This window comes from Lates calcarifer, linkage group LG16_LG22, assembly GCF_001640805.2.
Source record: "Lates calcarifer isolate ASB-BC8 linkage group LG16_LG22, TLL_Latcal_v3, whole genome shotgun sequence".
NCBI classification, from domain to species: domain Eukaryota; kingdom Metazoa; phylum Chordata; class Actinopteri; family Centropomidae; genus Lates; species Lates calcarifer.
In genome coordinates this window covers 19,938,436-20,010,524 of record NC_066848.1, presented here as the reverse complement: position 1 = coordinate 20,010,524, position 72,089 = coordinate 19,938,436, and the positions used below count along the sequence as shown (strand labels likewise).

General features: G+C 39.7%; 4 protein-coding genes across 4 annotated transcripts in view; all 4 read left to right on the top strand.

Moving 5' to 3' along the window:
• Positions 1-21,813: 21,813 nt before the first annotated feature.
• Positions 21,814-30,316, top strand: LOC108872855 (cytochrome P450 26B1). The gene is made up of 7 exons (XM_018660738.2): positions 21,814-22,082; positions 22,897-23,263; positions 24,424-24,648; positions 25,020-25,295; positions 25,549-25,707; positions 26,217-26,624; positions 28,046-30,316. Exons 2-7 carry the CDS (start codon positions 23,057-23,059, stop codon positions 28,388-28,390), a joined length of 1,620 nt encoding a protein of 539 aa, XP_018516254.1. The 5' UTR covers positions 21,814-22,082; positions 22,897-23,056; the 3' UTR covers positions 28,391-30,316.
• Positions 30,317-40,524: 10,208 nt separating this feature from the next.
• On the top strand, positions 40,525-43,443 carry LOC108872860 (asialoglycoprotein receptor 2). Its single transcript, XM_018660744.2, has 7 exons — positions 40,525-40,644; positions 41,153-41,227; positions 41,475-41,579; positions 41,967-42,389; positions 42,486-42,649; positions 42,899-43,011; positions 43,087-43,443. The coding sequence occupies exons 1-7, from the start codon at positions 40,584-40,586 to the stop codon at positions 43,214-43,216; spliced, it is 1,071 nt and encodes a 356-aa protein (XP_018516260.1). The 5' UTR covers positions 40,525-40,583; the 3' UTR covers positions 43,217-43,443.
• Positions 43,444-53,943: 10,500 nt separating this feature from the next.
• Positions 53,944-55,509, top strand: LOC108872862 (D(1)-like dopamine receptor). The gene is given in 2 exon segments (XM_018660748.2): positions 53,944-54,063; positions 54,065-55,509. Coding segments are annotated over 2 exon segments (1,503 nt in total). The 3' UTR covers positions 55,448-55,509.
• A 12,764-nt stretch (positions 55,510-68,273) lies between these two features.
• fgfbp3 (fibroblast growth factor binding protein 3) overlaps positions 68,274-72,089 on the top strand; it is a 6,964-nt gene continuing 3,148 nt past the window's right edge. The window contains exon 1 of the mRNA XM_018660816.2: positions 68,274-68,382. The gene's annotated coding sequence lies outside the window, so the exon portion shown is untranslated. The remainder of the gene's footprint in view (positions 68,383-72,089) is intronic.

Genomic DNA, 72,089 nt, shown 5'->3' with positions numbered 1-72,089 from the left:
TTAAAAACCCCCCATAAGACCCTCAGTGAGAAAGCTGAGCACTTTGTAGTTTGCACTTTGGAGATGTGAGGTTTTCATCACAGACAGCTGAAGCTGAATCTTCTTCCCTCTCCCTTTTTTGGTCATTATAAACCAACGTTCGTCTCTGATATCCAGCCAGGATTTGTAAATATCAAGAATCCTAAACAGAGTTTGATGTGTTAGTTAAAGGGACTGCACTTCTGATTCAGAAAGCTGAAGAATATTCACTGTTCCGTGTGTTTCAGTTCAGCAATTCAAGTTTTTTCTGCACATGAAAACTGCTTCACTGCTCAAGATTGGAGACCAACAGAATTCATCACCACTCATGGCTGCAGAGCTGCTGTTGATCAGCAAAGTTACATTTTGTTGCTTTAATGGCAAGCTTGGATTTTTATGGTTTGCCCACCTGCTAATGTTGTTGCCTATCTTCCTGGAGTCTCTGAATATACATAACTAATGGAACAATAACCTTAAATTTGCAGTACAACTGTATGAAAGAACAAAAGAAAAAAACAACCTGGTAGATAGTGACATACAGCAAATATAAAGCAACCAGCAGACACACATTTGCCCCAGAATTTTTAATAACTTAAAAAGTATTAAAACTATGGATATTTACATTTACAATGTAAACTGAAAATTAGATAAACATGTTCACAAAAATTATGATTTGATTTGATAGTCTCTATGTAAGTCTTCACTCATTTTCCCTGCAGTAACCAAAACACAACTTCACAGGACTTGCACTCTACCTACAACTTCTCATTACTGTATTGCATACTTTTGACTTTTATCATTTTACTTTATACTTTATACTGAATATGATCCTGAGCTTTTGAATTTTTGCAGTTTTAGAAATTAACCTCAATGTTTAAAACAACCACAGGTTCTGCGGATCATATTTAATTTTTTAGTGTTTTACCAAGCAGCAATAATATTCAGATTCCATGTTTTGGGAGAAAGTATGGAGAAAGTTATTCTTTAGCCCATTTCTTCTGCAGGTCTGTTTTCCTGTCTCAAAAATTAAAGTTTTTCTCAGTCAAGTTGTTTGTCAGTGCTGTCCAAAACAACCAACATACTGGGAAGGATTGTCCTCAAGGTTGAAAGAAAGTGATGTTAACTGTTAGTCAGAGACTCATTGGGAGCTTTGTCAGGCACACATCTTATACAGAAGTTTTGCAGAAACTTAGAAGACATTTGCAGAAAAAATAAATGGTTACTTATCAGGCAAAACATAGTGTAGATGCTTGGTGTAAAAAGACAAGTTTTCAAGTCTTCACATTGATTACTTATTGATTGCGATTAATATGTATATATATTTTTAAGATATGGATAATTTCCCCAGGCAGGTTCCAGTCTTGGAGACAGATGTTTGAAGGTGTACAAGTAAGCTTAGCCGTGATGCAGTGATCAGGTTTTAAGTAATTGCCTACTGTAGTCAGATGGACACAGGGACAGATCTTGAGGTGGCTGCAGGTTTGGACATACTTCAAGCCAGGACCAGTGTTTGGCATCAAACACACCTGGACATGAGGACAGAGTCAGCAGAGGACAGTTGTTAGGTGGTACCCAGTGTAACAGGGTTCATTTCAGTGAGAGGGACAGATTTAAAGGGGTTATTAGGGGTCGAGTTGAAGGGGCCGAGGTCGATGCTGATCTGGCTGGGAGGACGACACAAGTGGTGTCTGACAGCAACAGAATCCATTGAGCAGAAGGTCAGAGGTTCTTCAGGGGGACGGAGGAGTTTTCTTTTGGTTTGACCTCTGACCTCTGTCTCCTCAGACAGCTAACCCCATGCTGAAGGTCTGAACAAACAAAAATGGCTAATCAGCACTGTTGTTGTTGTTGGTTGGATGTATGAAGATATAAAGAACCTGATGATCACTTGCTATCCTCTTTCTCTTCTTTTGGTTTGTTTTTCTGTGTGCTGACCTTTGCTTTCTTTATTTAAGTTTAGGATATTTAAAAGTCCTTCCTTCTTATGCAGTTTTTCCCCTTCATCTCCTCCTATCTCCTATCTCCTCTTAATTTCTGTCTCAGTCATGTACTTTCTTTCCTTGTACTTTGCCACAGCTTAATTCTGCTACACACTTTCTGGCCACACTTAATCAGTTTAAACAATAAAACATCCTTTCTGTGTGTGACAGAGTGTGTGTGAGTGATCTCTTACCACTGTATCTAATGTCTTTTTTAACTTTGGCTGACAGATGATTCATCAACCTGCCTCTTAATCATGTTACAGCAGAGTGGAGCCAGAGGTGAGGCAGAGCAGCGACTCCTCCCAAATATTTGATTTAATGGAGGCTTTTATCCAGACACCTCGCAGTCCCATGAGTGCATGTGTAGCAACTACGGTGGCCCCAGTGGGACTTTAACCCTCTAATCCTGATGTTACCGCTCTGTACCGTCCCCTGTTTAACCCCATTACTTCAGAGGGTTTGGGTCAGCTTTGACTCGACTTGTGAACATCATATTACATTCTGGAAAGCAAACACTTCAGTCACACATGGCTGACTTTAATCAGCTGTGATATTACAAATCACTGTTTTTAAGAAACATATTAAAAGATAAGGCTTAGCATCTTCTCCAAACTATGTCTTGGATGTGATGCATTTTTTGTGCAGCTCCTCAGCACCAAGTTTATCATGCAATGATCTTGAGTAAGAATGTGAGAGTCTCATGCATCAGCCAACGCCATGCTTTATTAATCTGGTGTCTCACTTTAAGGGACAGTTATGAAAGGATGTAGAGTAATGTAGTTTGGATGATTATACGCAATTCAGGATTTTCAATAAGCAAATTACGTGTTTTCATCAGAGAAAGATTACACTTAACTATGTGCTCCAGATCTCATCAGCCCAGATCCATGTTGCAATTTAAGTCACACTTTCAAAACAAGTCGAGTGCTTTCTAACTCAACACTCTCAACGTGTCACATAGAGACACTTGGTCAGGACCCCTTGGCAATGCTGAAACCAGGTTGTCCAACTGGATGTCTTCTGCATTTTTATATTTTCAGCAACAATATCCACTTTTTGCCCAAATGGAGCATTGAAAATGGATGCAAATACCAAAATCAAGTAGTGAAACTGATGATTATTAAGCAACCCCTGAACTTTTGCACAGTGCTACCATTTAGGCCAAAGTTTAACCTGAGGAATACCAACAACAGAGTCCTTTTCATAGATGTATAGTATTTCTTTGGTAGAAAGTAGTTCTGGTAAAAATGGTGGATTATTCAGAGTAATGTGGGCACAGTATCTGAGATGAGGTATCTGTTGATTGTTTAAAATGCTATTTTTCAGGTTGGAACCACCACAAACATGTCCATTCACCTCCATTATACCGTACCACAGGCAGAAAACATGGACAAACAAAACTCAGCTCTTTCTTTGACAGTCCATTTATGTAGGCGTGCCAAACTGAGGATTGGACCATTGAATTTCAAACTGACCAACGAGGGCTGGATTTGGAGCTGACAGGTGGCAACAATTAGCTGATGGCACTTGGAGAGAGAGAGAACTGTGAGCAGACAAGAGGGAGACAAAATCTATCCATGCATTTTTTGCACCTGCTCCGTCTGGTCAGGGCTAAACTATGAAGAGGATTTTGTGGGAAATCATATTTACATTTAGGTACCAGAAATGCACTTTAATGCCAAAGACTCACGCACCCTTGGACACACACATTCTTTCTGCCATCCATCACTCGTGACATGTGTTCCAGTAAATTAAGAGTCTCTAAGGATTTTTACTTTCTCATTAAATCAGCTTTTATTCTGCTGGCCAAACTTCCTTCCTCCTCTCTTTCATAGTGATGCTGACCTTCCCTCACCTAGCAGGGGAGAGCACACACACACACACACACACACACACACACACACACACATACATTGAGCCTCTCTTCAATACAATTATCATGGAGGGGATTAGGCGGGGCGGCTCCCCATGTGTTTTGCTCTCTCATTGTTCTTACCGTTTCCCTGCAGCTCGTCTCATCTGTTTGTGTCAGTCTGAGCCAAGCTGGTGCTCTGTCCTACCTGACACCAGTTCATACAGTTCGAACAATCCAATTAATGTATTGATAACACATCAGTCTGCTCCTGATGGAGGCTGTTTCAACGATTAAATCTTCTTTAGAAGGAAAAATCTACAAAACAGAGCTGATCTGAGACAGAAAGTGCCCTGCAGCCAACAGGAGACCTGTAAAAATAAGGCAACCACAGTCTTGAATGTAATTTTATTCTTATTATATTGTTTAACTGTATGCATTTTTCATTTACATTTTCTGTTTGAAATGCTAATGACGGTTTTGACATACATGAACCTTCACTCCATTCATATGTTTCTTCTCTCCTCTTTCCAAAATTCCAGTGACACAGCACCTCTAAAACTAATGATCACAGTTTCTTAATATGACAATCAAAAATCTTGTTGCGTGGGGGGGTACATAAAGGATAGCTGAGCATGCACTCTATGGATTGTCACATGGAACGGGATGATAGACAATCAGGAAGCAAGCTGACTGAAGGCAGAAGGACAACAAACAAAAGACACTGTCGTCCACTATGTTTATTTACTCCAAAGTCCCGTTTGACCGTGCAAGATTTCGAGTTTTGAGAGTCAAGGCAGAATCTGTTAGTGTGCAACGAGAAGACCAACACGGCACACCACACACTATAAGAACAAAACTGTGAAATCTGACATTTTTTGTTGTCATGTGTGGGCTTGAGGTGTCAAATGAATTGCAATGGGTATATCAGCGTCATGGTGCTGCTAGAGGCTGCTAGCGTGCCAACAGCAAGGCTTTAAAAAAATTAGTGTTAAGCAAAGGTTTTTAAAGGAGCAGAGCGACTGAGCATTCCTGCTTGGAGGATGATGAGGTGTTTCCAAAATATGTTAGAAGTATGCAGTATGACGTGTCGACCACTACCAAGGTGTTTGACTACCTGAGGGTTTTTAGTTACGGGTGCGTTGTGTGTGTGAGTGACAGGGAGAGTTGAACTGTAGACAGAGTGTGATCTAAAGCGACACTGTGTTTAAACCAGAAGGCCGCCGGGGTTTCAAAAGCAGCAGATAAGGTGGAGCTGACTAATGTGTCGCTATGCAGAGGTGTACTGTTCTACACACACACACACACACACACACACGACAGGTGGTTCTGGGCCAGACAGTATAATTACAGCTCTCAGCTTTAACCTCCAAAACGGAGGGACAGGATGGGATAGAGTGGTTATCTGAACATACACACACACACACACACACACACACACACACAAGTGAGTGAGACAACAGACACATAAGTGAGGACAGCATTCAAAAGTAAGGCTGTACTCAGACCCAAACTAATGCAGGGGTTCGTGTGGACATGTTGTTACTAGTAAAGGTGAGACTATGAAACACGATCCAGGAAGTCCAGTTCAAGTAAAATACATCCATGAGTCTGTCAGATGAAAAAAAAAACTGGCACAGGTAAACAGCTCAACTATGTTGTTATGAGAACAAAGTAATCTACCTGGAATGTGGGCTTAATGAATTTAATTGGCCAATACAGTGTACTGAGTCAGGAAGAGTTGTCTGCACACCAGAATTCAGGTGCTGGCCATGGTAACAACATGCAAAGAAATGATGATGACCACACACTTAGCTCAAATGATTTTAGTTTATGGCAGATGTTGAGACTGCAAATGCCCTGGAGAAAGACCAGGTGTGGCATTTTATTCAATACACCATGTTGCCAGATGACAGTGCATTTGCTCATTGTAGCAAAATTGCAGGTTCAATTTCAACTTTTTCTTTTCTAAGCCTCTGCATCAGGACCCCACTCTGTGCTGTTTCTAGAAGTAAATCAGAAGTAGATCTAGAAGTAGATCAGTGCTGTTGATTCTGGTTCTGAGGACTGTGAGACAGAGGTTGGGGTGGGTGTGGACTGATTCTTCATAGTGCTGATGTTAGTCTGAGGAGCGGAGAGAGTGAAGCAGAGAGGTGAAAACAGCAGTCAGACAGGTAAACAGATAATCAGGTAGGCAGATAAAAAGAGAAACAACCAAGTGAGCACACAGATAAACAAGCAGACAGACATGCAGGTAAACAGAAAAACTGTCTATGCCACTTTGGATAAATGTGAACCCCTTGGTAACATGTTGTTTTTGACCAGTTTTATATACTTTTAATATAAGGTGTTGACCACACTTATATTTGCTTAAATCTAATTCTACCGCTAACCCTAAAACCAAATCTTAACCCTCAAACAGTCACTTAAACTTGTGGGGGGTCCAGCATTTTGGTCCCCACAAAGCTGTCAGACACAGACACAGACACACACACATGCAGAGCTGCAGGCCAGGTAGCACCTGAGTTGATGGATAAAGGTCAGAGGTCACTGGGGCAGGAATTGGAGAGCAGCCAGGAATGAAGAGGGAGTGTGTGTGCATGTGTGTGTGTGTGTCAGGTCTCGCTTGGTGTGTCCATGTGTTGTGAGCTAGGTATGTGTGTGTAGGCGGAGTTCAGGTGTTCATTCACAAACTCCATCTGACATGACAGACACATTCCACAGGAGTACACACACCGTACACACACAAACACACACAACACACACACACACACTTGAATACACACAGGTTTCTGATCAGGACAGGTTGCTGACAAGAATGTACTGTGTAATATATCTAATATTATTCTGGAAACTAAAATGGTGGATAATGACTGTCTTTGAACCAGGAGTGGGGGATGGGGGTGATGGGTGGTGGTGGTGGTTATAACAGATCAGAACAGATGAACAAAGCAAGCCAAGCTGAAACCAAAAATGTCTCTGCAGCTCAGAGTCTTTGAATGACGACATTGAGAATCTTCTGAAATACATTTGTAACAACTTGTACATGATACTGTATTTCATTTTGCTTGCACGCAACACTCTCTGAATTTCCCCTGATTCATTCTTGCATGTATCACATTGTGCAACAGTCAACATTGTTCCCAAAGTATGAGCTTGTTCAGTTCTACTTTGAACTCAAGTTACGCATGGTATCAATACTCAAACTGAAGCAACTTCTCAGATGACTTCTTGCGTACATTTGTGAGGTGAGGATATTATTTAACACAGGAAAGCATGTGTTAAATACACATACACAACTAATTTTAAGCTAGCATTGTCATTTTTAAACATCATAAAGCAAAAATACATAAAATTAGAAAGATACATTTCTGTCATTTGTGTCATTAGGCAACATCTAAGCTAAACGGGTCAGCAAGGATCCACCAGGTTTTTTTTTTTTTTTTTTTTTTTTTAAAATAACCATTAATCTTAAGTTTTAAAACTGGTAAAAAGCAATTTTACTGGTTGTCAATCTCAAGAACAGACAATAGTGATGTGCTTGGATACAGAGTATAATTATTATAATTATTATGTGCAGCAGAGATAACATTACATAGCACTCTCTCTCTCCCTCACACAGCCTGCTTCTGTCTCCCCTCTCTGTCACAGACAAGTTTCACCTTTGCTGTCTATCTTTCACCCCCTCACTCTCACCAGTATTTTCACATCTTTCTATTTTCTGCGCAGTCTTCTGGTCGGATTTCCTCTCCAGTCTTCTTCTCTTCCCTGTGCACCTGCTAACGATATTTAGCTCCTCTATTTATCATTACCTCATTTAGATTTTAGACAAATATGATACACATTTAAAATTAAATTTGCTTTTCTTGCATCATTGGCATCCAGTTACTAAAGGTTAATCCACACCTTCCAACCAATCAGAATCCACTGTTGGCTTTCCTGATATTGTACTTCAGAGATGTTGTTTTCATTTTCCATTTACACTGTATAAATTAGTTTACAGCGTTCAGTAAATGGAGTATGCACAAACGAACTAAAAGTAAATCTAAAAAGTTCAAATCTATGAAATAAGTTAGAAAGATGGTGTTTTGAGTTGCAGTTGGGATGGAGGAATTGAGTGTGTGTGTGTGTGGTGGTCGGGGGTGGAGCACAGATAACTCATCAGTGGCAGGTTGCTTCCTACTGTAAGTGATAAATGGATTAGGGAGGAGAGGGAGGAGGACACACTGCTGAGAAAGAGAGAGAGACAGATAGAGGGTGAGACTACATCCACACTTCAGTAGCTAAATTTGCAGATCCTACTCTCTGTTTTGTCCCCCTGTCCTCATAAGGTTGGTGATTTTCCTCCCTCCTCCACAGAACTGCTTAAACACAGTCTCTATAGTTGATAAGCCTGTACAGTGTTAGTGAGGGGTGAGAGGCAGTTAGGACGACACAACAGATAACACTGTGGTGCTTGTATTACAGGTTACAGATACTTTACATAAATACAGGTGCACAGCTGACTTCATTTCCTTACTATCCTGATTTTCAGGCAGCTCGGTGAACATTGCATTCACACACATGAACACAAATTCAGTTTCAGTCCTTTCTCTACTTTTTATCACTTTTACACTCACTCCAATCCTGTCTCCTAGAAATTATGTTTCTATACAACTAAACTGCAACAACAAACACATTTTTATTGGAGGGTGAGGCAGATAGTGGACTGAGATCTGACTGCCAACAACTTCACACATTTGGACGACAGTGTCACACTTTGCACACCCTGATGCTGGTTATAGAGATAAATTAATGAGAATTAACTACTTAATGTTCATTTGTCAGTGTATAGAAAATTTTAGATTCAAGATGCAGTCAAAAAGAGACTTTGCCTATAATAAGCAAAAAAACATATCTGATTTAATTGCAGCACCGCTCCCATCCCTCCTGCCACACACCTCCTGGAAGTCCCATCCTGTAAGCACGTCAAGCACCATCTACAACATGTGCTGGATGTCCTCCACTGTGGCAAGTAAGGTGGGTGGGGAGCAACAATTGTGTGAGTGCAGCCAAAAAATTCTCGCCAATTCAATTCGTTTGCATCGAACGTCCTCCATCAGACGCCTCAGAATGGTGCAGTAGACCATTGACAGTCCAGTTCACATGAGTGGGACTGTGGGAGGATGTCCACCCACACAGACATGGGGAGAACTTGAGAATTCAACACAGAAAAATCCCAGGAAGCCAGCTTGTTCAAACCCAATACCTTGTTGCTGTGGTCTGATACTGGTAACCACTGACCATACAGAGGCTTTTCATTCAGTCATTACAACCTGGTCTCCTTCCTGAACCACAGCTACCCCAAAGAAAAAAATCTGGAAGCACATACAAGATATTGAACTTTTGCAATAAAAGATTGTTGTAGACAGACTGTAGCAACTGAACTCTGGATTGATTCAACAGAGTTTGTCCTTGTAAAAAAGAATGTGTGACTTTTAACACAGCTGTGTTTCTCTCTTGGGAAACGCATACACTTCAATCATATTCCCGCCCAAACTCAAACCGCAGGGGAAAATACTTACCTTGTGGTTCACTGTGAACGTCATCTCAGCTCGTAAACTATACACACACACACACACACACACACACACACACACACACACACACACACACACACACCTTGGCTGATTCAGCTCAGTGCTGATTAGAGTGGTTGCAATAGCCAGCGTGTGTGTGTGAGATCTGTAATTGTAGCCTGAGGACACTTCTCTGCTACCAAAGCCATGTGTGTGTGTTTGTGTAACAGGTGGTCTCGCTGTGCGTGCATGTGTGTGACTGCAGGGCTGGATGGACACTCTTCCCTCACATAAAGGACACTTCCTCTCTCCTTTGTTTACTCCCTCATCAGAGTAAACAAAGACGACTACCTCCTACACACACACCACACACACACACACACACACACAATCAGGTAGGCAGTGGAGTGGTCATTTCCCTCTGTCAGGTATGTCAGCCCTGAGGCCACAGTAAAAGGCTCAGTGACACTACAAGTGCTTGGTGGCAGAGATGTCCCATCTCCCATTGTCCACAGAAGAGATTTGTCTTCATTCCCTGTACACGTTAGATATACACAATGGTCACATCTACATCTGTACAATCATGCCCCTTCCTGTATTCCAGCCCATACTCATACACATACTGTGTGTGTGTATGCTAATAGAAATAGCTACAGCATGTCTGGATCTGTACAACAGTGTCAGTGGGGCAGTTTGTTCAGAACTGCTGCAGCAAAAGGGGACAAAACTCTTGCCAAAGTGAGTCCTGTATTTACAACCAGAGTGCAGTAATGTGATGGCTGGATTGAGGGAGTGATCCGTGTCATTTGCCACTAATAAAGCATGCGATGGCTCTGAGAGTAGGGTGTGTAGGGAGACAGGAGATTTTTGGAGGCAGTGTGTGTGATGATGTTTGTGTTTGGTGGCTAATAAACAGGGGGGATGTGGTAAAGGAGCAAGGGGAACAGTGCAGCAGGGTCACCTGGAAATGAGCTGAACAGCATACGATCTGAAATGTTGCTGTATCTGACTCATTGAAATAACAGCTGAAGCCTATTGACCATTACACTTTATTTTTCACCATCTTCTCAGTCCAAATACTGGATGTTCTGGGTCAGAACTATTTAGTTAATAAGTTTAAATTACTGATATAATATGAATGAAATTTTAACTGGGAGCTTCTGTCAGCTGAAACTGACATGTCGTGATCCACTCTGTTGGTCTTGTTGGAAAGCAAAAACACACAGTTCATTTGCAGTCATAGAGCTGTGGTATAGACGCTGGCTTATTTTGGCTTTTGGTTGAGTTACATACAGAAATGTGAATAAAAGCTGCTCAATAAGGAAGGAAATATATCTAAAAACTGAAGGAATGATTTGGATAATTGTGAGAAATCAAGCAAATATCTGTTATTTGCAGTAAATGGGAGAATCTGCAGGAAACCTCCAGTGCTCCTCAGGTTTGTGAGATACATTTTTAGGATGTTTACCTCTTGATCTTACCGTTATTCCATAAAGCCCTCCTCTGTGTTCGAAACGTTCGACTGGCTGCCTCCTCTCTTCCCTGAAAACAGGCGTCTCTTTTAAAAGCTCGAGTGGAGCAGAACAGTAGCCCTTGTTCCCAGCAGAGGTCGCGACCTCCTCACCCCGGCCCGAACCCGATACCCCGGCCTGCCGGCTCGGCGGGGCGCTCCACCTGAAAGATAAGGAAGTAGACCACCGGTAGTCCTGGTGTTACCCCCTCACCCCAGGGCTGCCTGGAGGTCAAACTCAGCGCGCCTCACCTTATTCACTTCCTTCCGTTTTAAAATATCTGGGTTTCTACATTTCTCTCTTACATTTATTGATCAGTCAGTCTGACACTGACATTGCCTGTGTTCTGATGTTAGTGTAGCACTAGATCTAGATCTTATATTAGCTTTTTTAAATCTAGTTACAGAAATCCAGAACAAACACAGAATTCTGCATGACAGATGTCTCATCTTAAAATTGCATCTCAGTCATTGCTCCTTTATGCAAAGACCAGCGGTCAGATCTCACTAGAATATCCAGATATAGTTTCAGTATATTAGTTTAAATGGGGTCTTAGAGCAGCTGATGCTTTTATTTTTAATGATGCCTTTGTGTGTGCTGTCTACACTGCATGTTCTGCATCCTTTGGACCTGTGGCACATGAGTAGCCAGTGCAGTACATCAGCAGCAGAGTCTGAACAAACCATAACAATCACTGCACCCACCGGTCCACTCATACCTGTTATAATGTTATAACGTTAAGGTTTTGTCTCATTTTCTGTGATGATGATGATGATAACTGATGGTGGGCAGTGGCACTTTTTACTACATTATTTCTCAGCTGTTGTTGCTAGTTACTTATCAGTAAGAGTTAACAATAATAATAAAAAAATGATGAGTTTATGGAATACAAAACATTAATAATAAACAAATAACATTTAAATAACAGTTTGAGACTGAAAGAGGTAAAATTATGCAATAAGTCCAACATATATTTGTGAATCACATCTTTGTTTTTTCTTCTTTCCTCCCCCATTAATCATCTCATCACCCCTCATATATACCTTATGACCCTTAAGTTGGGAACCCCTGGACTAAACAAATAGTAATAAATAATAATAATAATATATAATAATAATACACATATAAAGCAGTCAGAACTAGCTCCAACTCTCTCCAACAGCTACTTGTACTTTGATATTTGTATGTGATGGGTGAAAATGTTCAGGTTGGAATTATAATGTCAGAACATCCAAACCCAAGGTCTCACATTGAACTGAGGAGATGCAATACTAACTAAATCGTCCCCACTCTGAAACAGCAGGTCAACATACACACACACACGCGCACATACACACACACACACCCACCCCTTCCCTGGAGGGACCTACTGATGACAGGTAGCGACTCAGACAAGGAGAAAGGAGGAGAGAATCAAAGGGAGGTGGAGAGGGAGGGGGAGGAGGAGAAGGAGGAAGGGGGGAGGAGGGGAGGGGAAGTGAAGTGGATTGGGGGGACAGACCTCAGTGTATTTGCATATATCAAGCTACATGTGTGTATAGAGGAGTGAGGTGAGTCCACACAGTTCAATGTTTTTCATTGTTATGGACATTAATTGAAATACTCTAACACTCCTGAGACCTAAATAAGTCATTATTTTAACAGTGGGATTATAGTTATATATAATTATAGACACAATAGTGATCGATTTGTTTTTAACATTTGCAAATACATGATCAGGAATGTGTCAGTTATTTTAAATCTATTATTGCCTGATTCTTTCTCATCTGTGAAACCTCATTTATCACCTCTGAAGTGTTGACATTTTGGATAAAAAACAATTTTTTTTCTCCAGCAATCTTTGTAGTCTGTCTTGCTTCGCAATCCTCATCTCTATCAGCAATGATCCTTGTTCAGTTTTCTGAAAGCTTTGTGAAACTTTTGGTCAAGTTTTGATCATAAACCTCATGTAAAATGATTCTTTTAAGGGACACAGTCAATTTAAATCAGTCAGTTATGTAAGTTCTGAATTTGATGACAAGACCTGGTTGTTCTATAGAATATTGTCTTTTGTTTTATCATTTCTTCTCTGAAATTATGACCACGTGCACTTTTCCCCAACTGTTAAAAAATAAATATGTGATGACAGATGGATAAAAGTAAACATTATACATCTACACGATGACCCACATTACCTCGTTATCACTCCTGTCTCACGTTTTTTTCCCCCCCTACCTCATTCATCTTCTCTTGTCTCCAGGGAACGTGTGAAAACTTTCGCTCTCCTCCCTCCTGCTGCTCGGCTGCTCGTTGGAGTGTTGGGTTTCCAGGAAAGATGGTGTAAAATATCTGACCGCCGCTTCCGTTGTAAATTGACAGCCGCTCCCCTGACTGGCAGCTCTTTAACAGGACAGGAAGTCTGCGTCCACCAGGCTGCCGGCACAGGTCATGGACCAAAAAGCTTTTGAAATGTGGAGATCTTTCAATTCATTGTGAAAGACTCATAATTTCTACTGACTGATGCTCCTACTCAAAGGTTTCAGGCCAAAAGCGTTTCTTTTTTTTGGTAGTTTTAAACTTTTGCACTTGGCCAACTGAAATAAACATCAGGCTTTAACACATCTGCAGTAGATTTAACAAAAAAGAAACATCTATCAGAGGCAGCTAAGGCACTGTTTACACAGCAAAACAGTAAAACTTTGTTATGGTTTGGCCTTTCATTCACAGACAACAGCATTTTGGGGGCCTGAAAACACCAACTTTTGAGACCAGGATCCAGAGTATACTCTGTTGAAAACAGCACCTTACTGTTGCAATGCACTCTTCTTGTGATGACACTGCCATGTCTTCAGTTATGCGTGAATAAAAGACCAACAATGGTGGACTATCAAGCTTTGTGCTGCAGACTCATCAAGACAAGTTACATTGCCATCTACTGGCCTGGAATGCATACTTCTGTGTTTTCAATCGTTTTTACAGATCAGTGTGCACGAAGATGGTTGTTGTGCAAACATGGAGCGATTTTAAAATGCAATGGAAAACTTTTCCAGTTGTAGCAAAACTGTTGTCGGGTACTTGTGTCATCATGACTTTTGTCACAAACTCACCAATGCTCTCTTCTAAAGTAACTTTTTAAATTATCCAGTTGTAATCTTTGTTAAAAAGTCCTACATCATTCAATCCTCTCTTACCTGTTGTTATTACAGACATCTCTGAGCTAACCACGACCCATCTACTTGCTCATAAATAAGGAATACATGATAAGATCAGATTAAAAAAAAAAAAAAAACCCTCCGTCATCTGAACCTATGAAGTGTTCCGCACAACATATTGCTGAGAAAAGCTCTGTTCCAAAGCTGCAGTTTTAGTTATAGTGCAGTTACAAACTAAAGTGTGATTTTGAGTGAGGTTTTTGTCTCTTCTGGAGAGGTTTCACGTTGGCTCTCTGTTTATCTGTTTATAGCTCTTACCTGGTGAAAGTAAGTTATAATGGCTGTTTGGCTACACTACTAACCCTGACTTTACTAAACTGTGGCCGAGAAGACGGCCTGTAGAAGACCACAACATGTGGAAATGTGCTGATTACACATTTAAATGAGATTCGTCAATGATAAGTTTTAACATAATATCAAGAAAACTGCCTGTTTCAGTCCATTCAGTCCATGTCAGGGAACCTGACTATACAGGATCTTAATTAAACTGCTGTGTATATATATGTGTGTGTATTATATATATATATGTGTGTGAGCATGGCCATATACAATATGTGCAGTAGCACAATTACTGTTCAAAGAGATGTGAGGTAATGCGTGTAACAAGTATTAAACTTCACAGTAACATATCCTGCAGCGTGTTGTTCGTGAAGCGGCAGAGACAAAAACAACAAATGGATGACATCATGGGTTTCAGCTTTCACTGTTAATTAGGACTCTTAATTATTTAGGCACAAATAAACTCAACATTATGAATGTCTGCCTCACTCCCTGTTTCATCTAATGAAATACTGGAACATAATTACCTGTGCAGGGGAAATGTACTTGGCTTTTGGACACTAATTCACATAGCAGCTCAGTGTACAGTATGAGGTCTGTATGAAATGCTGATGATGGAGCTGAACCCAGGTCATTTTTATACTTTGGTGTACTTTCACCAAAGAAAAGAACCCCTTAAAAACCCCTTACAATTAGATTAGGGTCAAATGTGCATTAAGTTTTTTTTTAGAGTACAGCAGCTGAATTTCAATTTAACAGACCAAAATCACAAAATGATCATTCATAAATACATAAATAAAGGCAAAATGCATGATAAAAAGTGCTTAATTCACAACAAATGATAAAATATCTAAAACATTAATTCAACAAATGCCTCTGCCGACATGGATAATTTGGGTTTTATTTTATGGGTAAAACAGGTGGATGACAAAGGTCATCAATAACAACTCAAACAATTCTCCTTCGTTAGATCATCTTGGTGTTGTACATTTCAGCGTCTCCACTCGGTGACGTCAGTGATGACCCTCTAATCAATCCTGCACATGCCCCAATCTACCAAAATAAAAGACTGATCATAACAATAGTTTTATGAATTCAATTTAAAGGTACCATTTTACTCTCCATAGACTGTATAGGATTGGCTCCAGACCCCTGTTATCCTTACAGATAAGTGGTGTAGGTAATGTATGTATGGTATGGTTTACTCTCTGATTATAATCCTTAACCTTCTCTTAAATTGATTTACTATTATTTGGTCTGATGCCTCTTTTCCTAATATTACACATCAAGGGAAGTGGTGGCGTGTGTGAGTGTTTGTGTGTGTGTGCATGAGCGTCAGCCTCAGGTAGCAGGAGGTGAAGCTGGGGCAGATTTTAGCACCTGTCAGACTCTGTCGGCATCAAACCTGAGAGTACACCCCTGACCCAGAGAGGCACGCAGCTACACTAATTACACACACACATTCCCTCTCTCTCATACACACACAAAGAGCATTCACACAATGGCTCAGCGCTCAAAGGCCACAAATACACACAGACACACGATACAAAACATCGGAAAATCTCATCAGCCTCTCACACAACAAATCATGTCAGTCTCTCTCTCTCACTCTCTCTGACTCGTGCGCGCACACACACACACACACAGACACATACTTGTATTTGGCAGGACTCAGATCAAAGTGAAGCCCTCAGACTGTCAGTGCGGCTCTGCCTCGGGCTGACAGCAGCCACAGTTCATCCAGTGTTTACATTACAGCACTTTCTACTCTCTGCACACACACACACACACACACACACATACACATGCATACGCAAAACGACTGATCTGTAGTCTGATAACATGGCATACATCTTCGCGCACATGAATTAACCTGCTGTGAGAGAGTGCAGCTCATTTAGAGGAGCCAGAGACTGAGGAATAAAAAGGGACAGAGGTCAAAAGATGCAGACAGTAGGTAAACATGGATAAACAGGAAAAGTTACACCAGGACTGGAAATCATTTTAATGTCCATTGATCTGGAGAGTGCTGTTCTGTAGAGAGTTATTTTGAGCGGGTTCTTCCTTTATTGAAGTTTTAGATCTCAAAACTTACAGACATCTCTCCATCCTGACTCAAATCTGAAGCAGTACTTAAACATTTAGGCAAAGTTTTGTCAGCGTAACTCAAAGCCAAATGTAACGAGAAATGCAATTCTGCAGATGTGTTGCTGGCTGTGTGTGTATCTAAATGTGCATGCACGTGTCACTAGATTTACCTGTGTGTTTACGTGACTGTGTGTGTGTGTCCAGCATGCTCCTACTTGCCTCCCTCTGTCTCTGCTGTGGTATTCTCTCTGTCTGTCTGCTTCCCTGTTAAAATGAATAACAGGAGCTGACTGAAGAGTACTAAGACGTCTCATCCAGCACATACACACAGTTTTAGACGGATACTTGGCCCTTCATTGACATAATAGCTTCCCTAGTCCCCAGAGTTAACCTTATCTTAAATCTAATCCTAACCTTAACCTTAACCCTTAACCTTATTCTTTGGCTCATCTCTGTCCCTTAGGTTTGGGAGCTATGAATTGAAATACTGAACTGGTGATACATTTAGAGATGTGCTTTTTCAGCTGCAGTTTATTATCAACAAAGAAAAATGGACTTTCCACATATCAAAGGAAAACTCAGGTCTGGACCAACTTAAAAGTTGCTGATATTTATTAAAGCATTTTTCTCAGTGGTGAATGGAGAAACTTGTTTTGTATACATTTCATTCACTTTTCAGTTAGGCCAACGAATCACATGTCTAATAAAGGGGACTCAAAAGGGGGGGCGGCTGGAACCAATCCCAGCTGACAATGGGCGAGAGGTGGGACACACCCTGTATGGATCGCCAGTCCATCGCAGGGTCGATCTACAAACAGTATTACAAAAAGGCATTACACATCACATATTCAGTCTGATATCTTATCTTAGAAATTTAAAATTCTGGCAGTAATTTCCACAAAAATTTAAAAATTACATGTGGAGCTTGTGGTCCATATGATTGGAGTCTCCTGTATAACACCTGTGATTTGTTCTCCCAAAGGACAAGTGAACCTGATGAAACATATTATGCAAAATGTGTTCTCTTTGTTTTTTGGTGTGTAGCAAGCAACTTATTTGTTTTATATTCTTCTCACAGTGCCTGTGTTTGACCAGCAGCTGAGTGAACGATGCTTCTATGCAGAGGACGTCTGATGTTGTTTGTTTATGAGCAAGTAGTTTTACTGGTTTAAATGCTTCAGATGTGATGAAAGCAGTAAACTGAGCCAAGATGGAGGATCAGTGAGCGCTCTGCTTTAAACTCAGGCTTAACCTATCAACTCTGACCCTCAGGCCTGCACATGCGCGCACACACACACACACACACACACACACACACACACACACACACACACATTTCACAGAGTACGTTTTGCAGAGGAGATTTTTCAATGTGTGAGCACAATATCTGCTCCTAAATGTTTCTGAAGTCAGATCTGATTTATTTTGGTTCAGTATCGTCTCCAGAGTGTCTGAGGTTGAAACCAGAGATGTGATCTGGAGAATAAACTGTTATGGATGAAGCTGCCCGGGGCACCCCAGGAGGAAGATCTCCATTACAGAGGCTTTTAAAAGCTCAGCATTAGGATTAGTGGAATGGCCCTTTAAGTGTCCAGAGCAGAGCTACATGGTGTGATGGGACAACAGAACAGGAAATGCATCTTAGCAAGTGTGTCTGTGTGTGTGTGTGTGTGTGTGTGTGTGTGTGTGTGTGTGTCCAGAGTGTTTTATAGAAATACAATGATTCTTTTCAGATCCCACAATTCATTAACTGAAAATTGCTTAATTCTAAAAATATTCTAAGGAACAACATTTGTGGTTTTCCATGTTTTTGCCTAGAAACTAACAAACAGTTAATACTTTACATCACTGCAGACTGTTTTCCAAATAGTAACATCAGTTTTTAGTTTAGTTTCCACACTTGTTTTCTGTTCATTTTGGATCTGTGTCAAGACTGACTTGCTGAAATTCAGAATTTACAAGGAAAAACTGACAGTGACAAACACTTACTTTTTATTTGTTGGAGTTGATTTTCTATCACAGCAGCTTGTGAACAGCTCTTGTGAGGAGTTTCTTTAAGAAGCAACAGAAGTAGGGTTGTCTGTCTGCAGCAGGTTTTAAATCACTTTCACAGAAGCCAATTAAATGAGCTACCTACCAGCAGCCTGGAAGGAAGAAAATCAATCCATAATATAGCATAATCATCATGTTCCCAGATCTCAGCTATTTGTCTTTTACATACATATAACTGATGCAAATGACTATTAAAAATAAGAGCCCTGTTGTAATAAGTTTATATAGTCATATAGCTTCCTTACTTCATACTTTCATACTTGAACGACCCTCTCATGGGATTCCCTGAACGACCTGATCTGCAGGAGAGCGCTGACGTCACGCTGCTCTTCCTGCTGCTGTTATTAATGATCAGACTGTCTGCGATGGGAGCTGACAGGCAGGAACGCTCTGACACAAGTATGAACTGAATTTGATCACAAAGGGAAGGAGAAGGAGGGAGGCAGGGAGGGAGGGAAACAAAAAAAAGAAAAAAAAGAAAGTGACCTGAAGTTTTCTGAATCTAACTGATGTAGCTTTAGTTCTATATGATGATATTATAGTGGAATCTTAATCTTAATCTTTCAATAAAGGTATTTTGTTCCAATGATGATCTCTGACTTGAGGTCTGTGAGAGACAGATTATACAACATAAGGTAATGATGAAATTGCTGCTGGTTTGGAGTCAGTTTACTGAGGTAGTGGTTCTTATAGTTACTTTGTCAATGTAAAAGTTTCAGTTATAATTACTTATTGTAATTAAAATTATAAAAATTGATGAGCGATATGTGGAATACAAGAGCTTAAATGAAAATAAAATGGAGAAATACATCTGCTGTAGTGAATGAGTTGATGCCTTTTAAGTCTTTTAAATCCCCATCAGTCATTATATCACTGAAACCTTTCAAACATGCAGCTAAAACACATGTTAGGCTCATGATAAAAACACACTTATTTCAGATGGTTTCTCATGTTACTGAGAGTTGATTTTTTTCCCAAAGGAATTTTCACCTACAGAAGGGAAGAGAAGGATCAGATTCAACGCACAGTTGTATATGAGCAGACTCTGGTCCAAACATGCAGCCTCCTACTCAAATCAGCACTGTAAAATAACAAAGACTCTAAATACTGATATGAATCTACAGCTACATGTCAGGACCAGTTTACATTCAGATCATTTGATTCATTAAGCTCCACATCAAGAAATTCTCTGTATCCTACTCTCTATATGCAGTGGAACTACAGGAAATTAAATGTATATGCAAAATATTATTTGTGCATCAAGAAAAAGACAGAGACAAAACTAACATATGTCAGCAGCAGGAGGTCCATGCAGGTAGACATGAAAATCAAGTCAAAAAAAGAAGAAAAATATATGTAATAATAATAATAATAATAATAATAATAATAATAATAATAATAGCATTTACATTCATCTTGTGAGAGATTTGGTTTCAAAACGAATTTCCTCTTCATTAAACCTGCTGCCTTCTTCAAACGTGACATCTGATATGACAGATCATTGTCTAAGATTTATTTTGACGTGTGATTTATGTATTTGGGGGATTCCCCTGAGCTTATATTGAATGTCAGCTGTAGATTTATGCTTCTGCGTGTGAATATAATATGGAACCTTTTAATCATTAAGTCAAAAAAAAAATCTGTTTAAAGGAAAAACATATTGAATGGTCTGGAAATAGAGTTAAAGATATATATTTTAAAAACCAGTGCTCAACCTCAGAAACAGAACATCCTCCATTTTTGAGATGGTTTTAAATGATATCTCATTAGACACAGTGGAAAAAGTTTAAGTTTTATTAATGATAGAATGGGACGGAACTGGGTGAACATTTTTTTATTTTTTAATAACACCCAGCATCAGTATTTCCCCCCTTTTAAAAACAGAAATAATCCTGTTAATTGAATGTGTGAAAACCAACAGTGTGAGCGTGTTTCCATCAGTCTGCTCGGTCGGAGCTCATTCACCTTTTTATGCGTTAGTTAAGGCAAACCGCCCACAGCCAACACCAACCAACAAACTCTCCAATCAACACCGGTTAAACGCAAACGTTCCTCACTGGGAAAACACACCGATAACAGCTGGAAGTGTGAGCATGATTGGTCTGATTTCACAAATCTGTCTCCACTGCTCTCTAATCTAATCCATCTTTACCTTAATTAACCCGAAAAAGCACACAACAAATTGAAAGTGTTGAAGCCAAAGTATGTTAATTTTATTGTTTCAACTTAAATCGTTTTATAAATCAAGAAAATACACGACTCACCCTCTACACCTCAAACACAATGTTCAAATATCAAGCAAATTGCATCTTCATCACCTCGTTGTTGCCAGGAATGTACCCGGTTTTAATCATTATTATTACTATTTTATTATTTTGTCAGAGAAAACATTTAATAAATTCTTTTCTTGTATGTATAGTCGCAGCCCACAGCTTCACGGCCGCTGCAGGATACACACTCTTCACAAAGAGAACGGTTTTTACGCACAGACTGACTGTTACATCTTGAATTCAGGCCTCCGAGTACAAATTCGTGTATAACATCCATCTCATCTGGGGTAGGCCTGTTCGAGGTTAAAATATAATCTCCCTTCTTCTCTGCAAACCGCAGGGAACAAACACAGCCTCAAGAATGCCTGCAGTTTAAAAAACAAACAAACAAAAAACAACCACCAAAAACTAGTTCTGGACCCACCACCTATTTCTACGTATTAAATTTGACTGTTCGAGGTTTGTTTTGGCTGCTCTCATTTGTTGTCTCGCGTATGACTTTCAACAGCACAGCCTGAACAAAACAGCAACAAACCTCTGTCTTTTTTCTCTTTTTCTCTTCTATTTAAATTTGACTCCTGCAACTGTAGGTTTTAACAGGAAAAATAAGTGCAGTACGTTTTTTTAAAAAGTTTGTCTATCCACACAGTCTAGTTTGATTCAATAAATACATGAAATAAAATTGCTATTTCAAAGTCTGTATTCTATTCCAAACTACACTAAAAATGGTCATTCCTGCTTTATTTCTTTTTCTACCCGTCGCCTTCCAAACTAAAGACCAGGCTGCCGCAACTAAGCTCCAAACCTGAAACTCGCTCTCGAACCTGCGCCAAACTCTGAACGGCTCCCAGCTGATTGGCTACCTGCGAGTTTCCTCCATCCGCTGCCATCTGATCCTCTCTTTCTCTCTCTCTCTCTCTCTCCCTTCCCAACACACACAAACACTCAAACACACTGTCTCCCTCTCCTGCGCCCAGTCTCTCTCTCTCTCTCTCTCTGAGCGCACCGCCGCGTCTCTGCTCTGATCTCCAAACTTTTTCTTTTCTTTTTTTTTTTTTAATTCTTTCTCTGGTCCGCACGGTGAATGAACGAGCCTCGTTAACATATTCAGACCAACGTCATCCCTGTGAAGGTGGACCATGCCGTGCAGCCTTTTCTATAAAACCCCCCGCAGCCCGTTCACTGTGGAGGAATAGTCACCGGTCTGGCAGAGAGGCGAGAAGGAAACTTTCCTCAAGAATAAACGGATATTTCCCAGCACTGGAAGCAGGCCGTTTCGAGGTAAGTCTATTCTGTCTCTTTGAGAATAGAAACTTGCCGGGAAAACGATGAGGTGACTAATTTGTTCAACCTTTTGCGCCCATCCTGATCGTTTCCAAGTCGCTTCCTCACATCTCACCTCTAGTTTACTTTACCACGCCTGGTAATCAGCTCCATACTGTAGCCTACTGTATTCAAATCCCCTTTCCTCTTCTGCTTTTCTTAAAACCTAATTTATTGCCATTGCTCTATAAACCTCGGGCCGCCCGTGGGGGGTGGCTGAGCCCCCTGAACTGTACCTATAAAGGCGCATAACCTAATAGACAAGCTGGCGCATGTAAACCTGTAAAACTATTTGGAATAGTTGACAGCTACTCCTCATTTTGAAGGAGCAGTGGCAGCGGAATGAAGGGGAGTTTCCTCACAGGAGAGAAGCACGTTTCTCATGTAGCTCATCCAGAGTCAAATATGAGTCTCTGCAGGCGCATCCATCCCGTCTGATCACTGTTTTATTTCCTTTGGAGGCGCCTTCGAAAACTCTTTGACGCACGTTTAATGTAATTAAAAGCGAGCATATATCAACCTCTTGCATCATTATATGAAGATTTCTGATTGAATTAAGAAGCCGAGGTCCAGTCTGTATAATAAGTGTTATTATTATTGTCCAACTAGCTGTAATAACAGCTCGTAACGGCTCAGCCATTGGCTGTTTCCAAGATGAGTTCAGAGAGAGTTTAGATGCACTCTGTCCATGGCTTTCTGTTTTTCTTTCATTTGCAGCTGAGGGGGAGTGCACTCAGAATGAACTAACAAATTGTTATTTTTATTTGGACAGATTTCACAGGGGGAGAGGAAGAAAAAGCCCGAGGGGGAGAAAAGAGCCGGACGGAGGAGAGGCTTTACGCGCCGCCACCGGGACAGAGTTTCAAACGGGACAGAAGCGCCTCTAAGTACAGACACAGGTGGATGCTGGGAAGCGGACCAGCTCGGAGGAGATGTTCCCCCTGGCTCAGTTCGGGGTGCTGTCGGCCCTGGCCACTGCGCTCACCTCAGTGCTGTCCGCGCTCTTGCTGCTGGCGCTGACCCGGCAGCTGTGGAGCCTCCGCTGGAGTCTGACCCGGGACAAAGAGAGCAGCCTGCCGCTGCCGAAGGGGTCCATGGGCTGGCCGCTGGTCGGAGAGACTTTCCACTGGCTGTTCCAGGTGAGAGGGGGAGAGATGACACGTCTGGGCTGCTGTACCTCTTGATTTTTACAAGCGTTCCAAAATATAGGTTACCCTGTTGCGCGTGTGTTTGAGTGTGTGTGTAGTTCCTTATTGGTTCTCATCAGTTACGGGTTTCCATCGCTCATTGCTTGCGCATTGATTTTGCCATTAATATGTAGGAAAACTCTGAAGGGCTGCAGGGTGTTTTGATAATCAGTTTATTGATGATGTATCTGGGAGCGCGCGGGAAGCTTTGAAAAGCTCTGCAGATTACTTGTGCAGGCTGAGTTCTGTTGTTAATGCAACATGTGCGGACTTGATGCTCAGTGCCTAATTCCTTCTTGCGGAGCAAAAACAGACGTTTTCTGTTCAATTCTTCCTCCTCGTTCTCCCGCCCTCTCTGTTTGTCTGTCTCTCCAACGACGAGGAATGCACTCTCTCATCTCATCATCTCTCTATCCTTCCAACTATTCATCCGCTCCTTACTGGGTGTCAGAGCGCCGGGTCAGAGCGCCTCGTTACAGTACACGTGATGTGTGTGGCTGGTGTTCTTGTCTCTGATTTTTCATCTTCTCTTTTTTTTATGCTAATCACATGAACAGATGGAGGAAAATAAAGAGACTGTAATTTCAAAACATGGCCAAAAATATGTAGACAGACCAAATATTACACTCATGCCTGATAGCTGTCATTTCAAAATTGTAAATCTATTGCAATAACAGCTTCCACTATTCTGTGATGGCTTTCTTACCAACGTCTACTTCAGTGTTTTACCTGCAGAATCCTGCTCATTTGTCCCAGTGCTTCAAAAATATATGGAAATTTTATATCTGCATCAAACAAATTATGAGATACAAGATTTCTGTTATTAGTAAGTGCAATAGTTCATATGAAAACTGACAAAAATGTTCATGAAAACAGACTAACCCCTTATTTAACTTTTCAACAAAAGTCTGAAATCTAGGGACCAGTTTTTTAGATATCCTGCTAATCTGCAAACAATCAAACTGGACCAAAAAACAAGCAGTAGACTTTTAAATTGTGAAGTAAAATCTGGAAATGCATTTTCTAGTGTTAAGTGCCTAATTTACAAGCTGTTTTGTTGTTACCTAAAATGTGACAAACTTCTAAATCCAAATTTCCTCTTCACACTCCAGGGTTCCAACTTTCACATATCGCGCAGAGAGCGTCACGGCAACGTGTTCAAGACCCACCTCCTTGGGAAGCCTGTCATCCGTGTGACAGGTGCAGAAAACATCCGCAAGATCCTGCTGGGCGAGCACAGCCTGGTGTGCACCCAGTGGCCCCAGAGCACCCGCATTATCCTGGGACCCAACACCCTGGTCAACTCCATTGGGGATTTGCATAAGAGGAAGAGAAAAGTAAGAAGTGGGAAATTAATTAGCTGCACAGCAACAGAACTTACAGGGTTCAGATATCAGTGGAGGCCAATGGGCAATGAAAAATACTAGCTTATATACAGCGGGAAGACACACACTCATTTTATCCCAACTTGTCCAGTCCTTAGATTCTGTCCTTGTCTAATATCCATTTGTATACCCTTCATTCTGTCCTGTCTTATCTCCAGTATAATCTACACCCTTTTCTTCTATCCTGTCTTAACCTATCCAGTCCTAACCCACCCCACCCTGTCCTCCTCTTAAGTTAGCATTCACTGAAAGGTGTTGACTGCCGTGTACCAGGTAATAACTTTTTATGACTCCTCTCTCTTTGTTTCCTTAACCCTTTCAAGATCCTGGCCAAAGTGTTTAGCCGAGGGGCTCTAGAGTCCTACCTGCCCCGGCTGCAGGACGTTGTCAAGTCAGAAATTGCTAAGTGGTGCTCGGCACCAGGCGCCATCGATGTTTACAGCGCTGCCAGGTCCCTGACATTCCGTATTGCCGTCAGGGTTCTGCTGGGTCTTCAGCTGGAAGAGGAGCGGATAGTGTACCTCGCTCAGATCTTTGAGCAGCTGATGAACAACCTCTTCTCACTCCCCATAGACGCTCCGCTCAGTGGCCTTCGCAAGGTGAGAAATCATGAAGACGATATAGGATGGAAATCAAAGTGAACCTGCTGAAACTTAAGTTTATTCACGTTTAGACAATCCATGTTGCCAAGCTTTTTTCTGTTGATCAGCACCTCAGGACCTGTCCATTGCTTTGAATAAAAACTGCTTGGAAACTATCCACCATAAAAACCCCACAAAAGCTTAATTACTCTTAAACTACTTGCATGTTTGTATTATGATTATTATTTAGTAATCACTCTTCTATGTCCAGGGAATAAAAGCCAGAGAAATCTTGCACGCCAACATGGAGAAAATCATTGAGGAAAAGATGGAGCGGCAGCAGGTGGAGGAAGAATATCACGATGCCTTCGACTACATGCTATCCAGTGCCAAAGAGCATGGCCAACAGCTCAGCATCCAGGAGCTTAAGGTACCAGAGTGAAGCAGATGATATGACTCAGACTTAAAGCCACACAATTTAACTTTACAAAGCAACAGCTGCCCTCTCCATCCACAAGCGATTATTAATTCTGTTGGGCTCCAAGCCTGAATGGTTTTCATGTACAGCTGATATTTTGTAGCCTTATCCAATGTCTACAATATAGATATGTTTTTAGAGGTCTATGCTCAGGGAAAACTTTTAGGGTTCAGTGTTTAGATATCATGGCTTTATGACTCAGTGAAGATGCTGATAGTGTATGTGAATGCTACAAAATGATAAATCTGAATAGAAACGCACAAAATGCACAATATTACATGGCCAGTAGACAGCATTTCATGCATGTTTACAACTCCTAATAATAATAAAAAAGTTCCCAGTATTACCTCAGCTCAGTTAATCATTTATAATTTTTTAATGAAAATTTCAGTCAAAGTAATTAAAATCAGTAGATCAAAATGAAATTCTAAAAATTCTTCTACTCAATTCCCTTTTTGCAGGAAACAGCAGTAGAGTTGATTTTTGCTGCTCACTCCACCACAGCCAGTGCCTCCACATCGCTGGTTCTGCAGCTTCTCCGTCACCCGGCCGTGGTTGAGAGGGCAAGAATCGAGCTGGAGGCAGAGGGCCTTGGCTGCGAATCCCACAGCAGTCACAGCCCATCTGGTGTCACTATGGAGAAAGAAGTGGATGCTGCCATCACAGAGACAACCTGCCTTTTAAATGAAGGGTGTCAGGATCACACTGACAAGGATGGTTTCCCACAGTCCCAGTCTCATATACCATATCTGAACCTTGACAAGCTGAGCCAGCTCCGCTATGTTGACTGTGTTGTCAAAGAAGTGCTCCGCTTCCTGCCACCAGTCTCTGGGGGCTACCGGACAGCCCTGCAGACATTTGAATTAGATGTAAGTTCAAGTCACAAGTGGGAATATACAGTTTGGTTTGGGTGGGTTGTCTTTTTCCTGGGATGAATATTTCCATCAGCTACAAAATGATTTATAGCTGTGCTTCTTTCTAGATCCTTAGCACTAACATTAAACACACTCACAGGGCGACATCTGTCACTACAGAGACCATCTTTTAAACTCACAGTGACAAGTAATAGATCACACTGCAATGTAGCAGCAAGGCATTTGTTGTTTTAAGAAACATGAAAAACCCCAGCCAAATGAGACAAGTTCCAACCTCTTCTATTGGAATTGCCAAAAGACACTGTGGGAAATGTAGGAATGTATCAACTGAAGTAGATGTAGATGATGTGAATCCCCTGAAACTAAATCCAACCAGATGGGATGGAGATATGATGTACCATGTACCATGATTTGGGGTAGATTTCCTGTACTGTTTACACTGTGGTAGCTATCCCTTATGTGTGCAATGGTAATGAGCTATTACATATACCATGATAATGTATTTTTTTCATAGTGCCCAATGCTACCAGTCAGTGTCATTTAACTAACGAGCTGCACAAAAAACTGCAGCTGTAACACCCATTGCCTGCAGGTGGTGCTTGTTTTATTAGAGAAACCTTTACTGTCTTTGCCTGTAGGGGGTGACTTCAGCATGTTCACCACTGCAAGTCTTAACTGGTGCTGCTACTATTATACTGTGCCGTAGGTTTACATGTACATTTGGTCTGGTAATAATTGCATGGATCCTCTTAGTGGAGAATCAGCACCCTGATAGTCATGAATAAAGGAGTTTGTGAGTGAGTTAAAAGCAAAAGCATGAGAACTTTTCAAATTAGTGAGATTTTAAAGGAACTCTTCATGCTAAGGCATTTGCAAATCTGTAGTTAATCAAGTTCTGTTTAGGAGTGTTTGATGGCCAAAGACTTTCACATGCAAAGTTCCATGGCCTTCTGTTGAAAACTTTCATTCTTAAATGCCCCTTCCCTGCCCTCAGTGTGCCCCCAATTTGCTGTGTTTATTGCAAAAGAACAAGGAATTCCCAGAACAGACCTACTATTGTAGTGCACAAGACTCCATTTACTCATCTTTTTCTTAGGGTATAAACCCCTAAAGCTGAAGACTATTTGCAGCATTGAAATGTCATTATGCTTGTTCATTCAAGTGAATCTTCCTAAAGCTTAAAGCAGGAAAACCAAACTCTGCAGAAATATTTGGGATCAGGTTATAAAGATGTCTGGATTAAGGAAAGGAATGAATAGTTGTGGTTGAAGATTGTATAAGAGGACAGGTGTTTCAAGTGATAAAAATGTAACTTTTTAAACTTCTGTCAAAAGTATAAGTTCAATAACAGAATAAGCAGAATTTTTAAAAACCTGTATCAACTTGACTGATAGATTTCTTTCCTCATTTGACAGGGCTACCAGATCCCCAAAGGCTGGAGTGTAATGTACAGCATCCGGGACACCCACGAGACTGCAGCAGTCTTCCAGAGTCCAGAGCTGTTTGACCCAGACCGATTCGGTCCTGACCGGGAGGAGAGCAGGTCGGCTCGGTTCAGCTATGTACCATTTGGCGGCGGTGTGCGGAGCTGTGTAGGGAAAGAACTGGCACAGATCATCCTAAAGACTTTAGCTGTGGAGCTGGTCGGGACTTGCAAATGGACTCTGGCCACAGAGAATTTTCCCAAGATGCAGACAGTGCCAATAGTGCACCCTGTAAACGGGCTGCATGTGCATTTCACATACAACTACCCTCTTTAGATATAAATTCAGACTGACAGACTTTTCAAAAACACTTATTCATGAGGCAGTTTAACCTTCAATCTGCCTCTGGAAAAACTCTCCAAACCCAAGAAAGGAGACACAACCACCTTGCTGGTACTGATGGTGCAGTTCATGCCCCTTTCATTTCAATGGAGATGAAGACAGGGTTTACATTGCTAGTTTGGAGCACTTCATGATCTTTTCAGTGGTCTGGTCCAAACCTAAGAAACCACTTTGCTGTAACATAAGTACATTTACCACCTGGTACATTTGTGCAGCATTTCTATATGCAATTTTTAAGCAGTTTGCATTTTTTAATTATTAATGTATCAAGTTGCAGTGCACATCAGTGAGAAAAGTAAATCTCTGTGCTTATTTTCAAACAGAGGATCTGGATTTGCCCTGCCGAAGTGCCCACTGAATGGACTGCATGTACACTTCAATTACAAGTTTCTATTCAGAGCTTTCAAATAGTGTTTTAGGGTCAGTAAAACTCACTCACCGTCAGCTATTTAATATCTCTCTGTAGTCTGTAAATGCATCAGACGTACCGAAAACCTTAGAGCCACACATCTTGATAAAAAGAGAGAGTCTCTGACAAAGCTCCAATTCCTAGGGTAAATATACCATGCAAAACTGCCAGCAAGAGCTTGGGCAATTCTGTTGTACTACACACTACAGAGTGATTTATAGATGATAAAATCCACTCAGCATTGATGCCTTTATCATACTTCTCAGTACCAAGAGCTGTCTCTGTTCACTGTGCTGAGTAAGCAAGTCATGAGTATTTCACCTCACTTACATTTACAAAAGATTTACAGACAGCTTTTTTGAAAACAAAATGCAACTGGTCAAATTCTTCAGAGTTCATGACAGAGATATCACCTCCAATGACTGTGCAGAAGCAATCTGATTTTCCACTGATGTAATATGATTTAGGGACTTTTAAAACAATTCTGTGTTCTTTTTTGCATCTTAAGATCAGAGCTTACCTTCTGAACTGCCTCTGAGCAAGGCATGGTGGCCTGCCAGCTCCATGTGACAGTTCTGATCAGAACCTGACTAAGGCCAGAACCGCAGTGAAAGTATATGTAACGGGGGAATATTTTTGGACATTTTTTTATGACCCACATTGGACACAAGAGACTGGACTCATGTTTGGTTATTTCAGTCATGATGTTTTATAATAATCTCCACTGCAGAAACACTTTTACAGATGGAACTTGCACTTGATTTTGACACAGAAATCCTACAACCAGGAACTGCCCTAAACATCAATGTCAAAATACATTCAAACTATCCTATTGTTTAAATATGAATGTGATATATATCCTTAACAGTGCTAATATGTGTGTATCAAATGAAGTAGCATTATGAATAAGCTGTATTTAAAATGCAGATGTATCTTTCTGTTGTACTTTTACTCTACCTGTAACAATATTTGCTGTAAGTATAGATAGAGACACTAACCTGTAATGTAAAGGACTGTCCATAACACCTTGTTTCACTGCTAGAACATAGAAAACTTTAATTGTTTAGAGCAGCATATATTGAGAGTAAAGTTATTATTATTGTTATTATTGGTCTAATTCTAGGACTGTTTCTCTGTTGGTCTTGAAGCCTAATAGACGCGCTGTGAAATCTTAACCTATGGATGGATTTGTGGAAGGAGATAGCACTTTCTCCACTTTAAGGAGTCTGTATATATTTGTCCTGTTTATGCATTCATTGAGTCTATCAGATGTAGCTGCTGTACAGTTGATGTAAAGAGTAAATTAGAAGATGGTGAAACAAAAGCAGCCTGTTGTTGCTCTCTGTTTGTCATATCGTGTTTCCAAAAAGGACAATGTGTATAATTCCTAATATAGCTAAAATGATACTTTATGTACAGAAATTTCTAAGTATTCATATATGATTATAAAATGCTGACATGGTATTTGTATTATTATTATTATTGGATCTGCTTGCTTTATGCTCAGCCTTTCTTACTATACACAATCCAACACACTTTGCGTCACAGCTCTGTCAATGTCTATAAATATGGAGATGACACAGCCATTGTACTGTGGGACCCATCTCTGAAAACAGTGAAACAGTAATGTAATCAGGTTAATCAGGCCTGTAGCACAAACAACAATGTGGAGCTCAACCAATCAAGAACTCATGACCTCAGCTGCAGACCACACTCTAAAACCACCATACGCATCAACAGCCACCCCATATCCATCGCTGCATCATTGAAATTCTTCACAGATCTCATCATCAGTGAGACAGCTACCTCTGCTTCTACACTGTCATAACTTCACATCATTTATAACAGTTATAGACTGATGATTTCTTATTAGTCCAAATAAATAAATAAATCAAAGGACAAAATGTTTCAGAAACATATGGATCTTAAACTCCTTGGCTTTTTAGCCAGCTACTGCCCCATTGTCAGTTTGCAGATAACTGTTGTGCTGTGTGTATTGTGATATGTAATGTGACTGTGGCTACCTGATTCTTGTCTTTGCAGTGGTTTTGTTAAAACTGTGCTGTTACACACTGTACAGCAGTCCATTTCAAATTCAATCAGCTTAGCTGTGTGGGCATTAAAATGAGTTTGACTTTAATTTGACTTTTACTGACACACAAGAAGCTAAATTATAGGATGATTAATTACCCACAGGTCAGCAGCCATTACTGTAGAGAGGAAGCCAATCAGAGGTATGAATCAGAACTGTAGCAATTAAAAACAAAACATAATACCTTCATTTCTGAATTTATCCAAAACTGACCCAGAATCAGGCTTCTACAAAGTGTAATACAGTGGGTACTTCTAGTACTGCTGTTATTACAACAGCATTCACAGTATTTACTGTAAACTGATTACAATCCCACTTCATCTGTGGACCTCATTACAAACAAAACTCATGGTGAGGTCGCCACTGAGGTCACCACTGAGGCCACTGCTTAGGTCACCACTGAGGTCACCACTGCGGTCACCGCTTAGGTCACCAGGCATTTCCACCCTCTACCTGACCGCCCTCATTGACAGGCAGAGAATAGGGTGAAGCTATGTGGCAGAAAATTAATGGGACACAAACAGCCTGGCCTAATTATGTCCGCTGCAGGGCCCCGTAGCTCTGCCAAGGTCGTTATCTGATGGACGCTCAGTCAGTGTGAACTTGGCGACGTTTTGAACCAGAGTTCACTCCAGTGCCACCGGCTGTGCAGGTCAACGACCGGTCAGCTGATTGGAAGGTGCATGGGAACCAGAGAGGGGACAGAAGACAACACAACACAGGACAATGCAACACAACTTAACTGTCATTGCTGTGCATTATACAACTGACACAACAATGAAACAAACTTTAACAGACTCACTGGCTCCCATTACAGACTGAGAATTTGCAGTGTATCCACACTGGACAAATTAATTATTTAAATCAAAGTTGATGGTAAGCGGAAACAGAAGGGAAAAGTTGGGGAAACATAGTGGTCTGTAGTAAACTGACGACTTCATTTAGGTAAAATAATCTACAGTACCTTGTCATGGTTACGTTAATATGCGCATGATTAAAGAATGTTTAATAATGTCACATTCATTTGTAACACACACACACACATGCACACACACTTCATTTTGCTCTGGGTCAACCTGAGGTCATTGATTAAGAGGGGGTGCTGAGATTACAGTGATGAGGCTGGGAAGAGGGTGTCCTTTTATCTTCCCATTCACTAAGTTTTTTTCCCTCTGTTTGTGAAGGCAGATTTCATTTGCATGACAAAATTAGCTTAAACTGGATAATATAACCCCACCTGAAATTCAATGCTGTTGCTGCATTTATTTAAGCAAGTGATGAATTCAAACATTCACTGTAGTTTTCTTTGAATATTAATTTGTTCATTGTCACTTTGCATCTCTTGGAGTTAAGGTTTTTGCATGACTGTAGTGTGAAGAAGAAAGAAAACATTTTGAAACAGACTACGATTCATGTCATACATCTGCTTCATCTCTTTATCCATCCCATGAGATCTATTTTTTTTTTTCTTGTGAGCTATAAAAACCTCTCCACTGCACAAGTTCAGCCTTTCTGCCTCCTCACCCTCCTCCTCCTCTTATTTGTGTGTTTTCTGGTTCAAAGGCAGGTCTTGGGCATGATAAGGACACCGATTTGCGAAATGAGGGGGAAAACGGGGTCAGATGGTGACTTGGATAAAGCACTCGGTGGCCAACACCAGCTCCTCATTCACTGTAGCCGGTGTGTGTGAGTCCAGATATTTTACCTCCTGCTTGTGTTTTCTTTAAGTTTATTTTCATCGCAGCTGCTGTCACCGGACAAACCACAACGCTGCAATCTTGGTGGTTTTGCTTTTTCGTGCTTGTAATTGAAAGTTTACATTGCCATTTATGTGCTGAGTCAGTTTCAGCGACCTTTGGGGCTCTATTGTGTGACTTCAGGACTGAAGTTAGATTTTGGCAGCTGTGGAGTATCACCAGGAGTTCATCCATTCTGAGCCAGCAGAGAAACTCTCCCTGATATGTTGACTGTCCTTGTTTGATTGTAAAATTAAATTGGCCCATCCAGTGTAACCAATATTTAGCTGGCCACTGTTTTAGTCCATTTTAACCCAAGATTGACGTCCATTTAGCCTACAACTTAACAACAGTTACATTTAAGTTTGCTGTCTGAAACATCCTATTTTGTACATGCACTAGTTTACAGCAACCCATCAATACTACAAATGATAATAAAAAATATCAGTGAGAATATGGTATGTAGCGTGTTACATGAAAGACAAGCTAATCAGTGCCCACAATAATGAGGCTAACAGGTCAGAGTTCTTTTTCATTTTTTCCTTTTCTTGCTTAGCATGACAACATCTATGACTGGCTCCCTCATGCTTAGGGTGATATGGAAAAGAAATAATTTCCAGCAGGAATTTAAGGCACCACAATCAACTAATCTGATGGCAACCTGCTCTCATGGCAGTTTGCGTTCATGTATGCAAAATGTAATATCTTGATTTTGTGCACATGGACATGGACTTGACATTTTTCGTGACAGTAAACACAAAATAAATGGTAAATTCATATCCATGTACATGCAATCAATAAATTGCATTTTGTGTTCATGGACATGAAATTGACTTGTTTTTTTTGTGACAGTGAACATGAAAAAGATGGCAAATGTGTCTTAATGTGTCCATGTACATGCAATCAATAGATTACATGCATTTTTCATTTTAATTTCCACATTGGCAGCAGCAACTGCCAATCACAGCTGCAATCAACTGGTCATTAGAGCAAGGAAATGTTCCTTCAAGAAATATGTTCACTCCAAAAAAAAAAGTTAGATTCAAACCAAAATGGGGCTGTGATAAAAATGAGAGCTAAGTGGATCTGGAGCATGAAGTAATCCTTTTCAATTCAGAGAAGAGGATTCTTCTTGTTTTCAGTCATTTGGCAGCATTTTCCAGTTTGCCATATAGCTCCTCACGCATCGCCTGTACCTGACCTCCTCACCTCTCTGGACTTGTGTCGCTTGTGTTCTGGTTGAGAACAAAAGATACACATCAATAATGATTCCCCCTAAATGCCTGTTTCAGGTCATTGGGAGAGCACTTAATTATTATAATGAGGTAAAAGAGCGGTCTTTAGAGAAAAATTAACCAACTGGTCCGGGCCAGTGGTGCGTTGCAGCGATCCGCCCACCTCAACAAACAAAGTCAGGTCAGGTTTATTTATAACAACCGTTTGAGAAACCAGCTTGTGAGGGAAACCTTTTTACAGAATGACAATGATGTGTACAGAAAAATTAAGGAGAGACATCATGCACTGCTGAAAAGGAGCTGATGAGCTGCTGAACATCAAACAAGTATTTATTTTAAAAGATGCTTGAATCTTATTTTTTCAGTTAGCTTTGTACATCGTTGTAAGGGTATTCTTACAACTCACGAGTCATGATTTATTTTTTTCATTCATTCACATGATGACAATGAAAATAAATTGCACCAAAATGCTGAGTCATAGAGTTGGTTTATGCTTGGTTAGAAGTAGTTTGTAAGACAAGTTGAAGGTGGAGTGAAAATCTGTCCATCATTGAGAGGGGTAGGTGCTAAATAGTATGGAGATAAAGATAAAGTGGGAGCGCATGTCAGGTCATCTGTTTCAGAAATTGTTGGACATGTCCAAAAGGTGTGGGGGGGGAGGGGGTCTCTGAAGCTACTCAACCATCCACCAGGCACTTCTGATGAAGTGCACTTGCCCCTTTAGTATCTGGTTCTTTGATTATGTCAACAAACCAGACAGGCAGCTGAATGAGACTAGTCATTCATCCCCAGACATCATCTGACATCTAACTGGCTAGTGAGCATTAATTCCATCCATCCACTGTCAGACCGATAAACTCTCAACAGAAGTTGACGACATGTTTTTCTGTCAAGTCAGTTTGTGTAAAGCTCTGAATGTTAAAATGACATACACCTAGAATTTTTTTTATCTTCACTGCTAGATTATTGTAGCAGAGGCCGGTAACATCTACTTATAAACTTCAATTCACCCTGTGTTTACTCTCTTCACTGCCAGATGAAAATGAAAAACTGAGTCAATCAAAGCTCAGCTTTGTGAAAGGAAGAGATACAGGACAAGATAAGACTGAAGCCCCTTTTACACAGAGATCATACATGCTGGCATTAAGAAGACCATTGATTATGCTGCTTTGCTTGTTTACACAGAACCACACAAAGCCAGCGTAACAGTGCCACAGTGTTTTTGTTCTGTAGGCTAACTCTTTTGTGTGTCTGGCCTTGTGCATTTGTATTTGCTATGATTGTATTGAGTGTATTCCTAGTGAGTTTTTGAGGATTCACCCATTGTCATAGTGTACCTTGAACACAAAGTATTCAGATAGGCTACTTCTTGGTCAGTCTCAATTTTTTGTATTTTGTGTATAACTCCCAGATGAGGATAGTGGCCAAATGTATAACTAGTCCAGTACCATTACAACTAGGGGAAGCCCACAAAATTAGCAGTCAGGTGGTTTGCATGAATGGGTTGGCTTGGAATGGACTCAAATTATTGTTTCAGTCTGCCCCTGTGTCTGGACTGCAGTCCATGCTGCATGTCTTTTGCAGAGCAGTGCAGAGCAATACTGTGGCACAGCAGGGTATGTTGGATGGTGCAACACAGCTAATATGATGATGTTCTGGTCTCTGTTTGTGTTCCCTCAAAGTTCAGCACTCCAAGACAGTATGCAATCACTCAGTTGAATGAATTTCCATGTGACAGCTCAGTTCAGACAGTTGTCATTGCTACTACATTTGAAATTTATGTTTTCGATATTTTCTTTTAAAATTTACAGTATAATGCTGTGAGAAACACAAATAAAATTTTATCAGTTTGTGACGAAATCTCAGAGGGGTAAATATACATCTTCTCATTAGACACTGTGACTAATTAAGTTGACAGGTCAGAGGTCAAAGGCTTTCAGTTTATACTTTCATGTAATCTATTATGAGACGTAAGTACTAAGACTGGTACATCATTGAACATGCAGTTATAGTCTTCAGCACCCTGTTAGCTACATAAAACATGCATGTGTGCACTTATTTGGGTGCTTTGGAGTCAGGTTTGTGAGAATTGGAGCCTTGCAACTCTTAATAGAAATACATATTCTGAGGAACTACACAATTTGCAACAGTGTCAGAGCTGCCAAAAATTGTCCTGTCATCACTCATGTAATGGGAAGTTCTCTAAGCAGTTTGTTGAAAAGGGGGGTTGTGGTAAACATTTTTAGTATGCATGTCTGCATGTACCACAGCATTGTTTTTGTAGGTGTTAACTTAATTAGTCATGCTGTTTGATAAGAGGGTGTATATTTACCTCTCTTACAGATATCTAAAACCTTGGACAATAAAACCAAAACTAGCTGCAGCGCCATATACCAGGAGAGGGAAGTGAGAAAATAAGGCCTTTTTTAGCAGTAATTTTGGTGAACCAGCTATTTAAATGCTTTAATTGGAAGTTAAGATAAAAGATAAATGTAATTTTCACATGCAGGGGTAAATGTTTGGAGGCACAGTGGAGTCACAGCAGACCAGCTGGAGGAAACGTACACAGTGAGGCAGTCAGAGGAGGCGGAGGAGGATGTGGAGAGGGAGGAGGGGGAGGAGGAAGAGCGGGTATGGACATACAGCCATACAGCAGATAATTATTGGTTTGTCAGACAACATCTGTTATGTCAGCATTCCAGCCGTCAGCCTCGAGGAGCTAAAAACCGCCTGCAGAGTTCAGAGTTGTTCAGAGAGACAGACTCAGACAGACAGACAGAAACAAGGCCAGACACAGGAAGACGAAACCATGCATTCAGTTTGGACAGCGTGGAGTTCACCTTCATGTTAATGTGAGTCTCTAAACCTTCAGCCTTGGGGTCACAAGTTCAAATCCCTGTCTGCCTTGCTGCAGTGTCCTTGACCAAGACCGACTCCCCTCAGGCTGACCATGACCTCTGACCTTCCTGGATTCTCTTAGACTTTCTTCCTGCAGTGATCAATAAAGCAAATGTTTGCCTGCTTGTAATTGGCTTGAACATGTTTACACAGACTAAGTTGTCTGCTCAACATTTAAATTCACATTTTAGGAGTTCATTGACCCTCACTTGTAGGTACTTGTTTTTTCATGTTGCCCTAATAATTCAACCGCTACCTCTGCAGATAACTGAGCCAGCCTTAGGTATTACCAACTGTTTCAAAGCAGCAATTAAAAATCTGTTACTTGGGAAATAAGATTTTTAAATATAATTTTCAGGACAGACATATTTGTCAGCTTGTCTAACAGCATCTGAAACTCCCTTTCTGGCAGTGGAATCTGCTTGGTCTGTGTCCAACAATTTGTTACTTCTTACCACAGATAGTCTGACAATCATGTGCAGCAGTTGGCCATGTGTGCAAAGGTGTAAAAATGGGCAGGGTCTGAAGTTCTCTCTGAAGTTGTAGTTCTTTTAGTTTTCACACAACTTCTGTCATTTTTTTATGTATGCAACCAACTACAGGGATGGCAGAGACGGTGTGAAACTGTTACCCCCTGTAATGGAAGGCTTTTAACCCCACTTACATTACATTTTGCAGTATGAACACCTGCTGAACAGTCAAAAAAGCTGCAGTTTAATCAAATGTCCCCCCTGACAACTACTTCTGATTGTACCGTGTGTCCATTATGTGTTGCAGACATCAAATGATGCTGTGTTCCACAATGCAACAGGTGTGTTGGCCTTAAGGGGTTAAAAAAGAGCGTAGATGTAAAATGGAGGAGAGCAGGGACAAAGAAAAGAAAGAGTGGGGGAGAGAAGGGGATGCTGGCAGTGGGAAAGATATATGTAGAGAGAGAAGCAGAAGAGGACAAGTGCACAGATGTACAAACATGAAATTTACCAGCTCCACTGAATAACACACACTGTTTGTTTTCTTTGCCAGCAACCCTTTCCACACTACCTCCAAAACAATTACTTTCTGCAATTTCCAAAATAGGTTTTAGAAATCCTGATCAAAAAGTCCAAAAACTCATATTGTAGATGAGCTGTCACCGACTGAAATATTTATTTTTGATCCTTTAAATTAAGATTTTAGGACTCAGTAGCAGACTTGTTAAGACAGATTTTTCCTGTGCAGTTTGACTGACTGGTTGTCTGACTGACTGTCTGCCACATACCAGAGTACAGTTCAAGAGTTCAGTTAATTCATGAACTCTGTCAGGGCACCACACCCAGCCAACGGCACATTAAAGCCCTCTGTATGAATGCGTGTGTGCATGTGCTGTTGTGTCCTCATGCATTAGTGATTCTGCAGTATGTGTGGAAGTGTTTAAGTTTGTCTGTGCATGAATCTGTGTTAAAGCTCCTACACACGCATGGTCCACCCATGCAGGTGTTTTCACTTATTCTACCTGATTGGACCTCTATGTGGCCTGTGGCCAGGCTGTGACTGACAGCTCTGTGACTCTTCTGTTAGTTGTGTTGCACTTGTGAGATGGAAAAAATGAAACCTTTAGCATTCTCACCACTAATGTCCACTGGTTGCAGCTGTGCCGTATTACAGTTCTACCACAGCTTCATCATGGTTCAAATGCATTCTGGAAGAATTTCAGAGGCGCCTTAAGAGCAGTCAGTGTTTCAGCAAGAACATTTCTGTATCTTTATATGCCAGACAGTGTATATGACCATGCATTGTTAAATATTAATTTCATGTCATTTGTCAATCAACATAGGTCTTTATGTACATTCATAAAACTTGCTGGGGGTTTGAGTGAGGATGCTTTGGTGTCAAGTTTTTATATCATTGGCATCTGTCACAGACACCAACAAACCATATCCACTATGACTGCAGTGACAGGATATGGCTGTGGAGTAATGCACAAAATTAGTATATAATAGTATATTTTAAAAAAATTAACCTTGGTAAACACAGTGGCAATTGCAAATAAAATATGGTTAAGGTATGATTATGCATGGCTATGGCTAAACTACTACATCTAAACAACAGTAAAACACGTAGTTATGTTTTAGGATACGTCCTTATAACAGTTAACAAACATTAATTATTGGTCTGTAATGGGGTACGCACTTCTATCCCCTGCATGAAGATCATATAACAGTATATCATAACTATCTGTCTGTCTGTCTGTCCTAGTGTGTTCACTCCATTTCAACCTCACTAATCAGTTACACATACTGTAGGTATCAGCACCAACAGATGGACAGAAAGCCCCAGTTATTAGGGAAGTACTGTGTTTTACAGAGGAACTTCATATGTTCAATAAGGCTTCTGTCTTTTATGCTTTTTGGCTTCTTTCTATATTTATTATATTTGACACCGTGACTGATATTCTGTACATCACCATAAAAGGAAGCAACATCACAAGAACTGTTTGTGAGGAACTTCATGATGTAGTTTTCAGTGGTACATGAGAGCACAAACTGCTTTTTTGTTTGGTGCAGGAGGAATACTGGTCTGGATCTGTTTTATATGAACCACTTTTATGGGCCACTTAGTTGAAAAGAGGGGAAAGTTATAGCATACTATAATATTGTAGTCAACAGTGTGATTCCAACATTGTGGCATCAGTATGGAGAAAGACTTGCTGTTTCAGAGTGAAAACCCTGTATATACAGCCAAGGTTTGAGTGGCTTGAGTTGTCTTCACAGAGCCCTGACTTCAGCCCCATCCAGCACCTTTAAGATGACCCAGAACACCAACTATGAAACAGGCCGTATCCACAAGAGTGGAGGTAGTTACAGTAGCACATTAATGCCCATTGTTTTAAAATTAAAATGTCAACTATAACGTATTATGTTTGGGGATCTGCATGTGTGCACTTAAGTGCATGTAGTGTATACCCATCCTCTGCGTAGTGTATTTGGATGCAAATATGTTTTTGTAGCCTAATAAGGGTCTGATGTGTTTTCACGCTTTTATGTGATAATAATGTAGCACAGCGTGGTTTGAAAAAACTAATAGGGCATTAACTGAGAAAAAAGTTACAGTAAAAGAAAAGGTCAAGAAACCCTCTTAACCTCAAAGCAAACTAAAGAACTCTTCTTCCACTTAAACAGATCAGACTGTGCATGCACAGCGAGGGGTGGGGATGGGGGGTTAACAGACATAAACATAAGCAGACCTAAGCAAGTACAAGAATGGATGCATAGCTGTTTATAATGTAAAATAAATGTGAAATTAAAAAGTTAAACATTTAAACTTCTTGAAATTGACTTGACGATCAGACTGGATAGAAATATTACTTTGTCATATATTTTCAAAATGTATATACATGTTATCACATAATATGCTCTAGAGTTTTGAGTTATTGAGAAGGAAAAAGTTAATTTAACATTTTAAAAATGACCTATTCACCTGATGGGTCTGACAATAAATAGTGGTCAATTATATTTTATAACGATAAGAGATATGGTTGATGACAAGTGACCTGCAGCAGTGTGATAAGACACTGAGGAAGAATTGAGAACTTGTTGAACTTGTGAGATACCACAAGATTACTTGAAAAACACAGCATCACTAACACAACCTCAAAGCAGAAGTACAATTTAACGACAAATACAGCAGGCCATCCCCCATCTGAGGAACAGAATAAAACATTTGCCCACTGGTTACAGCCCTCATTTAGGACTGCTGGTGGACTGTGGATTTGTGCAAGATGAAGAGAGTATCGATAGAGCAAACTGTTACTAATAATCCCAGTGTTTATTTCTCTGCAGGTAAGGTTCAATTCCACTTGATCATTTACAAAGTTGTCATTCTTCTATCTGGCCCTGTTTCTGAAAACGTTTGATTCAATTAGATGATTTTCTTGTACTGATGTTTCCCTGAATTTACCATGTGCTTTTACCCTGCACTGAACAGAACCATGTATTCTTTCATAGTGCTTTTTTAAAATAAAAATTAAATATTAATATTTTGTCAGTGAATATTCTGCTAGTATTGTGAATTTTCAGGTACGTCCTGTATTATGTTGATGATTATTATTACTGTTGATACTCTCAAAACATATTGGCTGTTGCATACACAGTAAATATGTATGTATAAGTGTCTAAAACTGATCATCAACTCCATCATTTGCATTTTGATTTCTGCACTCTACGTAATACAGTTGTGATACTGTACATTTTATTATTATTATGTACTATTTTTATTATTGCTAGTGTTAGTGCTGTTATTATTATTATTATTATTATTATTATTATTATTTGACCTGTACTGTTTCAGAGGAACATGAGGAAGAGGAGCCTGACTATGTTAATTCAGCAGCCGGCACAGTGATTAAAATTCCAGCCTCTTCAGGTATGAGCATGATGTACTCATTTAATTTGATTACACAAAACAGAAAAAGTTGGGATTTTATGCATCTGTCAATCAAAATTCATATATGATTTATTTTGTGGTAAAATTTGAGGGTGTAAAGGCTTACCACTGTATATATAGTATTTTTAAACAGCGTTCATTTAGTGTTTTGATAAAAATCTACAAAAAGCACATTTGACTGTTAAATCACTGTTCAAATTCAAATGAAGTCTAATGTTCCCATCAGATAAGAAGACTCTCTCCAACATCTCTCCATCTCTCTGCAAGTCCTGTTTACCAATAGCAGTGTGTTGGGCTATACTGCTGGTGATCATGACCCTCCGTATCCACTGTGAGTATAAACTCAACAGTCAATTCATGTGGTCCGCAAGAGTAGTTCAACATTCAGAGGAATTTTTTGGGGAAAAACACCTGTTTATAACAATACCATACTAAAATATAATATGCTAAAATTTGAACTCACTGGTTTTCAGTAGGAAATATAGTAGTTCCCCTGTGTAACTGAGACTTAAACCAGAAACTACAGATTTATGTTTCTGATTGAATACCTTGTTAATTGAACAAGGTACAACATGTGAATCAGTAAGCTTTAGAGGTGTTAATAGGGGTATCTTTAAACTTAGCAAAGAGCAAGGCTTGCTGTAAGCATACTTCATAAAATACTGAATTAATTCTTTAAGAAGTATAGACCAAAACTTGCCTGTCTTTTACATTCTAGTTACCACTGTCATTTCCACCAAACTCCGCAATGAAATGAAAGCTTCAGAGGATGCCAAACAAAGAATCACTGATGTCGTCAAAACTAATGAAAACTTGCACAGGAGTCAGAGTGATGTAGAAGTCAAAATAGACAAACTGTATCAAGCATATACTGTGTTAGAGAACAACATCACAAACCTGTGGGAAGAAAACCGGCAGCTGAGAGAGGAAAACCGGCAGCTGATAGCAGAAAACCAGAAACTGAGGGAAGGAAACCAGATTTCTACTGTGACACCACACCTGGCGGTGACAAATCTATCCTGGACGACACACACACACAACAGAACACAAACACATCTGTTCCACTCAACTACAACAATAGGTTGGAATGACCAATCCATTAATCAGACATCACCTCAGTGGAAATATAACTACAGAAAAAGTATGTGAGCATCTCTTTATCCTTCTCCAGAAATAACCAATGATTATGTTACAGTACAGTAATCAAGTGCAATTGTTGGTCTCTTATTTATCTCAGAGAGACAGAGTGAATATTGTCAGACAGGCTGGATTCACTTCCAGTCTAGCTGCTATGTGATCAATCACCGTGAGTTGCCTGATCAGAAAACCTGGGAAGATGCTCGAGATGACTGCAGAGGAAAGAATGCAGATTTGGTTGTAATAGAATATCCAGAGGAACAGGTAACGAAGACTTTACACACTTGATGTTCCCACCAATATATAATAAATCAACTACAAAACTACATATACATTTCTTTTTTTCTGTCATTTACTGATTACTGTACTTTTTTTTTTACTTTACTGTATACAACAGCAGAGTCAGAGTTTGTGCTGGTTCAGTAAAACATACATTAAACTGATGAAAATCATCTGTAATCACAATTTCAGTATAGTGATTGAACATCTCTGAACTCTTTATGTGATCATTAGGATTTCATCTACAATAGCAGTTTGGTCAGTTTGGGAATGAATGGCTATTGGATCGGCCTCAGGGGTGAGAATGGCAGCTGGAACTGGGTCAGCGGAAGTCGTCTGATTAAAGAGTAAGGCACAGTCTGAAATACCATGGATCATAAACTCTGTCAGTCATGATCTGATCACCATATTCTTCTCCCCAGGTACTGGATACAACCCCCTGGTGACAGCCAACACTGTGTGACTTCTGTCAAAGAGACCAAAGGATGGAAAGCTGTAAGCTGTGATGTCAAAAATGGATGGATCTGTGAAAAGAACACTCTATCTTTTTAAGTATTGCAGTCAAAACTGAGAATGTTACTGTAGTTATGTATTGTCTGTAGTGATTACAGATCACATGTAAGACAACGTCAGCTAGAATTTATTACTTTGGAATTTGCAGTTACTATTAACAGTGTAGTTATGTGAACAGTCTATAGCCCAATTTACAATGCAACCAGTGTATATTCATAGAATAAGGCTGTAAAGATAAAACAATAAAAAAGACAGCCTGGAAGACAGACTTTGGTGTCATCAATTTAATATTTGTAACTACATATATATATAACACACAAACACACACACACACACACACATATATATATATATATATATATATATATATATATATATATATATATATATATATATATATATATATACACACACACACATGTGTTTGTTCTTTAAAAAGCTCACAGAATTTTGTTCAGCACACAATGATTCAAATTCTGTAAGACATACAGCCCTAATGTGTTTGACCAAACAACTCTGTGTCAGAAGACCGCTCTTAAGTTCTGAGGTTGTAGGTTCAATCCTGGTTGAAAGTCCAGCACCCAGATGAAAGACTTAAGGACTCTTTAGAAATGGAGCTCAAGTGTATTTGATTAGAGTAATGTAGTGTGTTGGAAGACTGCTTGGAACTTCTGGGCATATGGGTTCAATACCTGTGAAAGTAAATTTTGAAGCCCAGCACCCAAAGTGAAGACTGAGAAGAGCTCAGAGATGCTCCCACGGCACCTGGTAGTATGGTAGGTTTGTTTTCGACCATAAGGAGCCAGTGGTCCAGGGTACGCTTCAAACCCCACCTGTTTTTGGTACTTAGAGCATCAAAACCAATCCTGTTGTGGCAGAAAGCCTTGTGTGTGTCACGACTGAACTAGGACGTGAACCCAAATGCACGACTCAAAGTACAAAAAATAAACAATCTTTATTAGACAAACTAACAACACAAAATCACTCAAGGCGAGGAATCCAAAAGGTAACAAAAGTATCAACCAAAAGCGCTCATGAGGAGGCAAAACCACTAGGTAAAGTATCAACAAAAAAAAATCACTCAAAAGGAGGCAAAAACTACTAAACAAACAAGGCAGAATAAGGCAAACACAAAGGATCAAAAACCTGGCGTGACTGGGACTCGAGGTGTAAACTGGCTTGGCTCTCTGAACAAGACAAACTAGCACAGGACAAAGGGAGACACAGACTCTATATAGACACAAGGTAAGGGGAAACAGGTGGAGACAATCAGGGCGGGGCAAGCAATCAGGCAGGCAGGAAACACATGAGGGGAAGAGGCAAGTGACCTGAAACGAGAGAAGAGTAAGATTTCAAAATAAAACAGGAAGTCACAAGACCACATGAAGACGGGACAACACAACAGTGACTTAACATTTCCTGGACATGACAGTGTGTATTCATGTCCCAGTCTGTGTTCACCAAAGACAGCTCCACTGTAGGAGGTCCTCTCTTTGATAGTGTGTGTGTGTGTGTGTGTGTGTGTGTGTGAGTTTAGCTCAGAATGTAAAAAAATTCCAGCAATAAAGGGTTTAATGACAGCAATCAGCTGAATTTAGAAAAGCAACAACAAAAAGTCATGCTCTGTTCACACACACACACACACACACACACACAGATAACATACACTAAAAAGCTTTAGTAAATTCAAGGAAGGATGATTTGCACATATGTAAATGAAGACATATACAGTACATTCACACAATAACACACACACACACACACATGATATATATATATATATATATATATATGATCATAAAACTGATTTAAAAAAATAATTTACATAAAAAATGTCAGTATTTACACTCACACAGTGGGTATTGGATGCAGTCTGGCCCGTGTGTTGTATTTTGTGAGTTTCATGAGGGAATATGCATGTATTCCTACACACACACACATGCACACACGCAGGTTCACAGTGGGGTCCATGGCCGAGTCAAACAGGCCGCGGCTGCATTCCTGTATGGAGGTTTGTGTTTATATGTATGTCGCAGCACTGTGTGGCTGTCTGGGCTCCCGGCCTGCGAATCCAAACATGGAGGGGTCGGGACCTCGCCGTATTTGTTTAACACAGAGATAGGTGTCACCGTGGCGGGGTTACAGCAAAGCAGCGCCAGGCATAACTGACTCCGGAATGACAACAAACACAGCCAGAGTGTTGTTCCTGCTAATTTGCTGGTGTTTTCCCAAAGCTGGGGCTTAACTGGCAACACAGGACGTTTAACTCAATCAGTGTTCCGCTTTTTATCTGTTTTATTCTTCACATAAAATGTTGTTGCCATCACTGTCCATCCCCCCAGAACTTAACCCAGTCCAGCTGAGCTCTGCCTTGTCCTGGTCCTGTTTTAATAGCCTCCTTTCATTGGCTTTAAATTGTTATGATTGGCCACCATAATTAAGCATGAACACAGAAAAGGACATGAACTGACAACCACTCAACCAATGAAGTTACTGAGTATAAAATGGAAATTTTATATAAATGCCATTGTTTCTTTTTTTCCTTCTTCTTTTTGTATTATGTTTTTTGATTTCTGCCAACTTTTTGGGCTCAAAATGATTGCGAATGACAATAACATAAAGTTCTTTCACTTCTTGCAAAGCAGCGCAGTAAATTTATGGACAGATATGGATCCACAAGTACAGGGCAGTAGAGCCATATCCATTACAATTCATTTCACATAATTAGACTTGTAATTTTGAGCCTACAGTGCAGAAAATACCCATCTTAACAAGTGCATGACTGAATTATTTAATCATTCCATGGAGTGGCTCAGGTCAGTTATGCCAATTTTCAAAAACTGATATTTACATTTGTTCCAACATCAGATCTGTGTAATATGCACATTTCTTTGTATGGTTATAGTCTGTTACAGTAAATTTTATTTGACAACTTGAGGTTGAGACATGAAAAAACTCAGAAAAACTCAGAAAACCCAATTCTCACTGTACCTTATGAGTCATGATGTTAAGCATATTCATCATACAATATAACATTGACAAAGCAAGAAATAGACAAAAACAACAACAACAACAACAACAACAAAAACACAATCAGTGATGTCACAGCAGGTGCAGGTGCTTTTGGTTTGGCAGCTGATTGGAAGCACCTACTGTGACATCACTGATCTGATAGGCTGAATGCTTGAGAATTTGCAATGCAGCAGGAGTTGATTTAAAATTACGTCTGATCTTTAGAAAACACTGACCTGTTCTGAACCTGCTGCCTGTATGAACAAAGCTTACATGGGTGGTTCAGACATTTTTTACAGTGCATCCGTCTGTCCCTGCTGTAAAAGCAGAGCAGGCTGTCTGTGTGTCTTTGTGTCAGTGTTGTTGCTGAGTGCAGTGACCTGGGGTTACACTCTCTCTGTTCCCGTTAGGGTAAATATCCCTCTATTAGCAACAAGTGGTCTGAAAGCTCTGAACCTCTCAGAGTTGCTGGCTGATGGAAGCTTTTAGAGAGAGAGAGAGAGAGGGGGATTGAGAGCAGCTCCATCTGTTTAACCCCTACAGTGATCACTCATGTCTTTCTGATCTCATTTGGTTGGGAACAGAAGCTGTCATTATGGTAGTTTAACAGAGCTTAACATAGCTAATACTTGCAGATACTTTAAAGCAACACACAAAAACATCTTCACCCTTTGCTTTCTATGTAAACTCAAACACTAACAGTGTTCAACAAATTTCAATTTTAAGTTTGGGTGTGTCTCACAGAAATTAATCATGGAAATTATAGTTTCTTAACCTCAGTTCTTACGTCCACAAGCTTTTACCTTTTGACGTTTCTCATCTTGTATAATGATTCAACAGGGAGCTCTGTGTCCATCCAAGTCTTGAAGTGCTCCAAGTGTTCATCACCTAACAACACTATGAGATGGGGCTCTTACTTCTGAAAACATGGACACCCAACTGTATTTAAATAATAACTGGAAATTTAGTTTCAAATGTAGATGTAAAAATATTGTACAATCATGAGCACAAACATAAGACTGATTCTGAATTTTGTCTTGAGGTGAGTTCAGATATTTGGCTTTTCACAAAGCTTCCAGGCTCTAATTAATTAATATAAAGAGAAACAAAGGGAAATTCTTGAATAAACACAAACTGCTCAAACGGAGGAGTGACTTCTGCTTTGAGTTCTCTCATTTTGTGAATGCACAGTCACTAGCTGACTGAGAACAGACTGCCATTTCAGCCCCCCCCCCACCACACACACACTCACACACAATGAAAGACACAATTGCACTTTCTTTGACCCTCTACTCTTTCTTTTTTAATTCCATGTGACAAATATACAATCACACATCCAAAATGGCTCCTGTCTGTTCTCTCTGTAAATATTTATGACTGAGGTTTCCTCGCCTTCCCGCTGCTCAGACGTTCACTCAGCATCACTGTCAGACCTAAAAGCTCTTTTCACTGTTAAGACTCCAATCTGATAGTTCACTTGGACAGTTCACTCTCTGAATGTATCTGTCTTCTTCATTCTGTCTAAGTCTCAGGTGTTTGTGTCACTGTCTACGTTGAATGTCCCAACTGGTAAAGAACCCAAAGATCTCTTGGTGGTTATAAGAAAAAGCTGCAATATAATTAATGTACCAAACCCAGTGTTATTTTCATGTTGGCTGTGGAACCCTTTTCTAAAATGGTCAGGTAAGGAGCCACCATCAACCAGAATCAGGTCGGTAGACTGTCAGCAGCCCAAAAACAGAAATTGACAAATGACAATAACATGATGGGTTTCTGAGCAGACTCAAAGATGGCAACCACTTTACTTAACTGGTAAGATAACTTCTAACACTGGAATCTACTATGCATTGGTTACTTTGCCAGCTCTCAGACTGTACTCATAACTTTGCTGGTTATCAAGACAGCTACTAGAAACCTTTAAGCTGTATTCTCTACAGTGTGTGAAGATGATTGTAACGTTAGTAGAACATGTTGGGTAACTCACAAACTGCCTGTTGCAGTGGTTTGAGATGTCACCTGTTACAAAGGAAGACTTCCCAGTTGCTAGGTAGCAGCTACATCTTAGCAGCTGCTGTGGGTTCAGATGATATTACTTATGGTCATCAGATTAGCAGTGTGCTGACTTTACATGAACAAACATCATGATTTCTGGTTTGTATTGAGATCATTTTGTGTTTGATTGGTTGGCTTGTTGGTTGGTTTCCTCTACACAAGCTGTTAGCTGCTTGGGGTACCCGGCTTCCAGTACCATTTACCACAAGGACTCGAACCCCAACAGAATTTAATGCACCAGTATCCTGTAATAAAAAATTGTAGTAAGTAGTAAAAGCCATGTAAACACATTAGCCATCTTTGTCTTTCATTTAGCTGATAAAGTAGTGAACACACATGGTTCTTCCTCTCTCAGCAGCCAGGGGCTACAGACCATGTGTGTTTGTGAGTGTTTTTCTTGGTGACCCTGCCGTGTGTTTGCTATCAAACTGCAGGATTTATGGCTAGACCTTTCTCTCAGTCTGTCTTTCTCTTGGAGGGAATTTTAGTGACAAAAAAGCTCTCAAACCAAAGACTCAGTTATAACTACAGGTCAAACTTGTACTCTAATCTATTATTGTCATTTTCTATATTTCAATTTTTGGGGATTTTCATGCTTTTCAGAAAAGTATAGTTCTCTTAAATCATGAACTGGCAAAATAATTCATAATAATAAGGTAACTAGAGAACAATATAAGATACATAGAAAACACTGGATATGAATTACTGTCTTTGCATATCTGACTGTTATGTTGCCTTGTATGTTGAAAGGAGCATGAACAGTGAAGAGGCTGTTTTTAAAGCTCAGAGCCAACATGGCTGATAAAAACTATTAACTCCTGAACACATGACCTCTGAAAAGTACGATAAGATCTAAAACAAGCATGGCAGCTGCAGTAATATGTTCAACGCATTCTCACTCTCACACACGCACTTGCACTTGTTCTCTGGGGTCATTATTTCTCTGAGGTTCAACAGTGTGTCAGCATCAACTTTCTTAAACAACAGTTAAAGGAAGGCTTAATTTTTTTAACCATTTGCATTGATTCTTTTCATAGATTTGCCCATCATTTCAAACTGGTTAAAACTGTACTCAAACAATTATACCTAAGTTCTGCAAACAGAGAAGTGTCAAACTGACTGATTCATCTTTCACCTTTCACTTAAAAAACAGGTGATGCTGTGAATTGTTCAGTATGATGGATTAGCCTCGCTACATCAGACAAATTTCAAGTCTCTACATGCTGTTTTCATGGTGTACTGAAATGAACTAAAACTTTGCTGCCTGGAAGGAAGAAAGTCAATCTGAAAAAGTCTGCAGTGATTTCAAGTGCGCTGTAGCCTATGGGGAAAAATGTAAAAGCAGTGGTCCTGTAAATTAAAGGAATTACTGGTCTTTTTTGTAATAGGACGGCCTAATTCTCATTACTGTGTAACCCATCCTCTCCAAGCTCTGTAATAGTTTACACAGAAACTGAATCCAGTTTCTCTTCTGCTTCTTTTTAATTATCCAGATGAGCTCGCAGGTGAGCCGCACCCTGCTAGCCGCGACACTTTGTTTATGTTAGCGAGACACCTCCTACATGCAAAGATGCTTACCTTTAGCTGAAGCCGCGCTGTTGAGTTCACTTCATGACCTACAGGTTCATGCAAGTTCAACTTCATCACATATACACGTACAACACAGACATGCACACAAACATACAGGTCTTTGATTTAACAGCAGGTTAATTGTTTGTTTCTAAAAATCACACACAGTTATGCACATGAACCACATACTAGTATATATATGCACACAGACATGCACAGACAAACAGTCACGCAAAGATGCAAAGACAAAAACTGCAAATACACTCTGATATACAAACACCAAAACAGAGACAAGTGTTTTTAAACAGACATTTACACAAACATCCCACACACACACTAAGCAGCCATCGCCACCTCTCAACAGTCAAACCAAAGCAGTGATTAGAGTTTCAACTCTTCACCTTGGCGTCGAACCGTCAGCTGCCGCCAGATCTGCCACCAGGCGTAATTACAGGCGAGGAGGAGCTGGGCGGCAGTCCAGGACTGATCAGCCTGCCTGCGTCAGAGATGACTCTGCCTTCACCTCGCAGCAAAGTGCACGCAAACACACACACATGCGCACACGTAAAAAAACAAAGTGTACAGTAGCAACCACAAAGAATAAGAGATGATACAAAAAGAGGAGAAGCAGAAAGCTGAGGTATGTGTTGGTACGCAGTCTGACACTCACTCACACACACACACACACGTTGAACATAACCTCAAAAACACACTCATGGAAGCGCACAGAAAAATGCGAACTGAAAAACAGTAAACAATGACTATGCTATCATGCACACAATCACACAGACACACATACACTTTTAGACTCATATTGTCACTATATATTTATATATTTCCTAACCCCTCACCTTAACCCAAATATAATTCCAAACAGTAACAGTAAAAGCAAGTCTTAATCCTCATGCAGCACTTTGAAGAACTGAGGACTTGACAAAATGTCCTCACTCTCAAGGTCTGAAACTCAAAATTGTCCCTACAAAGACAGGAGTATAAGAGAATGTACGCACACTCTGAGTCTGACCATATCATTATCTCACAGCTCCTTACCAACAGGGTAAGTGAAGGTGGTGAAATTACTGTGATCTCCAGACAACACTTCTGCATGTTTCCGGGGTTTATGAACGTCATTTTATGGAGGTTCATCTGAGGACAGATTCATTTCAAGGCTTGAGGGCGGCATTGTAATCAATGTTTTGATCCCACAAGAGGAATTCAGCGTAACTGAAACTGTGCCAATAGAAGAGCTTCCTTTATTTTTTTTCTCAAATTTGCCTGCTTTCAGTTATGGTAGTTTAAAGCACATGAAAACTGAAAGCAGAGCAAAATATGTTGGATCTGAGTTGGACTAGGGGCCCAAGAACTCAGGGCGTCCCTGCTTTAAGACCATCAACATCTCTTTCTGGAAAGTCATAGACCTCAAAAGTAAAGTAGGGGTGTCCTTTTTTGCTGCTATTACTAATGAAATGACCAGAGTGAGATACAAAATGATCTGCCTCCAGCTAGGCAACAAATATGCATCTGTCAATGACTTGTGTTACAGTGAGCTGCAGACAACAGCAATTGGCAAGAGGAAGATCAAAACCAGAATCATAACAGCTACAAGTATCAAGTGTATCAAGTCACAGGAGCAGACAGGTGGTGCCATCTGGTGGTTGCATCTGTGCTTTGCAGACCATAACAAGTTGGTTTCTCCTGCGTAAAAGCCTTTTGCAGCTGTAGTCAATTGTATTCAAATCAGGAAGTTGTGAACTATCAAGATATTAAGCTGAACTTAATAACAGCACCTTCTATGCTTCACTGCAAACTCCTGTGCATTTTGAGTTAAACTAATATGAATCACTTTTATAGAAATGAAGCCAAGGTCAATGTTTGATGTCTAAATATACAACCATTATTTTGGGGATCCCCAACAATGAAAGCCTTTTAAAGTTTGGTACATGCAAATTAATGCCTTTGTTTCCTTTCTTCAAGGAAGACTCTGCCCTTGACTTCAATAAATGTTGACTGAATTACTTTTTTGTCCTGGCTATTTTGGAAAATAGTAAATTGTGTCTGAATTATATGGATGCTTCTTTGTGGGTGAATATTTTATATTCATTTTTAAATTAAAACATCCCCCTCTGACCCTTCTGAAACTGTCAGGTCACATCAATCTTCACCAGTGCTTGCTCCATAAAGCTGCTGTATTAAGACTTTTCTTCTGCTCCGACTGATTTTTGAAGATTTGTCCCTCAGTTCTCTTTACTGTCTTGTTTTGATTAGAACTGCTTAAACCAGCAGAGGGCCTCATAACAACTCACAGAATTATCTGACATTCACCTCACAAGAACACTTCATTTAATGTTATATCTCCATACTGCATAAGCATACAGTATAACATGTGTTCCATAGTGTATAATAATTCTCTATTATGTTTCTAATTGATTATATTACTTTCTAATGGGAATAAGCTATTAGTCTTTACTGGAAAATCACAAATCCCTGTCATTACATTAATACTGTCATTTCAAAGGATGCTTCTGCATGACTTTATTCATCTGTGAGTTACAATGATACTGGAACATTCAAAGAAATCAGATGATTTTATGTGGACTTTCTTAAGCTGAACAAAAAGCTGTTTTTCTTTTTAACTTTGCCACAACGTCAGGTTGTGAATGTGTTTTACTGAACTGTCTGTGGTGCTGAAAAGTGTGTTTAGCTTTGTGTTTGTTTGCATGTCTGTCTGTGTGTTCAGAACTGTTGATTTATATGTATGTGCAAATAATTAGTTTTTAATTTACTATACTCTGCATAGATTCTGTCTAGAGTTTGGACTCTAGAGTTTGTAAAGGTGCCCATTTTACTCAGCACAGCACAGCAAGTCTCTCCACTGCTAATTTAAGCAACAACAGGCTTATCAACAATGGAACATGAAGCTTGTGCATTTGTTTTGTTTTGTTGTTAGTGTTTTTTTTAATAGCTGCAGTGATTGACCTATTAATTGATTATTCAGTAGTATTTGGATAATCGATTGATTGTTTAAACCAATTTTCAAGCAGAAATTTCCAAAATGTGATTGTTCTACCATCTCCAATGTGAATATTTGCTAATGATTACATTGTGGTGAACGTTTGGTCAAATAACTAATGTTATTTGAAGACAATTTTGGGAAATTATGATGTTAATTTGTGACCCTTTTCTGGTATTTTACAAAGCAGACAACTTATTGATTAATTGAGATAATAAATCACCTGATTAATCATGGAAAATGTCATGTTTTGTTGCTTAATATCTGCTAAAATGAGGATAAATCAAGTAAAGTCACACCAGAAAACATGGGACAAAATACTGCAATAAAAATCCAGCAATAAAATGTGTTTCCTCGTATTTCAGATTCCATATTTCAGCTTAGTGTGCCAATCCTTGCTTCCTGTCTGAGGAATAAATGAAGCTTCTAAAATATTTGTCTAGTAAAGATAATGTGGTAATTAGTCTGATGGGTTAATATTAATGTTCAGTTCTCACAGAAACGCACGGGAGCCTTTAACGCACCCAGTAGGATGCCAAACCCCCTTTTCCTCGGACATAAATTGATAGATTCAGCATGCTCTAATACATGAAAATCACGAACTTTTCACATGGACACATAGTTGATTCAGTAACAAAACGCTCTCCACTGAATTGGATGACAGTAATCTATTACCTGTGTGGAGAAGGTGAAGGGCACCGCAGCGGCTTCCACCTGACCGTGCAGTGAGTCAGAGCGCGTCACAACAGAGAATAGACTACTATGAGTCACACTGGGACAAAAGACTGGGATAGAGACATTTTCCCCCTGTGGAGGCACTAAACTTTTTCAGGATTTATTATTTTTTATATTGATTATTATTCTAACGTCTGAGGATAAATATTCGCGGAGCGCTTCTCTGGGTATTGGTTTGCGCCACAGCTGTCCGGAATAAGGATCTCATTTTAAAAAGACGCCTGTAAATGACGGGCAAACGGGATTTTTAATTGAAAAAAATAGTGACTTTTTATTGAGAGATCAGAGTATGGTTTGTGCATCAGGAGCGGCTCAATAGCGGAGAAACTGTCTTACGTGTGGATATTAATTGCCTGTTATCACCTTAACAACTCTTTCTGTGGAAAGGATGGGAAACAATTCGACGTGGAGTAATTTTACCCAAGTTCTGTCGGAGCTGGACGGGACGGGCGGCGAAGAAGAGGAGGGCGACGACGAGGAGGAAGGTGGCGGGAGCGGACGGAGGGAGCGGCGGACTGCGCGTCTTCGTCGGCTGCGTCCTCTTCCTGCTCATCGTGTCCACGCTGCTCGGGAACACGCTGGTGTGCGCCGCCGTGGTCAAGTTCCGGCACTTGCGCTCCAAAGTCACCAACTTCTTCGTTATCTCGCTGGCAGTGTCTGACCTGTTTGTGGCCGTGCTGGTGATGCCCTGGGAAGCCATCACCGAGGTTACAGGCACGTGGCTTTTCGGGCGGTTTTGTGGCGTCTGGATCGCTTTTGACATCATGTGCTCCACAGCGTCCATCCTAAACCTGTGTATCATCAGTGTGGACCGCTACTGGGCCATCGCCAGCCCCTTCAAGTATGAGCGGAAAATGACTCACAGGGTGGCTTTTGTCATGATTGGGGTGGCATGGACGCTGTCGATCCTCATCTCCTTCATCCCAGTGCAGCTCAACTGGCACCGGGCTGGGGAGGAAGAGGAAGAGGAGGAGATGATGGAGGAGGTGTTGGCCATGATGGCCACCAGTGGCAAGAACTTCTCAAGCAGCAGCAACCTTAGCACTAGTGTCAACAGCAAGAGCTGTGTTGCTAACTTAAACAAGACATACGCTATATCCTCATCATTCATTAGCTTCTACATTCCTGTGGTGATCATGATCGCCACCTACACCCGGATCTACCGGATTGCCCAAACCCAAATCCGTCGAATCACATCTTTGGAGCGTGCAGCAGAGCAAGCCCAGAACCAAGGCCATGGAGTGAACCGGAACCAGCAACAGCACCACAGGACCAATGATGAAGCCTCGTTGAAGTCATCATTCAAGAAGGAAACCAAAGTCCTAAAGACGCTCTCTATCATCATGGGGGTTTTTGTCTTCTGCTGGTTGCCATTCTTCGTCCTCAACTGCACAGTCCCCTTCTGTGACCCGCCTTGTGTCAGCGACACCACCTTCACCGTCTTTGTCTGGTTTGGGTGGGCCAACTCGTCCCTCAACCCTGTCATTTACGCATTCAATGCGGACTTCCGCCGAGCCTTTGCCACCATTCTTGGTTGCAACAGGATCTGCTCAAACAATGCAGTGGAAGCTGTGAACTTCAGCAACGAGCTTGTTTCTTACCACCATGACACAACGCTCCACAAGGAGGCAATGGTCCCTGTGCAGCCGCAGCAACACCCGCGCTCTGTCAACGTTGGGTCTGACCACCTGGAGGACATGAGTGCACAGTTTGACGAGGAGTCACTCATTTCTAATGGTTCTCAGAGCCATAACAGACTGCTGTTACTACCTGCCACTGTCCAGTTCGAGGATGACCCGGAGATCTCCTTGGAAACAATCACACCATTCACCTCAGCAGCGGGGCTGGAGAGTGATGCACTAATACCTGGGCAAGTGCACCAGGATGGATAAGACAGAAACTAAACACTAACTAAACAGGAAGTTTGTGTTTTCCTCTAAATAAGAGCAGAAAAGAGATTTTACTGTACAGACTTCAGATAAAATGTCAATATCAGGATATACTTATTTTTACTATGTAACTATTGGATTGATTTGTTTAATTTATGTGTTTGCATGTATTTAAATGGAAGCAGATTTAGTCATTAGACCTAGCTGACACAGAAAGGTTGGACATTAATTAAAAGATCATTAAAAGATAATTTTTAGACAAACAATAATGCTTTGTCAGACAATAAACCTAATTTATTACGCTGAACCATTCAATGTTTCAATTAATAATTTCTGTGCTGTATATAAAATATGGTGTCTGCACTTTTTGTATACATACAGTTGTTCAAGGCAACAACTCCTCCAACTTGATCGACCATATAGGTTGTTTGTCCTTACCCTCACATACAACCAGCCCTCCACACCACCTATTGTCACTATTAGGATTACTGCACCTTCACAATCATGGTTACAAATATGCACAACAACTACTTGGATTTAAGAAAAGACTGGATTTACTTTAAAATAAGTACCTCCTTAAGGTTACAGGAACTAATCATGTATCAATCCATCCATCTACCCAAGCCAAACAATAAAATGTAACTCAGATGCCCAGATATGGACTAATTTTTTAACAGGATAACATTCTTGTCAAAATGAAGTTTTAAGTCAGTACATAAGAAACAAGTGAGACATCAAGCTGTGTTGTTTCAGTCTCTGCTTCATTTGAAAGACGTGTCTGCTGAAGGTCAAGCATTTGGAGTGGAAGAGGCTTTGTCAAACTGTGATGAAGTGTTTGGTGTTAAAATGCAGTTTAAAGAAGGGTCAAGCCAGAAATGAGACAGAGCTGATTAGATACGAGAAAATAAACTTCTCCATTGTGTGAATGGAATTAAAGGAGGAAACTGCAGAGTTCAGATAGAATTCAAGTGCACCCTGAGGGACAGTGCCAGTATTTTTTGCTTCTTTTTACCTTTTCACTTTAAGTTACCCATATTTAAAAATGAAAACAACTGTTCATGAGTTTTTGTTTAGCTGATTATTGATTCTGAATATATTATTGAATATCTGAATGTCATGTTACCCAAAAAATAAAGGTGATTTAATGTTAACTGTGACTGATGGATGACCTGTTTTGAACAGTTAAATCAATCAATCAATAAAATCTAGTTGTCATAGCTTTTTGAGGTTAAGTTAAATCTATGGCAGCCCAAATGAAGGATATGAAATCTTTTTTTGGTGCTCATTTAGTCATATATATACAATATGTGGTTATGTGGCTGAAATGCATAATCACGGGCATAGTTCTTCAGATTTGAAACAAAGTTAGTTTATGATTTGCAATATCACTGCTGGAGCTTCTTACTATATGATAGTACTGCTGATGTTGTTAAGGAAACGTGAAAAGAATTTAGCACTGATTTTACAACTGGAAAGCCCCAGGAGAGTCATATTTAGACCACAGCCCATTCTTAGCTGGTCCATCAACTCACCACCTACTCACATAGCTTTCTGGATTAGTCTTTGAAAAATTAAAGTCATTAATAAGGAATTAGTGTGAAAGCAGAGTTTTAATATTTGGGGGAACAATGAGCACTGAGAAGCTGCTTAAGACATGCTTCATCACAAGAATATGCAGAAAAGAAGGCCAAGAATCAGTTAGGTTTGAAAAGCATAACAAACCATTTGAGAAGAGATTAAAGTTGCTTGCATTTGCAACAAAAGCAGTGTTTTATTACAGCCTTTTAGATTGCAGCCAGAGTGCAAATTGCTTATTCAAGGATTTGATGTAGAACATAAACACACACACACACACCACACACACACACCACACACACACACTAAAATATTCCTCTTCTGACAGAACTATTAAAACCATCTGCCCATTGTAGCTGATTTATTACAAACCTATTACAACCTATTCTCAAACTGCAGCAGAAAGTTTTTTCTTCTCTCTCTGAATCACACAACCTGCCTCCCTCTGCAGATACACAGTGCTGATTTTCTGCAGCTCACATCTTTTCATCCCTCACAAAAAAGAAGGGACTTGAGTGTAATGAGATTGCTCCTAACTGGGGAACAAAAAAAGTAAATTTCTGATTTTTCTTTAATTGATCTTTTCTTTATATTCCTAGATGATTCTGATTATGTTTAATGGTACTAAGAAAAACTGTTTTAAAAGTGGGGAGGATAACTCAGTAAGGTGTTGACATGTCTGTCTACTTATTGAACAATATAATATAATATAATTAAACAATATAACTAGCAAAGAATGCAAAAAATTATATTCCTCTTTGCGGTCAGTGAAAACTGTGTTTAAATATATGCTACAATACAATGATAATAAAATACATGTATGAGAATATGTTATGGTGACATAAACTAATATAAAAAGAACACATTGAAACAAGGACACATTATCATATTTTTTTAATTAATGCTCATCATATTATGATGAGAATGGTTAGCGTCCTTAATCCTTAGTGGTGGTTTGTTTGGGGTCTTCAAGAACATGGGTCCTCTATAGCATATTGAACATCCCCTGAACATTTTTTTTGCAATGATATTTCATGATTTAATTTTGATGGACCTGCATGACTGATTTTGACCTGGTTAAATACAATGGATACTCCTGTATTCTATATAATGGGTAGTGACTGTATGCTATTGGAGCTAATGACTTGTTAATAAGAGGAAATTTGACTTGTCAGTGGTATAGAACAGTTGGTAAGCAAAGGCCAAAACATGAAACCTTCACTTACTTGGTGTAATAATGATGCTTTCAGGTCATTTCAGTATTTTGTCACCTTCATCAAAGGTTTGAAACTCAATTTGTGGCACAAAAAGGGTACCAATTCAATATTCTTCAATACATTGGATTTTAATATGGTCAGAAGAAAATAAAAAATGTCTGAATGTGAAATTTGAAGAGACCATGACACCTCAGAAAATGAGGAAGGAAATTCAATGCCAACAAAACACAGTGATGAGGCCCAATCTGCTCAGGCTTTGCTAATAAATACAAAAACTCCTCTGCTTTAAAACTGATGTGCAAGAGATGTGCAACAAGAGGCCTATAAACAGACCAATGGCCAATTCAAAGAAAAAGGAAATGCCTGATAATAGAAGAAAAACTAAATTAAAGCTGAAAAAGGAGGGGATTCTGGGTTTTCCTCTTGTTGTTCTTGTGTTTTCTGCACTTTGCTGCTGTTGCTCAGCTTCAACCCCCCCCCCCCCCCAATATCTCTGCTAGCTCCTTTCATCTTCAGTCACAAGTGGAGTTGAAACAGAGTGGGGGCTCCCAGGGGCCACAGAGGGGGTAACCCCTTGAACTCCACAGGTGTCAGCTACAGGTTCAGCTGTTCAGGCTTAGATTGCATCCTCACAGTGTTTTTGTGTTAGTGTATGTATGTAAATTAAGGCGTGTTAGGGCTCAGAAAGAATGGAGACATATACCAGTGATGGAATTACCATGGGTTTATAACTAGGAAGACACAGCAAACCATAACCAGACATTAACTTTACTATTGTTGCCATGTACTAATAGGGTAGGAATTATGTGTGTCTGAGAGACAGACCTAAAGACATATTCTACAGGCAGAGGTTGTGGAGTAGAACAGGCTTGGTAAATAATCAGAAAATTGCTAGAGATCAGACAAGAAGAGAGAAAAGATCAGAGGAAAAAAAAGGAAAAAGCTGGAAACCTATGGCTACAAGACATGATAGACAACATGATGAAGGGCAGGCTGGGAGGTATATATACACTATGACTAACAAGCTGATGGGGAACAGGTGTGTGAGCAGGTGATGATCTGGGGCGGGAAACAGAGTGGGAACAAGTTGTGAACAGGACTTGGGGAAGATGTGCAACATAACAAGAGAATGAGGGTGGAGAGTCAGAATCAGACGATAAGTCTCAACTTAAAAGAATTCTGACATAACCTGGGACAGGGACATGCATGATACTTCTCTCTGCTGTAGCTAAAATTCATACCACTTCACCCCGAATGATAATATGTTAATTCATCTAATTTGTTCAAAGTTTGTCTGAATGGTCATTAGTACCTCTGGAGGTAGTGAATTGAAACCTTCTGTCTCCACAGGTCAAAACTGAAAAAGTGGCACCTCTCCTGGGTGTCTGGGTTTGCGCCGTGTTTCATTTTCAGTCATGCTGCTTGTATTACTTTTGTGGTCTTCTGAAATTTCCTCTTGCACATATTTTGTTTTTATTGGAATGTCTCAACTATTATCGGATGGATTGATATAGAACTTGATACCGACATTGATGGTCCTCCAGAGGAGGAGAAAAAAACTTTTATCTCCTGAGCTTTAATCTAATGCCATCTTCAGGTTTCTATTATCCAGTGTTTTGATTTATGACCAAATACCTGAAAAACTAATAACACTGAATAAATTACACAAAGCATCCACAAATTACCAGGATAGAAATAAACAAGATGATATACTACTTTAATTAACACCATTGTCCTGAGGTTTAAATATAGACTCAGTATGTGAGGCTTTTCTGTTTTCTGTGTTGTTGTCTCTGAATAAAACCTTTTTCACATTTCTCTGTATGACTGCAGAGAGAGTATATGTCAAGAAGATCACTTTGTCTCTCAGCGTCTCTCTGTCCGACTATGAACATGCAGAAAACTAAACGTCATGTAATGGCAAGACGTCCACGGCTTTTCCAGAGACTATGTGATATTTAAACCATGTTCATCACTGTGCTCGCATCCCTAGACACCGGGCAATTACAGCCACAGATGAACCACACTTCAACGCAATTATTACAGAGAAGACAGGATGAAAAGGGTTCTGTCTGTGCTTAGTCTGATTTATAAACCATCTTACAGTCCTTTCCTCACTGCACACACACAAACATTGTCTGTCACTAACAGGAATAGAGAGATAACACTGCTAAGTTTCAAAGCGAGACAATTGAAAACACTAATATGAGATATTTGAGGAATACAAGAGAAACTTTCAGATTTTGTTTTGAGTATGCCAATTCTCATGTGTTTGTCTTTGTTTAAATGTCTTAAGTAGATCACAGTATAAGCATCCTCTTATTACTGTTTAAATACTTTCATAGTGTATGTAGCATGTCACTTTCTGCTTTTTCTCTTTTTCGAAAAAAGGAATGTCAGCATAGAACATCAAGCTTAAATTGTACTGAAATCCAGATCTGCTGAGCCAAGCCTTTTTGTACTGGTCATGTCACTACTGGTCACGCCCAAAAAAGGATTTTGCATGGTGACAGAACTCACATTTTAGGACAGGATCAAACATTACTGCAAGATTTAATAGTGGCTCTAACACCAGCTTGACCAATTAATTAAAACACAATGGAAATACTTATGAAATATTACACTGAATTCTCTGGCAGGAGTACCAACACATGGCAACAAAGGCACTATGACAAAGTTTCTGTAATATTTCTGCTTAGTTCTGATCCATGACTCTGGGGTCCAATTTCCAACCTTAAAGGAGAAAAGTGAGACTGCTTCGTCAACTATGAGAATGTCTGAGATCTTTTAACTTTCCTGACAGCACACCCGGTGTTCCAACAAATGTGATCTCATGGGACTGCATCTAAATAACACACCACTTTTTGGAGATTGCACATATCACAGTCTATGCATTTTAATCTTTTTGCGTGTCATTTTAAGAGCATGTCATTTAATGATGTTTAGGGGGAAGCTTAGTGATAACAAGGGGAATGCATTAGGAAACCTGGCCATTTGAGGTTAAGACAAAAGCCTGTATCAGCTACAGCTTATCTGGTTTTTGAGGGCCGCAGTAACAATGAATAATGTTGCAATGTTAATATTTCACAACTCTATTATTATTTCCTAAATTATAAAGACACCAGGGATTACATTTTACAAGAACAAGCTCTTTCTCTTCTTTCTTTCTCTAGCTTGACACCCACTCACACACACACACGCACCATCTCCCTCCCTGCCCTTTCATTTAGATTTAGAACCTATTTATACCTGGTGTTGAAAAGCAAGCTGCATCAGGCCACCACCTGAATTTAAACTTGGTGTTTGTCTGTTTCCTCCATTTTGCATTCTGTCCACACAGCGATTAAATTCAGTGTTAGGAGAAGTAAAGGTGGTGAGTAGACTTGAGTGGCTGGGAGGTGACAAAAAATTATCCACTAGCATTATTTTTCAGCAGTGATTTGTAATAGTTTTGAAAGGCACAGACAAATGGTGTCGCCCTACTGATAGAGGTGTCCAGTCCAGTTATTTTCAAGGGCATGGATAAACAACAAATAAACGTTCAATTTGGAGTAGTTCATCACCAGCATCAACAGTCTTGTGAATACGCAGGGCAATTTGATTTAGAAGCACATTTTCTTACACAACATGGAAATACAGTGCATGCATACAGTGACAGGTAAACAAAAGAGTATTGTGCAAAAAAAAAAAAAGTAAACTTCCTATATTGTTTTCAGACTGAATTTTATGTGAATTTCATTGGCTTGTGCAGATGTGGATTTGCTCTGGAGGCAGCTGACTGATGTGAATTGTGCTGGATAACTCTAATTTTGGGGTGCTCAATCATGTGTCCCATCTTCTGCCAGCTGTCACTTTTTGTCAGCTGTCATGGAGATGATCTTTCTTGAACATCAGAGTTGGCTGCTCATGTTGATGCACAGGTTTGATGTTTTGCTCTTATCCTCTATAACTCTCCTGTATGTGGCACTGTGATGGTGTTTGTGGCTGTTCTTCAAGACCCCTAAGACTTGAGCTTAAATAAACTTAAATTATGATTCAACTCATGTCCATGAAGTAGTGTAGCTATTCTGCTATACTAAAAAAAACACAACACAAAAACACGCTATAAACAAAAATTGATAAAACTTTACGATGGATTGTACGTTTTAGAAACAGAATAACAGAATCTTAATAAGTCTGGAGAGTGTCGTGGGTAAAAATAAGAAAAATATGAGCCAAGCAGAAAGATGATTTTTATTTCATGCTCTCTTTTCCTGATCTCTGCTCTGGGGCTGTTTTTTCTTTCTTTCTTCACCTCTTGCTTGCAGCTGAAGGAGTGACATTAATAACGTCTGACTTTGACATGGTTACAAAGGTGACACTGGAATGTGTTTCCAGTAGTGGAAATGTGTCTCGGGTGCGCCACAGGGTGACATTTAATGCCACCAGTCAGTGTGTGTCTGACTGAAAGTTTGCTTTATTACCTGTCGTACTATAAGTGTTTATATTTTGGTGTCACAAACAGATCAGTTTCTTGTGCATTCATCAGTTGTGCAGCCTCTTTCCAAACACGATGATGACACTGAAAGACAACCTCCTAATTATGTGTTACAGTAATCTTCTATTGAATAAAGCACAGAGTCAGCAGTTGTCTTTCTGTAAGTTTAATTCATACGTCTGCAAACGGACCCATTGCACTTCTCAAGCGTGAGATGCACAATTAGTATCGAGTACAATAGATCTTAGCTTAAATACAGTTCGTATGGACAGATGAAATAAGCAAGTAAAAACACTTCAGGAACATCAGACTGCAGTTTTGTTGCTGCCTGATAATTACTGAATCTAAATCACATGACACCCACAGTGAACCAGTTAATCGCAGGGTGGTGAGGCAGTAATGAGGTTTAGACAGTCGTCATAGAAACGATCCACCAGGTCCTCAGGGAGAGCAGTTAAGATAAATTCATCCAGCACTTCATTCATTAACCTCTAGAGTAGGTCATTTATATTTTTGTGGGTATGTCTCAGTGTCTATGTAAGTGAGAGTTTATCTACATTTTTATATTTACACAATGACAATGATGAACCTTTTCTGCTATTTATGTCTTTTTGCTCATAGTTTTGGTTTCACATTTGCTGTATGGTTCAGTCTCAGCACTCTCAGCTGCTTACAATGTAAAAGCATTTAGCAGACATCTTCATAAATCTTCAGCTCTAAACAGCACACAAGCAGTAAGTTCACAATCAGCGGGTGAAAAAGTGGATCATCTAGCAGCTTAAGAGACAGATATTTTCCCTAAGAGTTGGAGGAGACTGAATTGGAGCTAAAGGGAAAGTGAATATTGGACCTAGATTCATCAGATGGACACAAACACAGCTCCAGTGAGAGGATGATTGGATCGACAAAGTTGTTCTGAAGGGGATACACATACAGTTTGCAAAAAAGCAAGTAAAGGCTGATGTTTAACTGAATATGAAATCAGCCTCTGTGGTCCTAAGGCTTGTCTTTCAATAAAATACTGTGCCATCATGCATCATCTCAGCACTGAACCAGGTTTAGAAATAATGACAAAATATGAACACTGATTGTATTAACATTACATTCAGTGTTTCTTCTTTAAAATCATCTTCTATTTCATATGGTTATGTGTAGAAAACTCATTTTTAAGGAGGGTCTTAACAACTACTTGAAATATTGTTGTTAAGCCATAAATAAAAAATGTCAATGAAGACCTGAACAGCTGTCTTTTTACTATACTACATGAAACCAGCCAAAGCAAAATGTAGGCTATTGTCTTTTATAACATTAGCCTACATTATATCATGGGATTGTGAATAGATATAGATATAGCATGCCACTTTTGACGACCTTTCGTGTGTCATTCAATGGTGTGAGATAACTTGTGTGTGTCATTAATAGGGATCTGGGTTATGAGATTTGCACACACAGTGTCTCTGCAAAATATACGTCAGTAAAGACTAAATAGTGTGAAATGATACATGGAAACAAAAAATACGAAACTGGCCTATTATTCATATGCCATTTGGTGATACCAGGCAACATTAGCAGTTTAAACATGCCAATAGCTCTCTCAGCTTTAAATGGTTTTTCAATGACAGACAGCTTGTCTTCAGTCTCATCACTTTCTCTCACCTTCTGTCTATTGCCCTTTTGTCTCTCTAAAACACACACACACACACACATACACACACGCATGCACGCACCACAGGTTGTGTGTCATAATCACCGCAGTAATCATGGCAGAGGAGGTGACGGCGGCAACAAAGCGCTGATTGCAGCCGCTTCTCAACAACCATTGAGAACTACAGAGTGGACTCCTCTGTTTGCTGTCAAGGACTCTTAAGTCATCACTAGCTCACCTTAGTCTCTCTCTCTCTCTCTCTCTCTCTCTCTCTCACACACACACACACACACACACACACCAAGTCTCTGGTGGGGGATATTTTACTCTTCAGTTAAGAAACAGAATTGTAGATAGATAGAAGGGAAATGTGCAAATCTGCCCTACTTTCAGGAATATTAGCTTTATTGATATTAGGAATATTCCTGCTGTTCCTGCGTTGTGGTTGCAAACTCTTCATAAATAGCCAAAATATGTCAAATTTAGAGCTTTAATTTCTGAAAAAAAAATGTTTATTTTACTTTAGGGTATGGCATTTACTTTATGGAAGAAATGTGTAGAAGTTTGCAAAATCTATTAAATCTGCAGTTGCTTTTGAAAACAGACGAACAAGTATTTATTTATTTATTATTTAGTTTTTGAGCATGAAAATGTTTCCTCTTATTACAAGATGAAGTGTTTGTTTTTACAGTGTTTGTTTCTATAAACCACCAGTAGGAGGCAACAGAGTCACAGCTGCACATGTCCTCTTCAACGAACTGTGACATGTGGCAAACACATGTCAGGACACACAGTCACTCACACTTGCATTCACATTCTCATACACACACCTCCTAATGTGTGCCAAAAATCAGTGACAAACATGCAAATCATTCAGCAGATTACCACAGAAACACAAACACACACACACACACACACACACAAAATAAACCAAGTAGTTTCCTTTTCAAAAATTATTCCTACCACTTATGTATATTCAATTTTACATTACATGAAAATGTTTACCACAGACAAAAAACAAATACAAGAAACAGGTTAATATCACTTAAAATACTGATTTGTAATTTTGAGGTTTGAGAGTGCCACTCTGCCACTGAGCTCATCTCAAAAACAAATTAGCCAAAAAAAGAGGAAGTATTGAAAAGAGATGACAAAAAATCTCCCTCGTTTCCACACATTACTCACTCTGTCCTCTATGAGTCACACTCTTGAGTAAATGATGATCACCACTGTTATGCCATTCAGTCTGATGCCACTGAGCTTTACAACGAAGTGTACTTATGGCTGAAAACAAGGTGACATACTTGTTCCTGATTGGCCCAGACTAGGCGTAACGACATGTTTACTGTTTCTGACTTGTTTTTCAGAACATCCTTCTCTTGCCAAGCAGATTTCTGGCAGCATGCACGGGGAAAGAGCTGTCCTCAGAGCTCCACCAACCCCTGATCTGAATGAGAAGGAGCTGGGCGGCGATGACAGGGTGTCAGCAGGGGGTTAAGCTGTGACCCAGATTCCTGCAGCAGTCTTTGTCCTGGAGGACAGAGAAGATTCTCCTCATTCATCTTGCTGAGGGCAGAGTTACTAACTGTTACAAATACGGTGACACTGGGAGAGAGAAGGAGAGACCTGGACCAATAGAAAAGAAGAAAAAGTGACTTTAAGTTCTTTCACAGGTCATGCATTATGGATTATTTAAGGGTTATGCAAATAGGTGGCTCATCAGATATTAGTTTATACTGTATTTATGTTTCGCTCTATTTGACATTGGTTGAGGATTTGTTCTGTAAAGGGCACTGGCTCTGCAGGAGTTAACGTCACATTCAGATTCAAGAGGAATAGTCGGTTGAGTTTCCCTGCAGTGTGTTTCTTAAGTGTCTCTGCATATTTACCATGGCCATCTCAACCATCTCAACATGGGGTTTGGAGCTGCTTTACACTGAAATATATATTTGAACACTGTTATATTAATAAGTATACTTTATAATTGCAGCTGAGTATATAACCTGTAGCTGTGCAAGATCCTTAACCTTTCTGCTAAATTTGCAAATACAAATCATTACTTGCCTTTTTTTTTTTTTTTTTACCCAGAAAAGTGAGTGAAATCATCATTCATACATTTATTGTGTATAGACATGGCTCATTAATTTTTTTAGTTGTTTAGTTTTTTAATTATGTTGAAGGAGTCTTTTGTTTCCTCCCTATTATTATTATTATTATTATTATTATTATTATTATTATTATTATTATTTTACATTTGAAAATGAACTGAAAATGTGAGCAGGTCTGATTAAGCTTAGGTGTATAATAATATCCTGCTTGAGCACAACAGCAGGTGGTTCACAGGCCTGCACACTGTTACTCCTTTTCCACCAACAGGACAGTAACAGGTTCTGGTTTTGCACACAGCAAACAGCTGGGAGCATTTTGACCAAAAATAAATTGGTTTGGAACCTGAAAAGTCAGTTCCCACTTACAACCAAAATAAATAGCAGGTTTTCATGTGTGTTTCAACTGTGACAACATCTGAGAAAACAAGATTGGAGAAGATGTGTGAAATGCAGGAACAAAAGAGCATATAGTGGTCTGTTGACAAATATCTGTAACGCATGCAGGTAATCACTGCTTTATACCACTGTGTATTGCGCAACATATTCCTCTAATGACCAATCCTTGATTACAGTGGTTCCACTTAAAACTGACACAGGCTTTTTCACTGGATAGTTCAAAGGTTCAAAGAATCCTGAATGGAACCGCTTCAAGAACCAGAACTAATTTGTTGAAAAAACTATATGTGTGATAACTGCTGGCTTTCAAACAATGATTCCAAAACTGTGATTGGTTAGAGTTAGAGTTCAATGAATGATTCCTTCATGGCACCAAAAGAACCATGAGGATAGATAGGAAATTGAGGAAGAAGTGACAGGTACATAATTTTAGTAAACAATACAAGCAGACGCAGTTACTGTGAATTTGTTCACACACAACTCATATCTTACCAAACTTTTGGCTAATTTTTGTGTGGTTTGTCATTTCTAAATATTTCGTGTGCTCTTGATGTTGAAACCAGCCAATGCCCCTGTGTGCCTCTGACTGTGACTTAGAGTTTGACTCAGCTGCTGATGTGGCTTGTGTGGTTTTACATTTTTAATATCTGTTTTGTCCTGCTGTTTATTTACAGCTGAGCGCTTTAGGTTAGCAAATTCAGCACAGGGCTACTTTATACTGTGATGAGCATGTTTTACCTCATATAGCTCTGATTCTGACTGACTGCTGGGTGTTATTTTCAGTTAACACCTCTGCTCATAGTTGTCTAAATTAGGCCTAAATATAATTGTTGGAAGTACTCTTCTTCCATTAGTTTATTCTGTAGTTGTCACAATAAAATGAAGTTTACATTTTAAGAGTTCACTGAGTCAATAATAATCTACCCTGAAATTGGTACACACAGCTTGTTGTCTGTAATATCTTACTGATCTTTTAGTGCCTTTTATCTCACATTTGTTTAAACCAGATACTTACAACTGGCGCCTTAACATTCCAACCTTAAAATCCAGATGTAGAATTCAATGTCTTTATTCTACTTTTTCGACAAGACAAAATAAAATCATGACGCTGCATTTGAAGTATTTATACGGTTTCCATGATGAACAAAGAGGTGTTTTGCTGAGTGAATGACACTGAGGCATCCAGACCCTTGAGGTGTCGTCAGTGTTGCACAGAGCAAGAAACCTTGGCAAGTGTGTCCATTGTCCTGTTCACATACACAAACACACACACACACACACACACACACACACATGTAGACGTACATGGGGTTTTGTCAGAAGGGGTGAGTGTGGGAGGTGTGCTTGGTTTTGGGTGGGCAGTTCTTCGTATAGTTCTCCTTGTTCCCTGAACTCCCCCCGTCCTCCTCCTCCTCCTCCTCCTCCTCCTCCTCCTTTATCCTCGTTCTCTCTCTGCTTTTATCCAAGTGTTTGTGGCCCCCACATTTTCACAGCGACTCTGAGCCGTGGAGCGTCACATGGTAAGAGCACCGGGCCCTATGCTCACACTGAACAGCTAAACAACAAACCTTGAACACTTAACTAGCATTTCTGCTTCATCCTAAATCTGTCAAACCAAATATTAGAGCGTTAGAGAATAACAAAGAAAGAACTGTTTTTTGTCATGACTTATTGATGAGGGGTGTATTTGGAGGAGAGGGGGCTGTGCTTGGAAGGGGGGATTATTTTTGTTTTGGTGTGGCGTGTCTTTGTTTATCATCTCCCGCAAACTCCTACTAAAATGCTGCAGTGGAAAGGTGACTTATCCTGCCAAAAGCAATCCGTTTCATCTGTCATTTTTGTTTGATTTTTTTATGAACTTGTGAGAGGAAATCCTGAATATGTTAAAAGAAGAACTGGAAGAAAACAAATCATTATAAATTTAAGAGGAAAAAACTGACAGTATTTTATTTAAAGTTGAGCTTTTTTTTGCAGCTTGCTGAGGTTTTGTTAATTCACTGAGTCAAACCGAATGTTTTATGTTGTTACACTAATGCCGTGTGTCCTAACAATCATCTTGGAGCTCCTCAAAAGCTTCACTGAGGAAACCTTTATGTTGAACATCAGATCACTTTAAGCTCAGACACAACATTGTGTGCACTTAGTAGTGCAAGTAAATGTTCTTAAAATCAATTTACACTTGGCAATATTTGTATACACACTGCAGGACTAACTAGTGTGTTTAGACTGTGAACTGGTTGAGTAGTTGTCACAAAAAAAAAAGATACATTCGTGTCCACTACATTTCATGTATGGACACAAATTGCTGTTACAGTGGGTTGTTTGACGCAGTGGCCACCGAATCAAACAAACAAAAAAAAAAAATTCAACTTCAATTTTCAACCTAACCATCATGTCAATATTTTAAATTATGGATGTATTGTCTACATGTGCAGAAATCAGTACAGTAACTCTCGTGACTATTTCATGAATTGCAGTGGGACTGGATTGTTGACTCAGACAGCAAGATGCACAATGAGCTGTTATGGAGGAAGAAAGCACAACACTGCTGTAGCATAACCAGTTATCACAAATCAAAATAAATCCTATTTAAATATACAATGGCCACTGAGAATTTTCAGTTCTGATTGGTATGGTTGATAGGTGTCTATTACTTTTTTGTAATGTACAGTATAACTGGACACCTTTGACACAGGTGTGCAGCAGTGAAAACCAATGTCAGCACTGGTCAGGATCTCAAAACTCTCTCTCATTTGTGAAGCCCTTTCCTGCTATCAGCTGTTGGTGATAATAAAAAGATAATAAAAACTACTTATATAAGTAAATGAATGACAACAATGATGTTTTTGAGCTAATTATATGTGGTAGTTCATTAGCAGCTGGCCATGGTATAAGTGAAATTACACCATCTGAGTTGTACCTTCCACAATCACTGTCAAAAATGAACATCATTAAATCTACAACTTGTTGAAAATATTATACACTGTGTTTACACAGGAGGCATTTCAGACCCATTTTTTAATTGCTTGTTTTCAGCATGTCTGATGGAACAGATACACATCACTTTTATCTACACAGACTTGTTTTTTATGCTTGTAAGCACAACCAGAAGGGTCTCATGTAGGCGTCACATCTATTTTGTTATGTTTTACATTCATAACTAGAGTGGCTGGGTATTGTGCTCAGACTGGTGTAGACACAAATGGAGGATTTTCATTATGCTGCTGCACACCTCTCTGTACATAGAGTATTCCTGGCAGAGTTGGTTTAATTAACAATATCTCACCATGTGATGGTGAGAGTTCCAGAGCGGGAACTCAACCTCACGTTTAGGACAATAAGCAGGAAAACTCATACTCATAACTCAGTTTATGTGTTGGTTATAAAATAATAATAGATAATAATTGCACTGAAGTACCTGATTGTAAAGCCTATTCATGAAACAGAAACACCACAATACTCCAGAGCAGGATGTACCTCCGATTTAATTTTCCATTTCAATATAACACAAATACATAAACATTACTAATGGGACTAATTTTCACACAACCATGTCTTTTGTTGCTCTCACATCATTAAATGTGTGAAGGTGCAGGAAAGCAGTTTTTACACAGTGGCCCAGGGACACAGTGGTACACAGGATATGAATGTTTTTACTAATTACTGTTTTACTAATTAATTTATTAATTTATCCAGACTCTAATTGTTTACATAAATGCAGTGTGCAAATGCACTTAATTAAACACACAACAACTAACCTGAGAAATAGACTGATCGGTTTCATGAATGCATTGACTTAATTTTCACATCAGAATTCCAAAAAATAAGAAATATATTAACTCACATAAATTAGTGTTTTATCTTTGGTTGTATTTCCCTCATATTCATATTATTTAATCCTAGTTCCAGTTTTTTTAATGACCAATGCATTTCATGACCTATTGCCCTCCCAGAAAAATAAATGTGGAAATAAATGACTAGCGATGAGTTCAACTGTAATCCTGTCTCCCACAACCTATCCCTGCTTGTTTGATAGCTACATGTCCGGTCTGGACTCTTCTTGGGGGAGTGTTTCTGACGCTTGGCTGATTTTCAATAAGGTGCTGACAGAGACTCACACCCCCACTCTGTGTCCATTGTCCATTTTTTTTTAACATTTAACACTCATGTGTCGAGTCCCTTTGACACTCTGGCCCTCTGAGATACGGATGCAGAAGAGGGAATTAAAAATTCTAAAAGTCCAAATCTTTAAAGATTAGAACCAACAATGTCATTTTCAATTACACATTCTCATGTTAAAACTGCTAGCTGCAAGTTTAGGCATACAATAATGCTAATTTCCTGTAGTTTTTGGTGGTGCACTGATCCAGTTGCCTTGCAGGTATGATTAAAATTTCATTGTGGCTCATATTCAGCATCTCATCTGGAGTGTAAAAATACACTGCTGATTTATACAGCTGTCGGACTAACAGAAGGCTTGAAATTTTCTGATCATTTTCTTTGACCTTCTGTTAAAAATCAGTACAGTATTTCAAACATGAAAAGCACACTCCACTCACATGTTCAGTTTACTCAAAACAGAGAGTGCTATTCAGCCTGGGAACAGTTGTATAATGCCCCCCATGGCTCTGGAGGGAGTTTTGTAAAGTCTGAAAAAAATAATCCAGATGATGTCATCAGGCATTGGTTTAATAGACATTGGTATTCACCAGGCAAGGAGGGTCTAACAAAAGACACTATGGAGCTGGAGTATGGGGAATGTAGGATCCAGTGTTTTGTGGCCTGGCTGTAGGGATGGCTGTCAGTCTGTTGGTTTCATGGTCCTCAGAGAATGAAGGCTAATGACTTTCATGAGCCCCTGTTTTTTTCTAATGCCACCATGAAGTTTACATTTTTGGTTTTGAGGAAAATGTTTTGACAAATTTTGGATGAACTGTGATGAAATTTGGATCAGATGTACATGTCCCCCTCAGAATTAATTCTAATGTCTTTGCTGATCTCCTAATTTTTCATTGAGCCCTATCAGCTGACAGGGTTTGACAGCCTAAGCAGTACTTTGTGTTCAGTGCTAATTAACACATTAGCATGCAGACACAAATAAACTAAGATGGTGAACACAGAAAACATTGTACCAACATCAGCATATTAACACTGAACCAACTTTTTAGTAGTGGTTTGCATCTTTAAATGTGATAGCTAGATTCAGTCACCTGCTAATAAATTCATT

Bases quoted from the DNA above. Each gene is read 5' to 3' on its own strand.
- LOC108872855 (XM_018660738.2), top strand. From the start codon at position 23,057: ATGTTCCCCCTGGCTCAGTTCGGGGTGCTGTCGGCCCTGGCCACTGCG. The intron at 25,296-25,548 runs GTGAGAAATCAT...TTCTATGTCCAG, and splicing joins CGCTCAGTGGCCTTCGCAAG to GGAATAAAAGCCAGAGAAAT. The intron at 25,708-26,216 runs GTACCAGAGTGA...CCCTTTTTGCAG, and splicing joins TCAGCATCCAGGAGCTTAAG to GAAACAGCAGTAGAGTTGAT.
- LOC108872860 (XM_018660744.2), top strand. From the start codon at position 40,584: ATGAAGAGAGTATCGATAGAGCAAACTGTTACTAATAATCCCAGTGTT. The intron at 41,228-41,474 runs GTATGAGCATGA...TGTTCCCATCAG, and splicing joins TAAAATTCCAGCCTCTTCAG to ATAAGAAGACTCTCTCCAAC. The intron at 43,012-43,086 runs GTAAGGCACAGT...TCTTCTCCCCAG, and splicing joins GGAAGTCGTCTGATTAAAGA to GTACTGGATACAACCCCCTG.